The sequence below is a fragment of the Zalophus californianus genome, chromosome 3 (assembly GCF_009762305.2).
Source record: "Zalophus californianus isolate mZalCal1 chromosome 3, mZalCal1.pri.v2, whole genome shotgun sequence".
Lineage (NCBI taxonomy): Eukaryota > Metazoa > Chordata > Mammalia > Carnivora > Otariidae > Zalophus > Zalophus californianus.
In genome coordinates this window covers 76080059-76152147 of record NC_045597.1, presented here as the reverse complement: position 1 = coordinate 76152147, position 72089 = coordinate 76080059, and the positions used below count along the sequence as shown (strand labels likewise).

General features: G+C 42.8%; 1 protein-coding gene and 1 pseudogene across 2 annotated transcripts; both read right to left on the bottom strand.

The window, feature by feature from the left end:
* Nucleotides 1-42156: 42156 nt before the first annotated feature.
* On the bottom strand, nt 42157-57421 carry LOC113920423 (annotated as a pseudogene).
* A 1706-nt stretch (nt 57422-59127) lies between these two features.
* Nucleotides 59128-69239, bottom strand: AMER2 (APC membrane recruitment protein 2). 2 transcript variants are annotated; one of them, XM_027590839.2, is made up of 3 exons: nt 69164-69230; nt 67981-68915; nt 59128-67602 (listed from the first exon to the last, which is right to left on the bottom strand). In XM_027590839.2, the coding sequence occupies exons 2-3, from the start codon at nt 68858-68860 to the stop codon at nt 66734-66736; spliced, it is 1749 nt and encodes a 582-aa protein (XP_027446640.2). In that variant the 5' UTR covers nt 68861-68915; nt 69164-69230; the 3' UTR covers nt 59128-66733. The 2 variants fall into 2 exon arrangements, with proteins under 2 accessions (XP_027446640.2, XP_027446639.2); XM_027590838.2 differs by having other exon boundaries at nt 66484-68915; nt 69164-69239.
* Between the last annotated feature and the right edge of the window lie 2850 nt (nt 69240-72089).

The following is a 72089-nucleotide window of genomic DNA, read 5'->3' as shown; positions in this document are numbered from 1 at the left end:
TAAGAGCACTTAACATATAGTCTACCCTCTTACCAAATTTTTAAGTATATAACACCATATTGTTAACTATAGGGTCCATGTTGTACAGGAGATCTCCAATTTATTCATCTTGCATAACTGAAACTTTGTACCCTTTGACTGACATCTCATTTCCACCTCCCCCAAGCCCCTGGTAACCACCACTCTAGTTTCTGGTTTCATGAGTTTGACTATTTTAGTGGGACCATGCAGCATTTGTCCTTCTCTGCCTAGTTTATTTCACTTAGCATAGTGTCCTCCAGGTCCATCCACACTGTCTCAAATAGTAGGATTTCCTTATTTTTTAAGGTTGAATAAAATCCATGTATATCCCACATTTTCTTTATCCTTTCATCCATCAACGGACATTTAGTTTGCTTCCATTTCTTGGATCCTGAAAGAATGTTGCAAAGAACACAGGAGTACAGATCTCTGAGATCCTGACTTCAATTCCTTTGGATGTATACCCATAAGTGGGATTGATGGCTCACACAGTAACTTTATTTGTAATTTTTTCAGGAACCTCCATACTGTTTTCCAGAGTGGCTGCACCAGTTTGCATTCCCACCAACAGTGCAAGAGGGTTCCCATTTCTCCTCACTGTCACCAACACTTGTTTTGTTTTGTTTGATAATAGCCCGTCTAACAGCTGTGAGGTGATATCTTATTGTGGTTTTGATTTGCATTTCCCTGATAAATTAGCGATGTTGAGCATCTTTTCGGAGGGTTTTTTTGTTTTTTTGCGTTGATTAGTAGAAGCTCCTCATATACGTTGGATATTAACTTATCAGATACTTAGCCATTTGTTTTTAGTGTTTCTATTAGTTGGTTTTCATTGGTAATAATTGTACAGTTATTCTTGGTTTATCAACCTTGCAATATAACTACCGACTTTTTTGCTATGATAGATGAGAATATGTTCTATTTATTCCTTCCCACCTATCCCTAGCTATCAATACTTTTCATTCTTTAGATGGTATTATAAGTTAATATAAACTTTCATATTATAATTATATTAATTAATGTTACATCTGGTGAAATGTATACAAGGATAGCACACTTAAGCATTTTCCTTTGAGAAGAGCAGAGGTCATGACACTGCACCATAGAGAGAAGTGTAATCATATTATAGTACTTAGCAATATGATATATATATATATATATATATAAAGAGAGTCACTATATAAACAGTGTGTATGCATATACACACAAACATTTATATGAAGTCGTGTATACGTGTAGCCATAATAATATAAGTGCTGTTTATTGATTTTAACTTTTGGATTCAATGTACAGGTAAATCACAGAGAACTTCATTATGGTTGTACATATTCTGTATATATGGTACAATTATACTTAAATGATTTTTAAAACTCATAAAATCAGAATGTTTATATTTGAAAAAATTTAAAAAAGGATTTGAGTTTTATTATTTATTCCCTGACAGATAATGTTTCATGTGTATATTGTGTATATAAGAGCACTTCAACCCTCAGATGTGACTAGTTTCCAGGGTGCTAAATACCACTTTGCTGGTCGTCTTGTCAGCAGTACCTCAAGAGTTTAAATATTTTTTTCTTTTTTGAATAAAGGGCTTATATCTGACGTCTCTATTAGAATATAAACATCTTAAATACAGGAACTGGGTTTTGCATAGCAGATGATTAAGAAATGCTTATTAGTTGGCCAATATACTTCCTGAGGAATTTTATATACTTACTGTTCAAGTGCTTAAATTCTAATAACACTTCTCAGAATAGCTGAGGGAACACTGATTTGAGTATGCAGAGGTAGTCTAGGTGATGGGGGAAGCATAGAAAGAAATAACTTCCAGTCTACGGTCTTACGGAGCACCCTCCGTAGTTAGGGAGGCAGACAGGGAAACAAGTAGCTTCTTATTTAATAATAGAGGCATGGGCCACATATATAGGAGAAGGACAATTAATTTCCAAAAGTGAGATCTTGGAGGACTTTGTGAATAAGGTGGCATTTAAGCTGAGCCTTTAAAGATGAGTAGGATTTGGGGGCGCCTGGGTGGCTCAGTTGTTAAGCACCTGCCTTCGGCTCAGGCCATGATCCCAGGGTCCTGGGATCAAGCCCGCATCGGGCTCCCTGCTCAACAGGAAGCCTGCTTCTCCCTCTCCCACTCCACCTGCTTGTGTTCCCTCTCTTGCTGTCTCTCTCTGTCAAATAAATTAAATCTTAAAAAAAAAAATAAAGATGCGTAGGATTTTGATAGACAGTAAAGAGAAAAATAGGCTTAACAGGTCAAGGGAATTTGACCAACTTTACTCACCAGATTTCACAATCCCTTTCCTTCCATGGAATACAGTTGTCTCTGGAAAGTAGCTCTCTTTCCAAAGTCTGTATTTCTCAGCTCCTTTGCATCTAGATGTGGCGTGTCATTGGTTCTCACCCAGGGAATGGTAGTGGAAGTGATATGTGTTGTTTGAAGCAAGGCAGTTAAGAAACAGGCATATTTTCAGGGCGCCTGGGTGGCTCAGTCAGTTAAGCATCTGCCTTCGGCTCAGGTCATGATCCCAGGGTCCTGGGATCGCTCCTGCTTCCGCATCCGTTGCCCTACTCCTCCCTCCTGCTCGTGCTCACTCTCTCTCTCTCAAATAAATAAATAAAATCTTTTTAAAAAAGAGTCTTTAAAAAAGAGAGAGAGAAAGAAACAGGTATATTTTCCATCCTCCCTTTCTTCATCTGCTGGAGGCAGAAGATTCCAATCCCTCTGGGGATTCCGATCGCTCTTTTTCTAAGAGAAAGAGGAACCAGAGACGGAAGAATCCTGGGTCCCCAAGTCACCCAGGAACAAAGCTGCGTGCCAGCTAGGAACACCCGCACTGAATTGTCACATGAACAAAACATAAACAGGACCCCTACATTTGGACATTTCCACACAGTAGGTCAGTCTAAAGGAGGATTGGAGCTGCAATCTTCCTATTGCCCAGAATGGAGCTGCAGCTGAATCTTGTACCCGGGACGCAGGGGGAGAAGTGAGCACACAGTGAGATGTACAGGCTGCCATCACACGGTCACAACACGGAACGTTGGTCACACAAAGAGGGAGATACATCAAGAGACCCTTCAAACAGTAAGTTTCCAATAAATCAAAATGTTGACAGAAAAATATGCTTACCCCTTTCACTACTCTTTCTCTTAAAGTATGTCCACTGGAGAAGGGGAAGCAAAATGGCCACGGCCTAAAGGTTGAGAGCAAGAGGAGAAAATATGCCCCTAAAAGGATAACTTCATCCCTCCACCCAAGCCCAGGGCTGCAGGGGAGAAACCTCAGCTCTCCGTTTCCTCTGGGCGATCGATGGCTGCCCCTACCACTGAGAAATACTGGATATTTCAACGCTATGAAAAACGCTCCCCATTTCCAAGAGCTCACTGGGTAACCCCTGCCCAGAGCATCACTCCAGATGGACAGTACTGATCATTCGGAATGATGTTCTGGCCCTGGGGCTTCCTGGGCAATGCAATCGATGAGGGATGGGAAGTAATTCGACTCCCTGAAGGAGACAAAAGTCCATGTAGGTGACAGGCCTGCCTTCTGAAAGATGGCCTGAAATTTAATCAGAAAATAAATGTCAAATCTGATCATATCACCGGACGTAAGTTGACACTAACCAGTTAACAGTTAACTTAAGTCAAGTCAAGAAGAAGCTTTTAAATAAAAAGGGGCTATTTCACTCCCAAACCAAATATCCGTTAAGACTTACACATGAAACTGCACACAAACCTTATAATTACCCACTATTCTGAGGCCTGCACCGGTATGTGTTGACACAAAGCAGCCAGGGATATATGAGAATCCAGACACAATTGGGATCTACCACCTGGGTTGACAGCCCTTATAATAAATAATGTTTATTGTAATGATTTATGAGGTGTCACATGGATAAGCACTTTGGATTTGGATAAAAAACCAATGAGTTATCTGTCCCATCCTTTGGCTTTTACTCCCAATCTGAGGAAAATGGGAAGCAATGCCACCCAACAGTCTGCCTAATAGAGATGAGCACTGAGAAAAAGACCCAGGATACACTTTGCTAAGGGCTTGTCACTGTTTCTGCCTAAACCATGATTTGCCATGAGATGGGGTATTTTCATGAATTATTGGCTTTACCTTTTTAAAAATACTTATCATGGGTATCATTTTAAGGACAGGGCTTCATGGATTTTGAGATAGCATTCTCTTATAAAAGGCAAGGAACTGTGTGTATCAGAATGAAATTTGTCTATCTGTTTGGGATGAGTTTTATGGACCAAGTAGCTAGAAATCTGGGGCCTCAATCAAGGACAGCTGCGACGTCCTACGCCTAAAGAGGCAGACCATGCCTACATGAATGCATTTGGGCCAAAGTGAAATGAGGTCCTCTAACAACATCAGTACAGGTATTGTGGGCTTTCTACCTCATGCTGCTCTCAACAGTATTCGAGGAAGGGACACAACTGTGCTTTTAAGGGGCAGGAAGTCAGGAGGCAGGGAAACCACGAAGCAGCTTCCAGAGGAATTGATTAAAAAGATGACATAAGCACTAAGATTGGGCACTGCACACACTTTGAAATAGACTTTGATATTTCTAACATAACGCCAGGACCCACATGTGAACTAGGACCAGGAGTCTGACTGCAATCATCAGGCAGGTGGATCTAAGCAAGAAGTTGGGGAGAAAAGCGCCAATCAGCCAAGGATATATCACAGCATTCTAAAATGAGCTATTTCCTTCTGATGCGTTTTATAAAATAGTTTATGTTACAGACTTTAAGACTCAGTAGGCTGCCGGAAGTCTACCTAGCCCACCACACTGGCACTAGCCCAGCTGATATTTATGGATCCATAGTCAAGAGAACAGAGGCCTACCTATGTCTAACTATTAAAAATTATAAATCAACACAACAGTCAAATGAAATATATCTATTACCTTAAGATATAGCTTCATAACAGAGGAATAGGAAAATATGTGTAAAGCTATGATTTTTATATGACTCAAGTCCAAAAATCACTAGTTAGATTTTTATTATTAAGACAATAACATAGGGGTGGTGCCTGGATGGCTCAGTCAGTTAAGCGTTTGCCTTCAGTTCAGGTTGTGATCCCAGGGTCCTGAGATCAAGCCACGCATTGGGCTCCCTGCTCAGCGGGGAGCCTGCTTTGCCCTCTGCCTGTCGTTCCCCCTGCTTGTGCTTGCTCTCTCTCTATCAAATAGATAAATAAAATCTTTGGGAAAAAAAAAGAATTATTAATTATTTAAATAAAGCTAAATTATTAGCTTTATAATTGCCAAAATTATTTAAGTAAAGCTAAAGATCATATTCTTTCCAAATTTCATTAAGTATTAAATATTGTTATCAAGGATATATATATTTATATATATATAATATAGCTGTAAAAATAAATACATCTCCGTCTAGTGTTCAATTCCCATGTAGGTGCTTGTGGAAAGAGTTGATAAATGCTCCACACCTTATGTATAGACCACACACATACACACACACACACACACACGCACACGCACATTGTAATATTGCAAAATGTTGCATCAGGTCTCATCTTGGCTACATTCGTGGAACCCTCCGGGTTCCTGAGGACAGGTGTCTGGGGACGGGCACGGTCGCCAAGCAGCAGCACACCCGGGGCGCGGTGGATGGGGGAGCTGTGCTGGCTGGGAAGGTAAATCTGCGGTTCCTCCGCTCGGGTGTGCATCTATGCACTTCATGAGCACATTCAGAACAGCTGCAGAGAGAAGGAAGACACTGGATGAGCCGTGCGACTGGAAAATGATGCTTTGTGACCCAAAACTGATCGCAGGTATGCTGAGAGCAAACCTCTGATGAGTTAGTGGATTTGTCTTTTATCAGAGTACTAATCTCCCTGTCCCCCTTGCCCTCGGTTCCTCCTGGTCCTTTGGAGCAATGTCCATCTCCCAAGTCAGCTACAGCACTCTCCAAACCTTCACGGCAGTAAGACGGAAAAAATGGATTCTCTAGCTCCTGAACACTGCGGGACGCAAGAGCACATATTTAGGCTTCTGGTCATGCGGCGCCAGAGCTGAGCACCCCGACTCAGAAGTGCCCCAAAACAGCGCTGTGGCCCACAACTAGGATGCAAGCCCTGTGTTTCATTTCAAATTTTCTAGTAGCCACATTAAAAAATAACAAGAGGTAAAACTAATTTTAACAGTTGGTTTTCTTTACGCCAGAACATCCAAATATCATTATTTTAACATGTAATCAATATAAAGACTATTAACAAGGTATTTACATTCTTTTTTTAAAAATCAAACTGAGGGACTCCTGGGAGGTTCAGTGGGTTAAGTGTCTGCCTTCGGCTCAGATCATGATCCCAGGGACCTGGGATCGAGCCTCGCGTCCAACTCTCTCTGCTTAGCCGGGAGTCGGCTTCCTCTGCCCCTGCCCCTGCTCTGTTCTCTCGTTCATTCTCAAATAAATAAATAAAATCTTAAAAAAAAAAATCGAACTAAGACTTCAAAGTCGGGTGGTAATTTGACACAGCAAGCACATCTCCGTTCACACTGGCTGCATTTCAAGGGCTCCATCCTCACGTGCGGCTAGTGTGTTTGTTGGCGGGCGCAGGCCCAGACAGCTACTTCTGGCATCCATTTTCTAGAATGAACACGAAGACCTTCTTCCTTAAGATAATAAAGTCTACTTTGTTTATTAAACCTTTATTTATTTATTTTTTACCAGAGATTAAAATAAGAATGCTGTGCTAATTCTCTCATTTCATTTCATCGCCAGGTAATGTTTCTTTGTATATTTTACAGGTAAGGAAATGGACGTGAGAGTGGTAGTTACTTGAGCAAGGAAAAAAGAGATCTCACACCCAAGACTCCTCACTCCAGAGCCATGGATGCCATACCTTTGAGACGCCCTCAGATCTCTCTGCTACACTCAGATTCCCCAGACACACTCCACAAAAAGGGAATCGGGAGACTTTTTAATGTCTTCGCCCTCTCCTGACTTATTTTCATGAGCTCCATTGTGGATTTTCCCTTGTTGGCTTCTCTCACCAAACACAAATGTCACCCCCCCCACCCCCCAGTGCAAGAGCCAAATGAAATTCTATGTGAGGACTAATTTATTCCTAGTGAAGACAGCCAGGCACTTTGAAATTACATCCTGTTCTGATGCATGAATAATGAACTTGGAATAAGGACACAGTTAGTTGTTAATCTTGTCTTAACCAGACAATTTGGATATGCAGCAGAATTTTCATCAGATTTATGGATCATGCCAATGTAAAAAAGAATGGGCAAACTTTGCAGGTTAGATCATTGCTCTAGTAACATTCACCAACATGGAATGATGGATTGTGCAGATCAATAAGGTACACAAAAAAGAAAGATTTCAACTCTCCTCCTGTTCACCTCAAGACTGGAAGATACCGGAAATGTGGATATCTATCAATAACTTTGGACCAAAAAAAAAAAAAAAACGAAAAACCTGTAGAGTAGTGTCTCTTTCGTGTGAAGAATGCATCTATGTATTAAGGACATTTTTTTTTTTTTGCTGTGATTAAAAATAAAGAGTTATATTTTTAATAATACCTTATCTTTTAGAGGTAAATACTGAAGTAGTTACAAATGCAAATATATGATATCTGGGTTTGATTTGATTAATCTGTCAGAGTAAGAGGGGCCAGGTATATCTGAGACAAGATTGACAAAGTGTTGACAATGTTTGGAGATGATACATGGGGTATATTATTCTCTTCTCTCTATTTTGTGTATGTTTAAAATTTTCCATGACAAACAAAGTTTTAATGTACCTGTAAAAGAAAAAAGATATCTTCAAAAACAGCCCTTCATTGGTTTACCGCTTATATCCTTTTGTTTTATACCTATTTGTTTGCGTGATGGTTGTCACTTTCGGGCAGGATTTCTCAGCCTCAGCACTACTGACATTTGGGCCTGGATAATCCCTGTGGGGGCCTGTCCTTTACACGATGGAAGGCTTAGCAGCAGCCCCAGCCTCTACCCACTAGATGCCAGTAGATCACGAGTGGGCATGGCCCACGCCTCCCAAACTTGTGACAACCAAAACCAAACACATCTCCAGACATTGTCAAACGTCCCAAGGGCAGGAGGGAGCACACAGAATCCCCTCAGATGTGCACCGTCACGTTAGACTGTGGACAATTGGAGGCGTGTTTTCAACTTGGTGTCCCTGGTGACTAAAACAAAAACTAGACATAGCATCTAATAAATACTTGAATGATTAGGTTGGAGACCTACTAAGAGCTGTAGGTAAAGCAAAGTATAAAGGAAAACAAACTTATAAAGAAAGCAGCACTAGGTGATGGTTAAGTTTGGTGACAAGGGCATATAATTTATTCTTGGGGAGTTGTATTTTTAAAAAAATCTAACTGATGTAGTTTGTTATTATAAGTAAGTAGAACTTGTTAATTGAATTTATAAACTATTTTAAAAATTATGTTATATACAAAATGTTGATTTTATATCTTATACAAAATTTTTATAATTTCTATAAAATATGTATATTACTGGCAGTTGACTTGAATATTATTGCTTTCAATTATTCAAACTTGAATTGAGTCCATGCTGCTTGGTCTGTGATATACTCAAATATCCTAACAGTCACTTTTTCAGTGATCTCAATTATTTAATACAGAATGGACTAACAGAATGTATGAATAAGCAAACAAGGTCTCAGGCAGTCAGAAAAAGTACAAAGACCATGAATTTGTTTCTTCCAGAACAGTGGGTATACCCTCACTCAGAAACAAGCTACTCTTGGGACTCCTGTGTGGCTCAGTCGGTTAAGTGGCTGCCTTTGACCCGGGTCATGATCCCAGGGTCCTGGGATCGAGTCCCACGTCAGGCTCCTTGCTCAGCAGGGAGCCTGCTTCTCCCACTCTCTCCCTCTGCTTGTGCTCTCTCTGTCAAATAAATAAAATCTTTAAAACAAAAAAAAAAAGAACCAAGTTATTCTTACTTTGCATATAGGTCTAACAAGGTTGGTTAGCTATTTCCTTCTTATTAAAAAAACAAATTAAGAGGTGGGGACAGAATGCCAGAAACAAGTACATTAGAAGCAGCAAGAAATACTTGGCAGTCAAACAGCAAGAAATAGGCAAAAAGCAGCATAAATACTCAATAGAAATAACATCAGCAGCAACAATAAAAACCAAACCTAGTGTGTCATGTAGATATTGACTACACTTCATAACCTTTATATATCACTGCACATTCTTTTTTTTTTTTTAAGATTTTACTTATTTATTTGAGAAAGAGAGCACCAGCAGGGAGGAGGGGGGAGGGGCAGAGGGAGAGAAGAGAGGCGAGGGAGAGGAGAAGCCGACTCCTTGCTGAGCAGGGAGCCTGAGGTGGGGCTTGGTCTCAGGACCTGGAGATCAAGACTGAGCTGAAGTCAGATGCTTAACCAACTGAGCCACCCAGGCACCCCTATCACAGTGCATTCTAACTAACGGTCATTAATTCATTAACCAGAACAAAGAATAAAAGGCATCTAGTAAATATTTGTGGAATAAATGTCAATGACAATGATAACTCTCAGTAGGAAAAAAATGTAATTGTGTTCAGTATGTTATGATTAAAGGGTATAAAGCCAACAAAACAATTTTAAAATATTCCCACCTCCTTCAAAAAAGTGTTAAAGAAGAGTTTTGTTCTTAAGGCGATAATAAACTTCATTTATATAGAAACCTCCTTTTTCTAGGAATGTTGTCAAAATGAAGGATTATTGGGGCTTATTCCAGAAATAAAAAATTTGTTTGACATTTGACAATCAGTGTAGCTCATCATAATAACAGAAATAAAAGAGAAAAGCCATATATTTGCATATATTGAAAGAGCATTTCATAAAATTTGAGACCCAGTCATAAAAAACACTCAGGAGGGGCGCCTGGGTGGCTCAATCAGTTAAGAGTCTGCCTTTGGCTCAGATCATGATCCCAGGGTCCTGGGATCGAGTCCCACATCAGGTGCCTTGCTCAGTGGGGAGTCTGCTTCTCCCTCTGCCCCTCTCCCTGCTCATTCTCTCTTTCTCTCTCTCTCAAACACTCAGGAAACTAGAACAAAGTATATTTACAAAGAATCTAGGATATCATACTTAATGATGAAATATTGAATGCTTTCTTCATCAATAGGGAATAAAAAAATGATATCCATCATCACCATTTTTATTCAACTTTTTACTGGAAGACCTAACCTGCATGAGGCTAGAAAAAGAAATTAAAGTATAAAGATAGGGAAAAAAAGTAAATCTGTATTTTCATAGATGACATGATTGCATACATCGAAAAGCCAAAAGAGTCCATAAGCAAATAGAAATAATGAGTGGATTCAGTAGGCCACTCAATTCAAGGTCAATATTTAAAACTCAGTTGTATTGCTTGATACTAGTGAGAACCAATTTATTATATTTTTAAAAATATTTTATTTATTTATTTGTCAGAGAGAGAGAGAGAACACAAGGAGGGGGAGCAGCAGGCAGAGGTGAGAAGCAGGCTCCCTGCTGAGCAAGGAGCGCAACGCAGGACTCGATCCCAGGATCCTGGGACCATGACCTGAGCCGAAGGCAGATGCTAAACCGACTGAGCCACCCAGGCGTCCCATGAGAATCAATTTAAATGTAAAATTTTAAAAAACCAATGCTGAGGCACCTGGCTGGCTCAGTTGAAAGAGCATAGACTCTAGATCTCAAGATTGTGAGTCTTAAAATAGAGATTTCTTAAAATAAGATCTTTAAAAAAAAAAAGCCCAGTGATAATAGTCCATTTTTTTTATACCAACGCTGCCCTAGACAAGGAATATATAAAAATCAGGAAATAGGCCTCAAAAGAACTCCACCTCATTTTGCTGTCCATTTTTGTTAGGATTATAAGGACATTCATTTTGGGGAGATAGACCAGATATATTTAGCAGAATCTCAGGACACTTAGGGGATCTTGAAAGAATGACATTAGAACTATACCCAGAGAACTGTAAATATTTTTAAATGCTTTGTGATATTTTTGTATCTCTTTCTAAAAACTACACTCTAAAAAGATAAGCTTTTTTTTTTTAAGATTTTATTTTTAAGTAATCTCCACACCCAATGTGTGACTCAAACTCACAACCCCGAGATCAGAGTTACATGCTCTACTGACCCAGCCAGCCAGGTGTCCCCAAAAGAAACCTTTTAATCAGAATATTATATATAGGTCTATCCACCACCAAAGGGCACTACAGCCAGGCTTAAATTGCCTTTGCTATATTTAGAATTATCTATAAAAATTATTTATTAAATAAGCATGTTTGAACACTAACTATGTTCGAGGAGCAACAATAGACACTATGAGTGTAAGAGGTTTTGTAAGACTCTTTTACTCCAGTCTCTTTTTTTTTAAGATTTTATTTATTTAATTTGACAGAGAGAGGACAGAGAGAGAGGAACACAAGCAGGCGGAGCAGCAGAGGGAGAGGGAGAAGCAGGCTTCCCGCTGGGCAAGGAGCCCAATGTGGGGCTTGATCCCAGGACCCTGGGATCATGACCTGAGCCGAAGGCAGACGCTTAATGACTGAGCCACCCAGGAGCCCCCATAAGGATGTTCTAAAGCTCTTCCAGGTGATTCTAATGGGGAACCAGAGCTGCGAATCACTGAGTTAGATTATTGCAATCACGCAGTGTGTGTTTCTGAGCTAGGATGATGCAAGTGAAATGATCAAACGCAGCAGACATGATAGAGGTAGAGGAGGAAGTAATGACTATAATATTTGGGGAGAAATTATTTAAAGTTCAATTTACTTAACCTAAAACAAACCCAAAAACAGTTCACCCCATTTCTCTTACCCCCAATCCCTTGCCTCAGGTAACCACCAATCAGTTCTCTGTATCTATGAGCTGGTTTGATTGATTGATTGATTGATTGACTATTCACATATAAGAGAGATCATACAGTATTTGTCTTTCTCTCTCTGACTTATTTCGCTTAGCATAATGTTCTCAGGTCCATCCATGTTGTCACAAATGGGCAGTATTTTTTCTTTTTTATGGCTGAATAATTTCCACTGTATACATGTTCCACATTTTCTTTATCCATTCATCTACTGATGGACACTCAGGTTGTTGCCAGGTTTCTGCTATTGTAAATGATTCGGCAGTGCCCCCTGAGGGTGCAGATATCTTTTCGAGTCAGTGTTTTTGTTTCCTTTGGAAAAATTCCCAGTAGTGCAATTGCTGCATCTAGGGTAGTTCCAGTTTTTAACTTTTTGAGGAACCTCCATACTGTTCTTCACAGCGGCTGCACTAGTCTACATTCCTACCAATGGTGCACGAGACAAAGTTTCCCTTTGCTGCACATCCTCAACAACACTTGTTATTCCTTGTCCGTTTGACACTAGCCATTCTAACAGGTATGAGGCGATATCTCCTTGTGGTTTTGATTTGCATTTCCCTGATGACGAGTGGTGTTGAGCATCTTTCTATGTACCTGTTGGCCACACATATGTCTTCTTTGGGAAAATGTCTATTCAGATTCTCTGCCCATTTTTTAATGTGTTCGCTTGTTTGCTCTTGAGTTGTATATGCTCTTTATATATTTTAAATATTAACCGTTTGTCAGATATATAATTGGCAAGTATTTTCTCCCATTCCATAGGTTGCCTTTTCATTTTCTTGATAGATTCCTTTGCTGCACACACCATTATGATTTTGATTTGGCACCCTTGTCAAAAATTAATTGACCAAAAGGGTAAGCATTTATCTCTGGGCTGAATTTAATTCTATTGACCTTATGGCTATCTTATGCCAGTCTCATACTGTCTTGATTATTGGAACTTTAAAGTAAGTTTTGAAATTGGCAGGTGTGGGTTCTCCAGTTTTATTATTTTTCAAGGTTGGACTATGCTGGGTTCCTTGCATTTCCATATGAATTTTAGGACCAGCTTGTCAATTTCTGCAAAAAAAAAAAAAAGGTAACTGGGATTTTGATAGGAGTCATGCTAAATCTGTGGATCCATTTGCAGTATATTGCCATTTTAACAAGCCTTTCAATCTATTAACATGGGATGTCTTCTCTTACTTAGTCTTCTTCAAATTTTTTCAACAATGTATCATTTTTAGGGTACCAGTCTTACACTATTTTGTAAATTGATCTTAAATATTTTGTCTTTTTCTTATGCAACTGTAATAGAATCGTTTTTTTTTTTTTAATTTTATTTATTTGACAGAGAAAGAGAGCACAAGAGAGGGCGTGGTAGGCAGAGGGAGAGGAGAAGGCAGCTCCCCACTGAGCAAGGAGCCCGATTCAGAGCTCAATCCCAGGACCCCCGGGATTACGACCCAAGCCAAAGACAGATGCTTAACCTACTGAGCCACCCAGGCACCCCGGGCATCATTTTTCTAAATTTTATTTGCGGATTTTTAACTGTGAGTGTACAAAATACAATTGATTTTTTGTGTATTTGTTTTGCATCCTACACAGGTGTATACCTTTGTTGAAAGTCACTGAATCTTGCATGTAAGATACAATGCATTTTACAGCATAAAACTTACCTCAATTAAAAAAAATGTGGTTTTAAGAAAATAAATAAGACTGGTTACCTTTAGAATGAGGACTGTGCTAATAACTGGAAATACTAAAGGTTTATATAATTGGACTGAGTAAGCAAGGCTTGGCCAGAGAGCAAGGGATGGGATGTTCAACAGAGCACAGCTAATGGCTCTTAATGGAACATAAATTCTTTCCATATTGATACTTCAGAAAGTTACGATGACTCCGTAAATCAGTAACTACAGTAATAGAAGATAGCGTGGGCTGTGACTTGTGTTACCCTGACATGTTCTTTGTCAGAGCAATCTCGCAAACAAAAAGGCATTTGTTTTCTTTGGTTGTAATGGATGAGCACCCAAGTCCCTAGAATCTTTGTGCCCAGTGTTGGTTCCTATCATTTGCATCTTGAAGCACCTTGAGAATGAATAGAGTATCTCTGCTGTCTTTTCAGCCACCTCATAAACGCTGAGGCCCTGCTATTTAGTAATCTCCAAGAGGAGTGTCAGCTATCAATGAAGAGCTAGGCTCTTATGGTGCAAATCCTGTGAAAATATAAGAACTATGAGCAAGTATCCTTAACTGCTGGGATAGGCAGGTCCATTTCTTGCAGTAGTACATTTTATTTCTTCTCGAGATTTCTCAACTTTAGAAAATCTAGTGAACACTTGGTACCTAACGCAATGCTTCCCATGACTTCTAGAGTTTACAAGGAAACCTTCAAGACCCAAACCTCCTGGAGACACTGATCTTTGCGCCTTTGTAGCTAAAATTAAAGGAATGCAGACCAGAGGGGATAAAATGGGCTGCGTGGGCACATATATCTTTGATATTTCAGGATAATTCATCTTCAAGGTTCTCAGGCCTGGGGTTAAGCATCTGCTTTCACTCAGGTCATGATCCAGGGTCCTGGGATCGAGCCCCGAGCCGGGCTCCCTGCCCAGTGGGGACCCTGCTTCTTCTCCCCACTCGTGGTCTCTCTCACTATCTCTGTCTCTCTCTCTCAAATAAATAAAATCTTAAAAAAAAAGGTTCTCAGGCCTTATCAGACTTAGGTCTTAGACTAACGTCTAAGAAAATACTGTGTGAAACTAGCCAACATTTATTTAAGATAATCTGTTTATCTTCAGTCTCCTAACGTGAGCTGTTGTCATGTAAATAATCTAGATATTCCTGAGATGATTACAAATAATCACCCTTCAAGTACACTTTGTACAAAATGACATTAATATTTGTTGAGTGGACTGTTCCATGCATGTTCTGGTGCTTTTATACATGGTTCCCAGTTTGAGATTTGACAATAATGCAAATAATTGAGCTCACCTGCCAGATCAATAAATTTGTGTTCATTAAAAAGACTACTGAAACGACACTGATATATACATATACCAATATTTTTTTTCTTAACTGTTGTTTTAGGTTTTCCCAAAATTACATGAAGGCATCAAAACCTACCATCACAGTTCTGTCCTTCTGATTTTCCCACTGAAGGATGAGAGATGAAAATTCCATATCTGTCATCTAAAATCTATTAGTAACTACTTTGGCTAAGCCTTGAAACTAAGATTCCACAGATCAATTACACAGGTGTGAGCTGTCATTTGCTTCCTGCCAGGAGGTAATACACACAGGTATAGAGAATTGCTTTTTGAATGTAGTACCAGAAAGCACAATATTTACCTTTGTAAGGATCGGAGACTTAGGGAGCTAGTACTAAAAGCTGTATGCTAAAAATAAGGACGGAGATTTGGGGAAATCACGGAAGGCTTATGTTTCTTCAATACTGTCCTTTGAGCCAGGTTATCTGAAGGTGCTGACACCAAGAGAATGTTCTCTCTTACTTCTGGCAGAGTTGCATAAGAAGTAAGTCAATCCTTAACCCTCTCCTAATACCTCCAGAAGAAGAAATACTCAAATGTTAAAGTTGAAAGAGCCCTTAGAAGCCATGCCATCTACGGCCCTTATTTTACAGACAAGGAGACTGAGACAAAGATTGAATGTGACTTTTGTCAAAGCTTCTAGACCCTTTGTCAGCCCTTCTGCCCTGGGTGCCATTTATAGAACACATCTGGAAGTTTCACTGGTGGGACTGGGACTTGGGTCCTCTGCAATGGAGTCGAAGCAAATGTAAAAATGATTTTCTTAGATGTATGATAACCAAATAGCACAGGACACACAGAGGATTATGGACAGCAAGAGTCAGCATCTTCCATTTTCAGAGAACAACTAATTCTCTCCACCATGGCCCTCTAAGGAATTTCAGGTACATCCAGATGAGCTGGTATTTATCCCAAATGCAATTTCCATCATTCAGGACAGTCTACTAAGGTAAGGTGCTTTGTGCTTTGCAGTTGGCTCCAGGTCTTGCCAGCTACAAGCAGCTAGATAGAGACTGGCTTGCTTTTAAAAATACCACTTGGCTCAAGTACAGACCTCCACGGCAGCAGCTGTCCACGGTCTTACTAAAACATGAAATTAGACTTAAAAGCATTTTCCTACGGTGTGAATTATGGTCTATATCTATATATCAGAGATTCATGGCAGATATATATCTCTTAAATAAGAAAAAGATGCTAAACTATAAATATATACACTTACAAACTACATAGATTCATAGACATATTTAAGAAACTCTGCATTTCTTTTTGAATAATAATGTTTATACTTCAGCCTACTTATTTTAACCAAAAGAGCATATGCAATGCCACTGAATGATGTCTTTCTAAGAATAAAATTAACTCTTAAACTGTCACTAAAACAGCTAAGTTCAATCTTCTGTTGTCTAGGAAAAAGACCAGGATCCTTTCAGAGACACCCAAAATCCTGAGACTCCCTTTTACCAAAAGCCTATATTATATAGGAGAAATCCAGAATTTCAGTTTTCCAGGTCTTGTAGCAAAAGCAAATGTCCAAGCAACAGGTATTATTCCTTGTTGAAGCAATGAATTTCAACAGTATTTGCAATGTTTATTTTCTGGAAATTGGGATAGAAACACATAGCCCTTAGTTTAGAGCTTGTCGGCAAAATGGCCTTTCCTATTTCTCTTATTTTATGACTCAATAATATTAAATGAATGACTCATCCTGTTATGACTATACTACACTTAGTGGTAGCTAGTCCTAACACAGGTTCCAACGAGAAGAATGCGCCTGCTCACAAGGTGAATGCTGGCGAGTCGGGGACTATGTGGCGCTACTGTCTTCGTGCTGCCATCTGCTGGAGGTTTCTGTCTCTGCAATATTGGCCAGATGGTTTCAAAAACTCAAATGGCCTCCAAATAATTAATCTCACTAATTGAAAAAGCCAACGTCGCTACCTTTGTTGCTCCAGGTGTGTTTACAGAGGGAAAAGACTGGCTTTCTGATAGATGAAAAGAAAATTGTGAAGAATTGACTGTGGACTGTAAGGCATCATTTCTGCTGTCTTACGAATGACTGCAATAGCTAATGAAAAGAACCCATCCTGAAAAAAAACACCATCCCGCCTTCCCCTCCCCTTTGGCCATTTAACTCATAAATAGGATCAGAGGCCAGAAATCCTGTCTTGGCCCCTCCTTCACGCCTGCCTCCACCTCTCTCTTTGTTCCAGCCGCAGAAGCCACCCCTGGCCGAGTCCTCTGCTACCGGATGCCCCATGAGCTACCGGATGCCTCCTGAGCTCCCGGCGCGAGTGAGTCCGCCAGGTGCAGACGTGGACAACAGTTCTCTGGATGCCGGCTTGCTCAGCAGGGCTCTGCTGTCAAGGTCATTGACGTGCTCAGCAGCTGTGGTGCTTCCCCGCCCGCCTCTGTGCGGGTTCCAGCCTATTTCAGGGGGAGCGCTGCTCGGGAGGGAGAAAGCACGGTGGCCGGCTCCAGGGGCCAGCTGGGACTTGAGCCCTCCTGTGTGGCCTGTCTCAAGCCAGTGACCATGCAGGAGATGTCCTCAGAGGCCCAGCCTGGAGTCACCCGCTCACCTTGGAAAGCCTTGCTGTCACTGAAAGCAGATCTCCACCGAAAGAAAATATTGAGTAAAAATCCCCTCAGAGGAGGTGGCTCGAGAGAGGACTTGCCCTGGAAATAAACAGAGGACATGCTTTTTGGTCAATCGAGTCCTCGTCCTCAAGGTTCAGAACCTCAATGACCTGCATTCCAGGGAGAGACAGGTGTGGGATTGGTGGATAATTTGCTCTCTTCCCTCCACCCTCCTCATCCCGTCTAGTTTCACCCTTTTCTATCCCCCAGCTACAGAAACAAACACACACAAACACACATACACACACACACATACACTCCTCTCTCTTCTCTGCCTGAAGCCACATGCATAAGTTCTTGAATGACACACAAAGGAAGTTTTTAATAGGAAACTGAAATTTTTGAAGAAAGGAGAAAACTAATAATATAAATTATTTATGAAAGTTTAATAGGCTGGATTAACAGGCACAGAGATTGGAACAAAGACCAAGGAAACATCTGTTTGTATCTTCCTTTTAACTAGCATTCAGTCAGCTGTGCCATTACTTAGCTGGGCGCGGGGGATAATTCAGACGTTGCTCCTGCCTTCCTGTGACTCACGTCTCATGAAGGCTTGCAAACTCTGGATTCTTTCTTGCGTCCTTTCTCTGAGCAAACATTTACTGACTGATACTCTTAATTGCCGAAAGTGAACTAATTCTGCATGCACCGGCCTGAATTCTCCAGCCGATTTTGTTCCTAGAAAGGAGAGTACAGATGTGAAAGGACAATGGAAAGAAAGACTGACAGGGCACAAACCCTAAATTGAGAGAAGATAGGATAAAAAATGATCTATGCTTGTAAACCCAGATGACGAGGAGCTGGGGGTGCCGATACTGGAAATAGAGTAGTCGGCAGGGCTAGTCTGTTGGGGAAGGTGGTGTGTGCACTTTGAGATGCAATGATGTGAAGTAACAGGGAAACATTAAGTGTAATTGATTGGCAGACCTTCAGATGAGAGGGTTTGGGTCAAGGGTGAATGGTCAGATGAGGGATGGGATTTGGGAACAATCTGTAGGAAGGGGAATTCAATCAGCAGAACACAAGATAAGAAAAGATGCACCATAATTTAATTAAGTAGAAAAGGTCATTTCCTCCGAACACCCGTGGTCCACACAAAATAAGCCATGGGAAGGTCTCCTGGGGCAAATCCTTCCTTCTGAGCAATGACGCTGGAGAAGGGGGAGTTCTGACATAAACTGGAGCGTCTCCACAGTTGACCACAGCTCAGGAGGGGTGTTCTCTCCTGAGTGCCTCCAAAGCCTAATGCGGTTTGGCTTCCTTGTCTTCGGGGAGCCCTCACGAAGCCTCAGTCCCAGGCCCTGAGGTGTTCAAAGCCCGAAGCACTGAAAACATTGCAGAACTGCCTAAGTGGACAAAGAACTCAACGCACAAGATACAAGGTGCAAGTTTCTTTTTCTTTTTCTTTTCTTTTCTATTATGATATGTTAGTCACCATACAGTACATCATTAGTTTTTGATGTAGGGTTCCACGATTCATTGTTTGCATATAACACCCAGTGCTCCATGCAATATGTGCCCTCCTTAATACCCATCACTGGGCTAACCCATCCCCCCACCCCCCTCCCCTCTAAAACCCTGTTTGTTTCTCAGAGTCCATAATCTCTCAAGGTTCGTCTCCCCCTCCGATTTCCCCCCTTCATTTTTCCCTTCCTTCTCCTAATGTCCTCCATGTTATTTCTTATGTTCCACAAATAAGTGAAACCTTATGATAATTGACTTTCTCTGCTTGACTTATTTCACTTAACATCATCCCCTCCAGTTCCATCCATGTTGATGCAAATAGTGGGTATTCATCCTTTCTGATGGCTGAGTAATATTCCATTGTATATATGAACCACATCTTCTTTATCCATTCGTCTGTTGAAGGGCATCTCGGCTCCTTCCACTGTTTGGCTATTGCGGACATTGCTGCTATGAACATTGGGGTGCATGTTTAAGGTTCACGTTTCTTGAAACCAAAGTAGCGTCTTTCTGTATTTTTATTGCCATATCAGGACTTTGGTGGATGAGGTTCATTCTTGTGTGCTTCATTCTGCCAATGCCCCAACTGAGAGCCCCATCTGCCTTCCGGAAAACCTAGCACTGCCAGTCACACGGGAGTCTCATTTTCTCTCATTTTCCTTCAGAGTCTGTAGCTCTCTGCTCAGCTCCTCCCTATCCCCCAGGCTGCCCTTCGTGCCTCCATGACTGGGTTCGGCTTCGTGGCATCTGTCTTTCAATCCAATGCAATCAGTGCTAACTGAACGCCTGAGCAATCTCAGCATGGGGGTGGCGGGACACCAGGCCTGTGTCTCTGCAGACGTCACCTGCGTCCTCTGTCATAGATGAGCTGCCACCCTGCGGCCCTGCTTGGCCTCCACTCCTCACACACTTTGGAGCCAATTTGCTGGAGCTGCTCAGTCCCCTCTCTCAGTGTAGCTGCAGACTGCTCAGCCCGCTTCCTGCCACCTCCGAAGCAAGGCCATGCACAGTCTCCAGTGGACATTTGTCTTTAAACCACCTGATGATGCTTCTTGGTCTCAATTACTTCTCAGGAATTTTTTTTTTTTTTAAGTAGGCTCCATACCCAGCGTGGAGCCCAATGTGGGGCTTATACTCACGACCCTGAGGTCAAGACCTGCACTGCAATCAAGAGTTGGATACTTAACCAGCTAAGCCACCCAGGTGCCCCAAGTTTTCCATTCTTGGTTAAATGCTCCAGATGAACTGCCCCCAAACACAAATTTTGTGTCAGGGTTAATCCCTTTCAGGAAAGACTCTGTTCCTATAAATGATCTCATTTCAGCAAAATTTATTAGGTGCAACTTGTAAGCAAAACTTAGAAAGCCACAGGTTTATGGGAATGTCTAGATATATATCTAGAAATCACAAAATAGATATTTTGCTATCCAACTTATTCGGGGAAGCATCAGTGTAGCAGAAAGAGGCCCAAATTAGGGATGCTAATCCCCATTCTGCCAGTCAAGACCAGGGGGCCTTTCCACACCTCTACCCTGTCTGAAGATAGGGGGGTTGGACTAGATTTTTTGCTAAGGTTCTACCATGCTGAGTTTTTTTTTTTTCATCGCTATCTTCTTAGGTGATACAGTTTAGCAATTATGAACTCCCCAGCTCCTATTTGACATTGTTGTTTGAGGTGTTAATAATGGAAACACCGATTCCCCTCTGATCAGCTTTGCAGATAATCTTGTGGTTTATGGAGATGTCAAAGCAGGAAGCGCTTTGCTGGAGCATCTGTGGATTGCGTCATCTCTTTTAGCAAGGTCGTGATGTTCTACTTCCTGTGGCCTCTTACTTCACTCGGGAAGAATTTTATTTTTATTTATTAGCCAAAGGTAGTGTGGTAAATTCCACGGTGGTTTATCCTCACTTTTGAGTTAACATTTTTTTTTAATCCATGCTTCCTGTTTCCCCAGCAAACTCTCTATGCAGAACTTGAAAAGGCACTTTTAAGAGGAATAAAAGGCAGTCCTCCAGGTGAGTCCCAGACCAAGGGAAGGGGGTGTCTGCCCTGACTCACACAATTCGGGGTCCCCAGCACCGCTGTGAGGGTGACCCTGGCTCAAGAGCGGCAGCTGGCCTGAGGGTGGGCCTGTGCCAGGATGAGCAGAGATCCCTTGTCCGAGTATTTCCAAGAGCTTGGCCACGGCTTCCCCACAGTAGTCCTGGTTCCCATGCAGGGCTATCCCCTGGGCCCAACACTGACAGCCAGGAGCTTGCTCAGAATGGACTCAGGCCTCAATCACCCTCTCCCTCTATTTCCCACCCATTCCCCAGTTTGGGAACAGTTTCTTGTTTCAGAACCTCCCCCGCTCCCTGTGCCGGGGAGACAGTCATCCACCCTCTAACTAACAGGGCCTTGAGAAGGCACCTCCTTCTCTAGGGCAAGAAATAAAATCCACAGGTTGGATTTCCACCTCTTAAAAATAATTTCTAAACACTCCGGATTTTGGCACTAGCAGTCCAACACATGAATAGGATTTGAGAAACCCATCAACAACACAACAAAGTACATCATAGGTCCTGGTGAAGGTTGTATTATACTTCATTTATTCCTTTCTCTCTCTCTTCTCATATTCATTTATTTACTCAGCAAACATTTGCCTGAGCCCTTCCCAGGTGTCGGACGCTGAGGTTTCAAAGACAGAGAAGAGTTGGTTTTGTGGGGGAGACAGTCATACAAAGTACACCACAAAATGCTGGCTGGGCAGAAGTTACTGTAATGGTCCCAGGGGACTGGCTCCAGGGCCTCCCTGACTCCCACAGACTGCAATTCTAAAGGAATTATTGTCCCGTTTTACAGAGGAGAACACTGAGGCTCAAAGGGGTTCATTCACTCAATTCAGGCCTTCTGGGTAGGAAGTGGTATAACATTAGTTTTGTCCTTTGGGCCACGTCGGACACGACTCCTCCTCCCAGAAATGCGGAAGTTGGCCCTGATCAGGGCATGCTGCTGTGAAAAAGAAAACCACAGGCCCCAGATGGGGGCCACTGAGACTGAGATCCCAAACTGGGGCTTAATACCTCATCTGCTCTCAGTTTCAAGCTCCCCTAGGGATACAGGCGAAACCAGTTAGTCAGGAATTGTATGATCATGCCCCTGGGGCCCTCTCGTCCACCCAAAGGAAGACAAAAGAATCTGCTTGGTAAAACCCCTTGCCTTTGCCCCTAAGGGAAGGGGGGTTTGGCTGGAACAATCCTTTTCCTTTGCTAATAACTTTCTTGCCACATCCTCCTTCTAAAAACCTTCCATTTTGTGCAACTCCTCAGGGCTCCCGTCTACTCGCTGGCTGGGATGCTGCCTGATCTGCGACTTGTTTAATAAAGCCAATTAGATCTTTAGAATGTGCTCGTTTGGATTTTTGTTACTTAACACTGCTAAAAGACCTCAGACCTGCTGGACCCCCTTCACCGGTCCATGGGTCAAAGAAAGGAGCGGAATTCAGGGTCCTGTGGCTCGTGCACCAAGCACGGGCAACACCCCCGGGCAGTGGGTTTCTCAGAAAATCTGTCCTGTTCTTAACATTATTCTTTTTTTTTTTTTTAAAGATTTTATTTATTTATTTGAGAGAGAGAATGAGATAGAGAGCATGAGAGGGGAGAGGGTCCGAGGGAGAAGCAGACTCCCCGCTGAGCGGGGAGCCCGATGCGGGACTCGATCCCGGGACTCCAGGATCATGACCTGAGCCGAAGGCAGTTGCTTAACTAACTGAGCCACCCAGGCGCCCCTCTTAACATTATTCAAAAAGTAAAAACAAAGAAAACCCCTGAAACTCTTGTAATAAATTGACCCATTCCCTCATTCCATGAACACTCTTTCATTGAACGCAGGCTTTGGGAATAGGGGGTTGATAACTTGTCCACCGTCAGCTGGAAGACAAGGCAGACCCCCTCCCGATACAGTGAGGATGCCGACACAACTTAGCCAGTCCGCACTCTATGTTCTGCACCTGAAGGGAGGCGCTTGCTCTGCTCACCGAGCCCGGAGCTGTCCCTCCTGGCACCTGTTTAGGACCGGCGTCCTCCGACTGCAGCTCACTCTACCCTCTATCTCTCCAAGCCGAGGCCCGGCATTCCTGGCAGAGGAAGGAAACGGCCCCTTGAACTCAGCATTGTCCCCACCATCCTGAGGTGGCACTGGGAGGATGTGTTTGGAAGGGGGCTGGCGAGAGGGAGGCCTCTGGAAGCACCGGCCATCACCCCGCCCGATGCCAACCAAGAATATCATCTGGGAGATAGTATCTCAGAGAATATCAAGAAGACGAGCAGGAGAGGGAACAGAACGTGGGCTTCCTGGGTCCCAGGTCTCCTCTCGTCCATTCCATGAGCTGAAGACATGGAGGTGATGTTGGAAGAGAGAGTTGGCAAGAAAATGAAGGGGAAGGGAGAGCAGCAGGGCCAGAGTGTTGGTTCTACCCCATGACCGTGACCACGGGGTGTTCTGCGTGCGTGGAGTTGGACCAATACCTGTTTCATCTTTGTGGAAGGGACTCTAAACAATACAAGGGTCTTGAAGGATGAATCGGAGTTCACTAGATGAATAGTAACAGGAAAGGCATTCCAGATACAGGAACAGCATGTATGGAAGCATGAACTGGTTTATAGTTTATAGACTGGGGAGAGGTTAGGCATCAGGATGGCATAAGATATAGGATGAGGGGCGCCTGGGTGGCTCAGTTGGTTGGACAACTGCCTTCGGCTCAGGTCATGATCCTGGAGTCCTGGGATCAAGTCCCACATCGGCGGGGGGGGGGGGTCCCTGCTCAGCAGGGAGTCTGCTTCTCCCTCTGGCCCTCCTCCCTCTCATGCTCTCTCTCTCTCTCACTCTCTCTCTCTCACATAATTAAATAAAATCTTAAAAAAAGATATGGGATGGGGACAGGAGGAAGGTGATACTGAAGAGGCTAAGTTTTCAGTGAGAGACTTGAACTTTGTTCTATAAAAGCTAGAAGCCAACTAAAGCCTTTTAAAGAAAGAATTTATTTTTGGGAAAACTGTTCTGGTAGCAACGTAAAAGATGAACCCAAGAGGAGAGATTCTGGCGGCAGTGAGTTGAGTTAAAGCCTTCTGCCCCCTGAGAGGTGGTCTGGTAGTGGCCCAGGATAAGAAGTCGGGTCAATTTGGGGAACAAATCTGAGACACAACTTGGAATAAATTGAATAAGGAAGGTAAGGAAGGTGAAAGATGAAAGAGATTAGGGACACTTTTAGGAAGAAGGAAGTGAGTTCCATTTTTAACATATTCGATTTGAAATACCTAACGATGTCCCTCAGGAAGAAGAGATGCAGAAATGTGACTGTAGCTCAATTTAGAAATAAAAATAAAGCTGGAGGTATTGATTTTGGAGTTGTCGGTATATGGTGATAGTCGTGACTGTTTGATGTGGGTCAGACCACTCGGAAGGAACATATAAAATAAGAAGAGAAAAGGACTCTACCCCAGGTAATAAATGAGAAGGAGAGAAGTCAGTAAGGAGATGACAGTCCTCAAGTTGAGAACTAAGAATAAAGGGGCCATGGAACTCTTCAAACCAACAGATAATAACACAGCAAGTGAGAACCTGCAGGCCTCGCTGGGGATGGCAGGGCCCGAAGGCGAGCTCCTCAGGGCACAGGAGGGCCGGCTGCCAGCATGCACACACACGCGCGCGCACACACGCACGCACACAGCATCTAGCCCCACGGTACGGCCTCCCGGGACACTCTGAGGGGACGGACTTCCATCCCACCCGGGCCCGTGTATCACAGCTGTGGATTGTGGCGCCTCGTGACTTAAGACCAAAGATGCAATAGTCAAAGTACCTTGAACAGAGCTGGTGCCCAATACACTGGGAAAGTTGGAAGACACATATTAGGCCAGTGTTGACGATGGTGAGGGAGGCAGCAGGGGGCAGGGGTCTGCCTTTCCCTGCTTAGGACGGCCTTCCTTTTCCTATAGGTGAATCTTCATTTTATCCACTCTGCAAGGCCTGTTCTTAAAATCTTCCTCTGAACCCTCCAGCTTTATAGGATCTTCCCCCCAATCCCAAATCCCCCCAAATATTTATTGTCATAATTTCCCTTTGACGCTTAGTGTTTGTTGATCACTCTCAGTCCCCCTCTATTATTATTAATTCTTTACGTACTACTGTAATTCTCTAACTACTATATGGGCCTCTCCCACATGGTATCTGCCATATCCCATCTAAATTCAGATATGTGTTTAAATGGAGGACTTTCCCGAACATTTGGACAGCCGGGAGCCTCTAGGAGTTTTGAGACTGAAGAGGGGGCCAGGAAGTCTTTGAGAATCGGGTAACTCACACCTGGCCGATTTTTGAAGTCTCTGGCCTCCCAGTGGGACTTCAGGCCCAAAGTGACAAAAGCCCTAGAGTCAGGAAAGCAACATAAGGATGTCCGATGCTTCGAAAATTAGGATACAGTACTTGCTTCAGTTATGAGGGCGTGATTGACTCAGCCATTCTTCATGTACTATGATCTTATCAATACTCAAATGTCCTGAGTTTGTTAGCAAAACTGGGAGACCATATCACTTTTTAGGTTGATTTCCAGTAAAAGAAGTCACGGACAGTAATGGAACGGGGAAGAGAGGCAATGACGACGATTCTCAGACCACCATAGACACAGCGCTTTCCAAAAGTCCTCCAACCTGTGGTTGTCATCTTGGCCTGAATTCTTAGACTTACTGTTTTGTTTTGTTTTTTATAAGGGCTATTGCTGTGTGTTCTGCACACAGGAGGGAGACTCAGGGCTGCCACAATCCGGCTGCCTCGGTAACAGCACATAATGTCGAAAAGTAAGTCTTGCCCAGCTAAATTCCTTGTTTAAGTATATCTATTAAAGCAGATACGTTTTTGGGCTTCTTGCAAATAACTCAGTGAGGCAAGCTTCTGTTTCCTCTTAGCTCTGGAAAATTTTTAGTGGAAAGAATCATAAATTCAATTAAATACAGGCAATTCAATTCAAACAGAGAGTCAGGGGGATGGGACATCAGAATGTTACCTTTATTAGAGACAAAGCTGTTGCTGGGGAATGTGGCTTATGCCTATGGAAGAGTGGGCTTCCTTATGTCTGACCCACCCTGTCCATCTCCTGGGCAGACCCTGCTGAAAACTGCAGTACAAGAACCCTGTGGAATGTGCTCTCCCACCAAGGAGCCAGCCGTCAAGGGGAGGAGGAGAGAAGGCTGGGCTGTGCCTTCCCACATCCCCCATCAGGACAGAGTAGGTGTTGAGGCTTGCACGAAGTCACCCCCTCCGTATCAAGAGGGAGAAGGACACTCATCCCAACATAGAATGTGCAGGTTTCATTAAGTAAAACAAGAATTTCACTACAAATGTATAGCTTAACTTTTGTGTCCCACCAGCCCCTTTCAATTTGGGGTAAAAGATGGATGGAAGGTCAGGCTCTAAGACACCAAATGATAAAGTCTGCAGGACTGTTCTGTATGACTAGTGAGTTGCTTTTAAGAGACACTCACCTTGGGGCCCCTGGGTGGCTCAGTCGGTTAAGGGTCCGACTCTTGATTTCGGCTCAGGTCATGATCTCAGAGTGGTGAGATCAAACCCCCTGCATCAGCTTCCAGGCTCAGCAGGGATTCTGCTTGAGGATTCTCTCTCTTCCTCTCCCTCTGCCCCTCCCCACTCACTCTCTCTCTCTCAAACAAAAATAAATTAAAAAAAAAGAGAGAGACTCATCTTTTACTCATATGCTTTCCAAAAAAAATCATCTGAACCCTGCTCCCTAAAGAAAAAAGATAGATTTGAGCGTTGATAAGCAACTCAGAAACTCCAGTATGGAACGGATGGCAACAGGCACCAGGATTTCGTGAGAGACACAGGACTGAGAGGGAAAGCTGCGGGACCAGAGGAGCTGGCCTCTGGTCTTGGTCGTGTGTGTGTGTGTGTGTGTGTGTGTGTGTGTGTGTGTGTGTGCGCGTGCGTGTGTGTGAAGTTCCTAAACCTCTGGAGCCACAGCTTCTCAACCTTGAGTGCATTTACAAATCACCTGGCGAAGTTGTTAAAAATGTGAATTCCTGAGAGATTCTGACAAAGGTCAGGAACCCGATGCTCCTCATGTGAGTCTGATGTGAGTGATCTGTGGGCCAGCATCTGAGAAGCTTGCGTTTGGTTTCTCACGGGTTAGCTCAGAATAACACCTTCCCTGGGTCCCTCCCAGGGCCTTGGTGGGAGGAAGAGAGACCCTTGACGTCAAACTGTGGAGTGAACTGAAAGTGCTATTGAACTCCAGATCATTCTGTGAGTAAAGCATCTATTATTCCCTATGAAACCTTTCGTGTCCCCCGCTAAAATGGTTTAGATTCTTCACGATGTGTTCAGAGGATGTGGGCACAGAGTCTTTTGTGATTTCTGTTACTCTCTGTCTTCTAATGCCCATTATCTTCTTTACGTGTTTTTTCTTCTCTATTTTTCCCAAAGTCAAATGCTTCCTTTGCATTTTGGGTTCCATGTGGTATATGTCAGCCACATCTCAATTTGGTTGCATTTCTCTTCAACAGATTCTTTTTGAACTCCTGCTCTGTTGATCTCCTCAAGAAACCCTTCACCCACAAAGACAGAGTTATCAGTAGAGAGGTTTGCAAGAGGTGTGGAACACCCCAGCCTTACGGAGTCTCCAGTGGGACTTCACCTGGGTCCGAGGACATGTCCTAGCTTGGGCCATTGGTGCTTTTACTCTTGCCCCCTCCCCCACCTCCACCCCTGCACTCACTGCTCTTGAACTGTCTCTGACCCTGGCTTGCGTTGATACCATCCATTGCCAGCCTCTCAACACGGGACATTGGGGCCACACCTTCAGGCTGGTCTTTGCAGCAGCCCCAAAGGAGCTGGCCGGGGAATAAGACTTACACCAGACTTCAGTTCTGTCCTTCCCAGACTCCCCAACACAAGGTACACACATCATTTATGTTTAATAGAATTCTCACCTTTTCCTCTTGTTCTAACACAAATCCACTATACTGCTTGCTCCCACATGTCAGCCAGCAAACAGGCTGAAATAAACATTTGCTGAATGGACAAGTCAATGAATGAGTGAATGAAACTGATAGGGAAGAGTCACCGATGTGATATCTAAGCCTGGAGCCGTGTGGGGTCACGGTGGGGATAGAGACCACCATAAAACTCCCCCAAGAGTGCCCTCGATTGTAGTGCAAAGAATAAATGGCACTGGGGGCTAGTTACATTTGAGCTTTGGGAAGACTGTGTAATATTCCCATGCTTTAAGTTATTGTTATTTTCCCTTTTTTTTTAAGATTTATTTTTTTTATTTTAGAGAGAGAGAACAAGTGTAGGGGGGAGAATCACAGGGAGGGGGAGAAAGAAATTCAAGCAGACTCCATGCTGAGCACAGAGGCCGATGTGGGGCTCGATCCCAAGACCCTGAGATCATGACCTGAGCCAAAACCAAGAGTCAGACGCTTAACTGACTGAGCCACCCAGGCGCCCCATCATTTCCCCATTTTAAAATACATGCTCACAGATTCTTCCTTCTTTTAATAACACTCTTTTCTGCTACTTTGTGTCTGGGATGTGTACAAGTCAACATAGAGAAACCTGGTGGTTCCATTTTCCTGGGTTTTGGAGGAAGTTTGAGCCAAGAGAATTGGGACAGCCTCATAAATTCATAGGATATCTGTGTCTTGGGCCACTTGGAACAAAATAGTGGTATGGATTGTGGTCAAATTGCTCATTCAGTGTGGAAATGCAGTCATATCCTCCTCATATTTATTGAGGATTGACTGTATGCAGGGAATCTAACAGAGCGAGGGTGGAAGGAGTCAAAGTGACCAAGAAGTCCTCACCTTTATGAAATTATTGTCTCGAAAGAAGACGAATCCACAGGCAAATATAATATTCTGTAACGTAAGGTTCTGTTTTGTTGTGTTTATTCGGGGAAAAAAATGATTTTCCTCACAGCGTCATGAGATTGGAGAATGATTTTGAAAACTCTATTCATACTAGACACCTACTAGAATACTCCCACTGGAGGAGGTTTGTGCCTGAGCCATGGAAGACATGAAGAGGCAGATGGAGCTAGTAACAAGGGCTGGAATATTCTATGGGCACAGGGTCCATTTTCCATGGTTGCCATTCAAGAGAGCTGTGAAGTGGCAAGGGAGGGTATCATCATATAGACTAGACCTCGGGGCTAAAGGATACTTCAAACTTTAAAAAACAAGATTTGAGGGGAGCCTGGGTGGCTCAGTCGGTTAAGCGTCCAACTCAGGTCATGATCTCAGAGTCGTGAGCTCGAGCCCCGCATCAGCCCTGCATCAGGCTTCACACTCAACAGGGAGTCTGCTTGAGATTCTCTCTCCCTCTCCTTCTGCCCCTCCCTGTGCTCTCTTGCTCTCTCTCTTCCCCTTTTCTAAAAATAAATAAATCTTTAAAAATAAATAAATAAAAGGCAAGCTTTGATATAAAACTTAGTTTGGAAGAGGATGTGGAGGCAGCTTGTTTAGTTCTGTAGCTTTTCAAAGTTGGCGAAACCCTCCATCTTGTTCGAAGTGCGGGATCTCAGGTCCCATTCTAGAGGCACTGAATTAGAATATGCATTTTTAGCAAGATATTCAGGTGATTCACATGCACACAACGGCTTCTGCAGTGCTGGTCTAGGTCTGAAGAGAAGATACAGCCTAAGGTATATTTGGGAAGTCTAGCTCTGGAAAGAAGGTATGATCCAGGACACAGCTGGAAAAAAGATACAGGGTAGAGAAGAGGGTTGGAGGGGATATTGCTCTAAAGGACTGCCTGGATGGTGAAGCCATCGTGTGTCACGTGAACCTCTTCACCGCATTTTCTGAGATCCTGATGGTCTGAAGTCATCTGTCTAAATAACTATAAGAAGAGTTAACATTTATATGGTGCCAGACACACTTCCAAGCACTTTATCTGTATCAACTAATTTTATCCTCCCAACCCATAAGGTGGTGACTAATATTCTCCCCGTTGCATAGATGAGAAAAATGAGGTGTTGGGGTGAAGTGACCCCCCCCCCCGCCCCAAGCCCACACAGCTCGCAAGCTCCAGAACCAGGCTTTAAACCCAGGCGGTGCCATCCCTGACTCCAGCGTTTTATGGCCATGCTCTTAACACCTCGTAGGATCTTAAGCTGTTTGTTCTTCTTGTTTTCCTTGGAGTGTTTTGTTCTGTTGAAGATAACAATCCTAACTCTACTGTTCCAAGGGGAAAGAAAGGAAGGTACTGGTGTGTTCTGGGCCATTCATACTCCGGCTTCTTGCCCTCCCACCTGTCACAAATTGGCAAGCTGCAGGCTGAATTCAGTGTGTTTTGCTTTGCCATAAGTGTTTTAGAAAACTCAGACATTTTCACACAAAAATCTGCATATTCACATTGCTCTCTCCAGATGGCCGCAGTACCCACGGCTCCCTGAAGCCTCATGCCTGGCTGCTTCGTTCGTTCCTGATACTCTGTCTCCCTGAAATGACATCTTTCCTGTTTCACCCCATCCTCCGAACTGGGAGCTCCAGGAGAATGTGTGTCTCTTTCAGGCATCTGTGTCACTTTCTGAGCCCAGCGCCGCGCCTGGGGTGGAGAAGCTATCGTGGATGCTTCTCAGCCTGGGCGCCCTTGAGCAGGAGCGGAGAGGGAAGCCGGGGGCCCAGAGGAATGGCCGGGGAGGGGAGAGCAGAGGACTCCGCCACGGGAATCCTAGACTCTGCGTGGGACGCTTTTGTGAAATGACTGTAAATCGTGGTGATCCAAACACCAGTCCTTGCTTTGGAGCGAGCTGTTGGGAAAGCCCTCTCGTCTTTGAGTCAAAGCCCATGCAGTACTCCATGGAAACCTGCCACATTATATCAAGTAGCTGACTTCTTAATAAGCGAATTCGTTTCTACTATCACATTCTCTCCTTCATTCACCATCTGTTCCTTTGAGTGTGCGTTCATGGATCCCTTCCAAGACGTTCACAGGTTTTGAAGTGGGATAAATGTGCGAGAAAATGCTTCACTACCACTAACAGGATTCTGTTCTCCACCCTCCCCAGTGCCAGCAAGCATATTCTTACATGATCTCTGCTTCTCAGAAGCAGGAGTGTTCATGACTCATGGGTGAGACACCGCAGTGGACTTTAAAGGGAATATGGTTGTGCTCTCTTTAAAGAAAGTGCCAGTAAAACTGGTTCCAATGTGGTTTACTGTCGGAAAGACCAAAGCCTCCATATTTCCCACCTTCACTTGGGTTCTGGAACATAGTTACAATAATAAGAGATTTAACATGATTGGTGATGCACAGCCAAGTTCAAAAAAAACCAAATCTCCACTTTAATGCAAGTGATTATTTTCGTCCCCTTGGAGAATTCTGTGAGTATATTAAATATTCTTGCCGCTCGTTTTTTCTACTTGGGAAGAAAATGTCTAAAGGGAAAAATCAAGAGTCAGGTTATCATTTCTGGAAGGAAGAAAATTGAACCTCCTGTAGTTAGACTCTTAGACCTGAATGGAGACTCAAACATGAAATCCATCATTTCTCTCGGTCTCTGATTCTCCTTCCCTCTCTCCCTTTTGCTTTCTCCTCTCTCTCTCTCTCTCTCTAAAATACATCTTGCTAACAAAGCATTAAACCATGTATTTGGTAACATTTGTGCCACTTAGTTTTATCCTTCGTCAGGTTCGTCCGCTGCCGCTGTGCTCTTTTGCCTTTCTGTGTCACCCTCAATGTGAACGGCCCAATCGCAATGTCCCGGGTCACTTGGGGGTCACTTGTTTTTGTCCATACTCGGAGTCATTTCAAGGGATTTGCTGTTTGTTTTCTCAAGTGACATGTTAATCTCCCCAAAAAAGATGGATATTTTCAAAAAATAACTATGACCGTGGACCATCCCATTAAAAAAAAAAAGATTTTAATTATTTATTTGAGAGAGAGAGAGAGCATGAGCTGGGGGAAGGGCAGAGAGAGAGGGAGAAGCAGATTCTCTGCTGAGCGCGGAGCCCGGCAGCAAATGATGTCAATCCCAGGACCCCGAGATCGTGACCTGAGTTGAAATCAGATGCTTAACGACTGAGCCACCCAGGCGCCCCCAAGAACATCCCGTTTTTAAGTAGTCCATCTCATACTTGTTCCGGAACGATGGGTTGTCAACTTCCAAGTTAACTCAACAAGAACAATGTTTTGAAATAAGTGAGTTCTTAATCACACAATTCTGAGAAATTTGAATGATTTAATTATCACTTATTTTAATATTCTCTAGGGATACATTTTTTCATTATGATCCACCTCTCCAGTAATCATCATCTTCTTCTTCATCCTCACCCTTATATACCCGCTGCATAGCGCCTGTAGCATTTCAAAAAAGCTTTCAGATGCTTAATCTCACGTGATCATCCAAGAACCCTGTGAAGCAGGTGCTGTGATTTTTTTATATGGGGCAAATGGCAAGTGGCAGTGCTGAGATTTTTTTTAAAAGATTTTATTTATTTGAGAGAGAGAGAGAGGAGAGAGGGAGCACCAGCAGGAGGAGGGGGAGAGGGGGAAGCAGACTCCTCACTGAGCAGGGAACCCGATGTGGGGCTTGATCCCAGGACTCCGGGATCAGACCTGAGCCAAAGGCAGATGCTTATCTGACTGAGCCACCCAGGCCGAGGGCTGAGATTTCAGTGAGCCCTCCTGTGTGCTTCCTTCCATGGTAGAGTGTTGTGATGGATCTATAGATATACAGGTATGTGGATAATACCAAGAGCTCTACACTCAAGACTTCCTGGATGTGAATCCTGGTCCTGCCATTTACCATCCAGGTAGCCTTGACTAGCTACCTAACCTCTTTGCGCCTCCCTCCTCGTCTGTAAAATGGAAATGATGACGTGTAAATCGGGGTTGCCTGGGTGGCACAGTTGGTTGAGGGTCCAACTCCTGATTTCAGCTCCTGTCATAATCTCAGTGTTGTGAAATCAAGCTCCTCTTCAGGCTCCCCCTGACCCCCTGTGCTATAAATAAATAAAATCTAAAAAAAATAATGTGTACATTGTAGAGTCATTATAAGGATAAAATAAGTTAACACACTAAAGCACATAAGATCTGCGTGGAAAGCACCACGTGTTTGCCTCTCGCGAAGCTATGACTGCGAGTGAAGTTTCAGCATTAAGAGTCACTATCCAGACCAGAATCATAGGCTCGGGTGTCTGTATTTAAGTGACTAGGAAGGAAGAACACTCAGCAGGTATTCTGGATATCAGTTTTCCCTAGCTCTCAGTCAAAATGCCACCCAGGCTAGAAGTAGCAGCACTATGGGATTCAAATGTTTTAAAAGCTAGTGAGAGTATCCTGTCAATTGTTCGTGGAAATAGCACGTAGAGTAGATGGAAAGAGGGTCCATTACCACAGGGCTCTTATCTCTTGCAAGGTTAAGAAGCTCTCTGTCTCTCCTAGAATCATCATTAGTCAGTGAAATAAAGGGCGACAATAGCTTACATTTCCACTTCGATCTTCCCACAAAAAAAAAAAAAATAAGTTTAATCTGATAAGGCAAAATGCTAACATATTTCAAAGCTTCCATTACATAATTCAAAGAGAGTTTAGGGCTTTCTTTATTTCTCTTAAATTATTCATAACATAAATCTTTGAAATATTTAAACTCTTTTCTCCAGTAGTTACAGGAGAATGCTGATGGCAAGCTCTCTGTGCATGCCTGAAAGAGAAGATCGATGCTTGGGGGAAGCAGGCCGGCGGGGTGGGGGGGGCGAGTAGGACTGGAGCCTGGAGCAGGCGGGAATGGCCTCCCCATAGAACCTTCAAAGGCTTTCATTCTGCCTGCTTTGCTCTCTGGAACTAGGCAGGTTTTCCTTTTGAGATCAAGGTTTTACCAAATGGGATTTATTTTTTCTCATGTTGTTCTCAAGGAAGAGCCTTTAACAAAACACAAGCAAACATGCGAAGAAGTGGAAGCATCCTCTTACAAGCAAATGAAAAGTCGCTCATTAGCAAAACACCGGGGTGCTACTATCTAGACAGGAGTGTGGCTGGCACCAATTCTGAGCGGAGATGATTCATTACCATGGTTACTGGTGCCCGAAATACTACCTCTTGCAGTCAGCACACACAAAGATCCTTTAAAGAGAGTGTAAAAATTAGAGCACTGTAAACAATTAGTGAAAATTGCCAACGGGCACGGAGGCTGAACTCACACAATGCGGCTTTCGGGGCATAAAAACAGAGGGGACGCACCAGTGCTGCACCAGCACATCTTGCTGAAGGAAAAAAAAAAAAAAAAAGACACTCATGTTCAGGGAGTGAGCTGAAGGCCCCACCAACAAACACCTCTGAACAAATTTGTTATCAGTCACCCGGACAATGTTGGAAAAAGACCTGACTGGTAATATTTGCATGATCAAGTTCTGGTTCATTAAACCCACAGTCAGTTTTTTTAAGCCCCTCCTTTTTTTAAATTAATAAACCTCATTTTTACACCAGTTTCAAGTTCACAACCAAATTGAGCAGAAAGCACAGAGATTTCTAATATACCCCCTCTTCCCACATTTGTACAACCCCCCTCACTATTGACACCCCCCTGCCAGAGTGCTACATTTGTTATAATTGAGGCACTTAGGAAAAAAACTGATGGGGGCGCCTGGGTGGCTCAGTTGGTATAGCGTCTGCCTTTGGCTCACATCGTGATCCCAGGGTCCTGGGATCGAGTCCCATTTTGGTGTGTGTGTGTGGGGGGTTCCCTGCTCAGCAGGAAGCCTGCTTCTCCCTCTCCCTCTGCCCATCCCCCCTGCTCATGCTCTGTCTCTCTCTCTCTAAAATAAATAAGTAATACCTTTTAAAAAAAAGAAAACAAATTGATGAACTCACTGGCACATTATCACCCAAAGTCCATAGTTCCCATTACTGTTCCCTCTGGGTGTTGTACATGCTCTGGTGTTGGGCAAATGTGTAATGACACACACATATGCACTGTTATAGTACCATACAGAGTATTTCCCTGCCCTAAAACCGTCTGCGCTCTGCCTACTCTTTCCTCCCCAACCCCACTCCCCCGACCCCTGGCAACCACTGATACCTCAATGTCTCCACAGGTTTGCCTCTTCCAGGATGTCATATAGTTGGAATCATATAGTATGTAGCCTTTTCAGGTTGGCTTCATTCACTTAGTAATATGCCTCTAAGCGTCCTCCAGGTCTTTTCATGGCCTGATAGCTCATTTCTGTTTAGTGCTAAATAATATTCCATTGTCTAGATGTACCATCTTATTTGTCCATTCACCTACTGAAGGACAATTTGGTTGCTTCCAGGGTCTGGCAGCTATGCATAAAGCTGCTATAAATATCTGTGTGCAGGTTTTTCTGTGAACAGAAGTTTTTGACTCCTTTAGGTGAAAACCAAGGAGTGCAACTGCTGGATTGTATGGTAAGAGTGTGTTCATTTTGTAAGAAACTGCCCAACTGTCTTCAAAAGTGGCTGTCACCATTTTGCATTCCCACCATCGAGGAGTGAGAGCCCCCCACGGTCAGTTTTCACAGTGGTTTGGAAAATGCAGTGTTTTCTAACGCTGGAATGGGATTTACAACATAATAGGTGCTATTGCTTCTTCGTAACAAGAAAGGAATAAAGAAGTTCAGGGAAAGGGAGTCTGGTTGCTAACTTGCAACAGTTTCCTTTCCAACCACAGTGGATTATTTCCCATGTCCTGAAATGGGAAACCAGATTGAATTCCATAAAAAAGCCTTGACGGAGTGGATGAGTCATTCCCGTACATATTTTATTCTATTTAAAGAATGTCAACACCTTGAAGTGATCCATGCGTTCATACGCTCTAGTCCAAACTCAGCAAATCCCAAAGCCCCACCCTGCTTTGCTGAAAATGGCTGCAATAAAAATGCAATCGTTCAAAAGTCTGATTTCTGTCATGATATTTGAACACATAATGAACAGAAATGTACCTTCTGTGGCATAATTTCTTCATAAAAATGTTGCTAAATCAATTGGTAGTATAAACAGGATAATAATCTGTAAGAAGCAAGTGCTTTTGCATTTTGCAACATAATTTGCAAAGTCAGTTGAAACGTTCATGTTTATCATCTATTCTTTAAAGAAAGAACAGCGATTTATCCACGCTTTATTAGCCACTAGTATGGTCTCAAGTGGATGAGATCTGCTCATACACAGAAATATAGAAATATAATGTAATCTCCACACAAGCGAGGATTTTCTCTCTCTTTTTTTTGGGGGGGTTTAAATTGTCCATTGTTTTATCCCACCTGAAAAAATGCTAGCACAAAGAAGACTATATCTGTATATAGTCTTCTAATACCGACATTGTCTTCAGATACACACACACATACACACACATCTGCGTGCATGTATGAATGAATATGAAGGCTCTCGCTTTCTTCTTTTGAATTCAAAGAGTTGTTGATAGATCTTTGTGAGTTTTCTTTTTCTGAAGGCATGAGCTCCATGAAGCTCCATGAAGACTGAACAGTGTTTCATAGTTCTGCGTATTCCTAGTCTCATCAGATTCTTGCTCTCAGCTTCTCTAAATTGATTCTGGTCCACTGGGTCCTGGTCTGGCCCTGTGGGCTCCTTCTCCTTCACCCCAGATCTTGTGTCTCCAAACCCAGTTGGAAAGGGCCCTTGCTTCTTCTTTGCTTCACTTGGGTGTACTTCTTTTAACTTCCAAAGACTAACTGAAGATGACATAACTTGTTTTTCCATGGTGCCAGTGGCTGATATTCAATTATATGCAACTAACAGCTCACAGGGAACAAAGTTAGCTGGTAGGTAGGTAGGTAATATCCTTTGCACACCAAGGCATGGTCCACAGAAGCAAGACTGGTCAAAAGGCTGGAGACTGGTTATATCGATGGTCTTACCAACATGGTAGCTCCCCAAGTAGATTTCAGCTGAAGGGACTGATACAGTCCTTAGACCCTGATTTTTTTTTTTCTCTTTAAAAGAATTACAGATGTTCTTGAGATAAACAGGGCCTGACTACAGTCATATGTTTGCCTGGACTCTGGGGCAGAGAGCTTAAGGACAAGTATAAGAATTATAACAAGAATTATAACAGTTATAGAAATTATAACAAATATAACAATTATTACAGATACAGGCTGATGGGGGCCTGCTCGGTCTCCCATAAAGTGAGGCTGGGGCTTCGCCTATGTGGAGCCCCTGTAGGGATCCTCATGTCTCCGTCTCAGCAGAGTATTCAGGACACCTTTGCCTAGTGAAGAAATCTGAGAACAAAGAAAATTCCCAGTCCTACTCTTCTTCCTCAGTAGATAGCATGATGGAGTAAGCAAAAGGGCTGGCTTGTAGCCCATTACAAATGGATTAAACGTGTCTGCTCTGCTACTTAATCCCTGCATCATTTTAACCTCTCTGAGTTTGAGTTTCTGTGACTGTCAAATGCCAAAAGTAATCACCCACCTCATAAGTTTGCGACAAGGATTGGCTGTCAGTGAGTAGAGAGTGTGGAGTCTATAGGAAGCCCCTGGCGATTCTGTTGCAGCTCTTCTGTGATATGTTAGAACAGGTTCTCCTACAAAATGTTATGATCATCCTAACAGCTGAATGGACCAGTGCCACGTGGGCACATTATCACCCACGTGGGCTGCCTCCGTCCACTCCTCCTGCGCACCCTGAGCAGACCTTAGCACCTTGACCCATCTCCAGTGGCTGACCCAATTCCATGATGCAATAATGTGACACACATATTTTAGTGGAGATTTTATGAGGATTCGGTAGAGAGGTCTTAGCATCCAACATACAGCAGAAACAATAAAATTCCCCATTAAACACCTCAATTCTTTCTTCGAAAGTTTCCCTTGACTGTAATCAACCTCACGTCTTCTCTTTCTCTTGAAACAGATTCTAAAGACTTGGCTTGACCCCCTGAGCAACCCAGCCATCCCCTGCAGGCCTGGATCCCACCTACTACCTTTCTGTGTCATGGTAGGAGGTAGACTATAAGTTTACCATCCTACTGCTCAGTGTTTGAATCCTGAATTCCCCAACTTGCCAGGGGGCAAGTTTACTTAACCTCTCTGAGTCTCAGTCTCCCCACCTGTAAACCTTGGTTAGTATTACCTGCCTCAGAGGATTAGGGGTAAGAGCCAGTGCCTGAAACAACACACATTCCCAACAGAGTGACTATTTGGTCCTGATCTGGGCAGAGCTGGATTGGGGGTTCCTGGACCTATCTGATTGGCTTCATTATGCGGGTCAGTTGAAGAGGCCTGCATACCTTCCTCAGAGGCTGGCCCTGCCACACTAGAGCCACATTCCTTCCTGTGTGCCTGGACATGGGGTCTCATTTGCAACACCCTTTGCTTTCCTCAGATAAGAAAAGCAGATTAGCAGTCCTCAGCTGGGGCAATCTTAAGAAGTCCCCCACCCGTCAGGGACATTTGGCAATGTCTGGAGACATTTTTGGCTGTCACAACTGGGGGTGGGTTGGGTGCCACCTGCATCTGGTGGGTGAGACCAGGGATGCTGCTAAACATTACACGATGGACAACAGGAAGCCCCCACAACAAAAATTTATCCAACCCAAAATGTTGATAGCACTGAGATAGAAAACTCTGAAGCATGCTGTATGTGCTCACAGGTGAAATGGTATTTTTATTAAGGAGGTAAAAAAGCTGTAGGAGGCAGCTATGTAAAAAGTATGCTTGTGGGGTGCCTGGGTGGCTCAGTCAGTTAAGCTTCTCCCTTCGGGCTCAGGTCATGATGATCCCACGGTCCTGGGATCGAGCCCCATGTCAGGCTCCCTGCTCAGCAGCAGAGTCTGCTTCTCCCACTTCCTCTCCCTCTGCCCCTGCTCAAGTACTCTCTCTCTCTCTCTCTCTCTCTCGCTCATTCTCTCAAATAAATAAATAAATAAATAAATAAAATCTTTAAAAAAGAAAAAAGAAAAAACAACAAAAAAAGTATGTTGGTGGACAAATTCTCTGAAAAGAAAAACAAGAATTGCTACTGGGAGAGTACGATCTCAGACGATTCTCTTCCTATAATGTGGTTTGGGCCATAAGTAAAGGAAAGAAATGAATTGTCCCAGAGTGTGGCACAAGATTCAGCTAGTAATTTAAACAAGGTAACCAGCACTTGGAATCTCACTGACCTTCAGACTCTCTCTACTCACCCAGTGGGCCAATTTGTCTACACCCAATGCACTTTGAAAATGCATGAGATAGAATCACATGAAGAGAAATCAACATTTAGAGGGGCAAGAAAATCCATCCATGTGAAAATAATTTAAGTAGGGTTTTTAATATTCATTTAATTTTTACTTCATTGTTCACTAAACCAGAAAATGACAGCAATCGCCACGACTGGTTAGGTCACTTGGGACAAAAAAAAATTCTGGTTTGACTGGCTTTTCCTTTTTTAAGTTTTTTTTTCCCAGAAACTGTTTTGACCTGCCAAGTTATTAAAAACTGCCAAAGCAATCTATGTGTAAAACAGAACTGAAGCAGAACAGTAGGTCAGAGGGAAAAAAGCAACCACTTAAAATACCTTCTACATTATAGGACAGATAGTTTCCATAATGACAAAAGAAAAAAAATAGTACATTTATAACGAAATGAAGTGGCTGAACATCAGAAGACCTTAAATTGAGGTGGAAAAAGATTCCGACACATAACACGAAAGGGTAATCAGGGCGAGACATTTAAAAGTCCTATTCAGTAAAGGCCAAAGAATAGCTTAGCTCCCAAAATACTATTAAAGAACTACTTACAACCCCCATTTCTGGTTAGCTGGGCATGTGAAACAATAACTGCTCTCCGTCACTGTCAACACAGTGGGGGTGATTTGCATGTGATTTACATACAATCTTTTTGCAGGCAGCGTATGGCATTCTCAGGTCCGAACTTTGTAGTTTTTCTTTTTCTTTTTTTTTTTTTAAGATTTTATTTATTTATTTGACAGAGAGAGAGAGACACAGTGAGAGAGGGAACACAAGCAGGGGGAGTGGGAGAGGGAGAAGCAGGCTTCCCGCTGAGCAGGGAGCCCGATGTGGGGCTCGATCCCAGGACCCTGGGATCATGACCTGAGCCGAAGGCAGATGCTTCACGACTGAGCCATCCAGGCTCCCCTTTGTAGTTTTTCAAAGAGAAGGATCCGTTGACTAACTATGTGGATTTCTTTCAGATACGTTAGTTATGGCAGCTTTTTCTGTTTCTGCCCCTAACCGCTGGATATTTGCAAGCTCACAAATTGTCCTTTTGATTTACATATCAACACTCTGATCAATGTAAGGAAAAGTGAAAATCAAACCTTTAATCTTTGAGATGGCTGAGCTAGAATGAGCTGAGTTCCCTACTAGGAAATGCCAAAGTTATGAAATTATGAGCTACATTATTTATGCAAGAGGAATGTGTCTTGACAAAAATCAGCTTTAAGGCAGACTTCTGTAATGGGTACAGATTATTTGATCTGCCCATTCTATCCTGTCTAGTCTTGCTGTCTTGCTGTAATAATCTGTTATTTATTCATTGATTCATTTATGCTGTACTCCGCAAATGTTTCCAGGAAGCATACACATACATATACCACACACACACACACACACACATACACACACACAAACACACACACAAACACACACACACACACACACACAGAATACTTAAGGTGATAAAACTGAGGAAAAAGAATTAAGCCAGGGAGAGATTAGAACATAGAATACATGCCATGTGGTGCTATGAATTCCCAGGGTGGCCTACAAATTTGGTGCCAGGCTTCATAACAGCCCAAGCAAAAAGCACACCCCAATTATTACAAGGTTGACAGAAAAAAAAAAAAAAGAGTGGATCAGTTGTTTAATGTTTCTTAACTGTGAAACCTGAGAGAAAATTCTCTTATGCCTTATGATGGCAATTTCTTGAGGGATTTGCTAAATAATTTTAACACTCATGTTTTCTGTTTCACTTCTTTCTGCACTTATCTGTAGTGTTTTCTTTTTTTTAGTATATGTGCTGCCGAAGCGAGCACAGTGTTTTCTTTTTTTAAAGATTTTATTTTTTTTTGTGAGAGAAAGAGAGAGAGAATACTCATGAGAGGGGTTGGGGGGTGGGCAGAGGGCGAAACAGACTCCCGGTTGAGCAGGGAGCCCGATGCAGGACTTGATCCCAAGACCCTGAGGTCATGACCTGAGCTGAAGGCAAACGCTTAACCAACTGAGCCACCCAGGCACCCCTGTATTGTTTTCAAAATATGTGACAGAACACAATTTTGAAAAATCACTGCCCTAGAGGAACTCACATATGTGCACAAGGAAGCATGGTTAAGGGCACTTGTCACAGCCCTGTTGTACAGAAACAAAATAAATGTTCATCATTAAGAGAATGGATACATTCTGATATATCCATACATTGACATATAGTACAGCAGTTGAAATAAATGGATGAATCAGATCTACATTATGAACATGGAAAAATCTCAAAAACATTGAATTAAAAAGCAAGTTAGAATATGATACATAGAGGGTAATTTACTTGATATAGAAGTTTAAATCTTGAATAATACTATACAGTGTCTATAGAAACATATAATTAACAAAAACATAAACATGGGTGGCAAGGGCTCAGAACAACTTCAGGATAGTGATTCCCTCTAGGACAGCAGAGATCGAATACAGTGGTCATGACATTGAACTTCACATGGGGATGCATGGTGGCAGAAGCTTTCACTGTGTCTGTAAGACTTTCTTGCTTGCTTTGAGTCTTTCTTTCTCTTTTGGTATATAGAAATAATTTTATTTCATATTGTGGCAGAGTAGACATACAAGCAATATTATTTCCTAGAGTGTGCAATGTATAAATTATTCACATTAAAAAAAACAAAACAAAAAATTAAGAACAAGAAACCTTGTACACAGGAGATGTTTAAAAATGTGTACTGAATTTTCAATCTGTTTTTGACAGTTTACACGACTAGCTTTATAAAACTGAATGAATATGAAATGATACACATTTGAACAAAGTCCACATATGGGTCCACACCAGATGCTTAATTCACTACATGGATAACTGGCTCTTCACTTTGGTCATTGGGATTCCAGGTGCTGAAGCATACTTCTAGAAGTACATCTATTTGTTACACTGGCATTTTAAAGATTTCTGTTTCTTCTGTTCTCCTTTATAGTGAGGAGACCTTTTCTTCCTAAAAGCAAGAAGACCTTCAAGCCTATTTTTTGTTGAAATAGTCTGAGCATAACAAGCTAATCCTGTTACTAAATCAACCTTCATCCCTTGATTAATTGCTAATTTTGCCACTCTCACCGCAACAAGTCCCTGAGGTCAAAACTCTTGTGCCAGGTCCAAAGCCTTGCAGTGGGCAGTGTCCCCCTCCTGGTTCTGTTCTAGAACATGGCTGATCAAGCCCACTGCTTTGGCTTCTTGGCCATCAAGCACCCATGCAGAGAAGATGAGCTGTTTGGCCAGGGACATCCCGATAGCCCACTATGGTCACTGGGCGCCCACCGATTTCATTAAACACTGCTCTTATTTTGGAGACAAAGGACCAACTTCACTGAGATTCATTTTGATGCTCTCACTCTCCATAAGGTCCACACCAGCACAGAATATCTCTGGGACTTTTCTCCTGACTATTATGGTCCACATTTTCTCTCTTTCTCCCTTCCTTCCTCTCTTTTTTCTCTTTCTTTCTTTCTTTCTTTCTTTCTTTCTTTCTTTCTTTCTTTCTTTCTTTCTTTATTTATTTCTTTCTTTCTTCTTTCTTTATTTCTTTTTTTTCTTTCTTTCTTTCTTTCTTTCTTTCTTTCTTTCTTCTTTCTTTCTTTCTTTCTTTCTTTCTTTCTTTCTTTCTTTCTTTCTTCTCTTTCTTTCTCTTTTTTTCACTCTTAGAGAGGGAGACAGGCGGGGGGCAGAGGGAGAGAGATAATTTTAAGCAGGATCCACATTCAGCATCCCAAGTGGGGCTGGGTCTCATAACCCTGAGATCATGACCTGAGCGGAAATCAAGAGTCAGATGCTTACCCAACTGAGCCACCCAGACGCCGCACTGTCCTCACTTTCTTATCAGATTTTAAAGCATCTATAGCTTTTGAGAGCGTTTTTATCAGATTTTTACTGAACGAATTTTTGCCATAAGCTCTATTTATTCCAAGCACCACAATTCCTTGGTTCTCCTCCTCCAGGTACCCTACCTGCAGCCCGTCCTTATCTCAGAGCTGTAGCCCCTCATTTGGGCAACCTTCTGGTGGCTGGCGCCCAGCCCAGGGGCCCAGATCGCAGGGCAGCCTCCACCCGGGGCCAAGCCATGCACGGCAAGCAGCCACTGAGCCACCCAGTGCGACCTGCCTGCAAGGTGCCCAAGGCCCCAGGCGCCACCACCACCACCACCGTCTTGTCTGCTTAAGACTTTCTTTACACAAAGATGTGAAACAAATACGACAAACCAATGAACAGTCTAATTTTTGTTGTGGGCATTGGGTGTCTCTTATCCTCTTCTCTGAACTTTACTATGCATTGAAATCTTTAATATTTAAACATAAAAAATGAAAATAATGAAAGGAAAATTTGAGGACAGAGGTTGAAGGATCTACAATATCATGCCTAGTTCTGAAGTTTATTCTGTAGGTATGAAGAGTGTTTGCACAAACCTAATTTGAAAAAACAAAAAAGAGTGAGCAGAGGGCAGACTCTGGTCAGCTGTGCTCCAGAAAGATTATGCTACCAGACACATAAAACTTTATTCTCTTGCTCTTTCTATGATACCTACTTAATTCCATCCAAAAACTCTGATGTATTCCCTGTCTATTCTCAAAGTTGTCCCACAGGGATTACTGGGGAACCCTCACTCCCATTTCACCACCAAGCTAGATGCTTCTTGACTCAACTATAGATCTGTGGTAGAGAAGATTTTGGTTATTGTAAGGAGTGAATGAGAAAAATAGAGACTGAGGGTGGGGATAAGTTCAGGAATTAAGAAACATTGCTGCTATTAAGAATACCCTAAAGGGAGCAACTTCAAATTAACACTCAAAGCAGAGTTTGTGTGAATGGCATGCCAATTCCCTGGTGGCCCAGCTATTTTAAGTACCTGCTTAGCTGCATGTGATTAAAAGGAACACATCAAATCCAAAAACGCACACATGTCACAATCCCTCACTTGTTCCTCTCTGTTTGGGGAATCATTCCAAAGCATGTCATTACATTTTTCCCAGGAGTAAATTTGCCTGCACAAGAAGCTGTGGGCCACGTCTGCTCCTCTTCTCCCGTCTGCGTGTGTCCCAAACGAGCGCCTTCAAGGCTAAGCCAGGAATTTCCCATGAATCACGCACTGTCGCTGAGGCAGAGCACTCAGCAACCTGGCTGCTCTGTCTGCAGTGGATGTATGTCTATTAACATTTCTGCTTCCTCCCCTTATACTGTGGGGCTGGCTACCAAGTGCTTCTTGAAAGAAAGAAAGAAGGAAGGAAGGAAGGAAGGAAGGAAGGAAGGAAGGAAAGAAAGGAGAAGAAGAAAGAAAGAAAGAAAGAAGAAAGAAGAAAGAAAGAAAAGAAAGAAGAAAGAAAGAAAAAGAAAAGAAAGAAAGAAAGAAGAAGGAAGGAAGGAAGGAAGGAAGGAAGGAAGGAAGGAAGGAAGGAAGGAAGGAAAAAAGAAAGAAAGAAAGAAAAAGAAAGAAAGAAGAAAGAAAGAGAAAGAAAAGAAGGAGGAAAAAAGAAAGAAAGAAAGGAAAGAAAAGAAGGAAGGAAAGAAAAAGAAGAAAGAAAGAAGAAAGAAAAGGAAAAGAAAGAAAGAAGAAGAAAGGAAGAAAAAGAAAGAAAGAAAGAAAGAAAGAAAAGAAGAAAGAGAAGAAAAAAGAAAGAAAGAAAGAAAGAAGAAAGAAAGAAAAAAAGAAAGAAAGAAAATAAGAAAAGAGAAATAAAGAAAAAGAAGAAGGAAAGAAAAGAGAAAGGAAAAAATGTCTCGTAAGGGTGCTGACTCAACAAGTCTGTCTGTCTATTTTGCTAATCTCGGGGCCCTCCTCACAACCCTTTTATTCATATTTCACTGTCTCCTCTTCTGGGTCCCCGCGGGGCTGTTTCAGACTGTCAGTCATCCTAAGTACCTCCCTGGCATTTGAGCCCTCCTTGTCCTAAACCAATGCCTGTAGTTTGCGCTAACGGTCCTTGTCTCCCCTACAGTGATTTTCCCACCTTCCTCTTCGCCCTTCAGGGAAATTTGGTTTGCATGTGGTTCCTGCACAGTCTTTAGGGCTGGCTCTTCAGTCCCGCCGAAATGCATTTGCTGCAATGATTGGACCAGAGGAGGTCACATGTCATGGGGCTAGCCAATTAGAGTAATTCAAATCCCGGGCCACCGTGATTGGGTCAAGGATGCGCTTAAGACCCAGATTAGTCTAGTCCAGGCCCATGCCAGGATTCAGGCATCCCCAATCCAGGAAGAAACCTCTCCTTTTTTGCTGTACTCGATCCCAAGAGGAGTCCATTGTCAGGGACTGGGCAGTGGCATCTGAGGATCGGAGCCAACATTCACAGAGAGTGGGAAAGAAACCAAGTTCTGATGACATTGTTTGAACTCCTAGATGCAGCCCTGTCCTTGGACTTTTCAGTGCATGAATCTGGTGTTTCTTTTTTGTTCCAGTCAGTTGGAGCGAGGTTTTCTGTCACCTGCTGTTGGCCAAGTCCGACACATCCAGTGTCTTCCCCACGCCCCAAAGCAGCCTCCGCAGTTCATCACACAGACCCTGTCGCCACCCTTCAGCGGGTGGCCTGCCTCCTACTCCGTCGAGAGAGAGAAGCCAGCCTGTACAGAGTCCACAACTTCTCTCGGACTTCTCAGCTATCTCCACCTCCATCCCTGTTGGCCTATCCTCCAAGCAGTGCTTCCTCCTGTCGGGAGTGAGCTGGGCCCCCTGTGCTCAGGATCCAGTCCCCCTGCCCTCCTCTGGGATTTAGCTTTATCAATTACTCCCTCTTCCTTTTATCTCCAATCTCTCTGCTCCAGTGGCTCTTTATCTTCAGTGTATGAACTAAAAAGGGAAGAAAAGAAGGAAAGAAAAACAACTCTCCTTCTTCCTGAGAATCAATTTGTCATCCCCGTTCTTCACTTCACAACGTGTTTGCTTCCAAAAATATTCTATACTCCCTGTACTTTCTTATCATTCATTCACTTCTCAGTTCACTCTGGCAATTAGAATTCTGCCCCTCTACTCTCCTGAAACTGCCAAGTGCAGTGGCCTAATTTCAGCATTTCACTCCTCTGCAACAGTTGATTCTGCTGATTTATCCTCTTCTAAATGGCCTGCTGAACACTTCCCTCATAGATCTTCCTGTTCCTTTTCAGTGGTCCCTCCTCCATTTTCCATCCCTCAAGCCAACAAATGTGTTGCCTTTTCTGGATTACAAAACCTGTTGAAAAATGGACAAAGCCTATGGTTTGTTTCCCTAGAAACATGTATTTTGCATGGTATTGATCAAGGTTGTTTGTAACAAACTGGAGAATACGCTCCAGCTAGGGGAGTCAAAAAGGGGCTTTTCCTGAGAGCACAGACAGTTCATGTAAAGGTTGGGAGTGCGAAACTTCCAGGAACCCTAAACACACAATAGAACTGCTCTGCCTCTGCCTGCTGAGAGAGCCCCCAGAGAAAAGCCCCCACCGAGATGCTGGCCCCAAAACTGTAGCAGCTCTAGCAGGGACCGTGCCAGCAAAGTGGCGCCCTGCAGCCCAAGCTTCTCTCCCCATGTAACTCCAACCGGATCAAGTCCCTCACGAGGTCCACTGTCTTCGGGTGACCCAATTTCCAATCAGGGTCTCTCCCAAGCTCGTCTTCCTGGCAGAGCCTAGGTCTTCATGCAGAATCCTGGCTTCAAAGGGAGTGGGACCTGTGGTTTCCACCTTTCCAGCTCTGCACTGGAGAAAGGGGGCTAAGCAGGATAATGTCAGGCTAATCAATCTACTGTATCACTGTGGGTGTGTAAATGCAAAATTCAGAGACCGAAGCTTAAGAAACATATTTTAAATGTTAAGCTTAAGTGCTTTAGTCATGATTTTTTGTTTTTTTTTGTTTTGTTTTTGGTCACAGTTGAAATGGCCTTTAATAGGAGAAAGAATGTATTGGCTCAGACAGAAAGTTCAAACACAGAGCTAGCTTTGTCACAATGTGTCCATGATTTTGGGCGCCAGGGTTTGCTCACTCAGGAGCTCTCTCATTCTCATAGCTCTGTTCCCACTGCTTCTCTCTCAGGCAAGATCTCCCTGCGGTGATTAGTTGGCCAAGAGCAATTTCCTGTTCATATTCCCACCAGTACAGCAATTCCAGCAGACAAAGAGCCCTTTTTCCCAAATGGTTTTAGCAGAAGATCTAGAGTGATGTCTCCCTGGACCAGTGAGTCAGGCACTCCTCCTTGAATCCACAACTGTGACTGGGGGGTGCAGGGCTCTGAGTGGTGTGCCCAATCCTGGGTCCAGAATGTGGGGCCATTTCTACATGAACAAGTTGAAGTGAGGGATATTGGGATGGAGGTGCTCCCCAGAGGACATAGTATGTTGTTAGCCAAAGAAGGGAGAATGGATGCTGGAAAGACAAATTCAAGAGCTGTCTCTTACACCAGAATTCTACTTCTTGTCTTCTGTTCCAGATTCCCTTTGGATAATCTCAGCTACTTCTGTGGCTTCAGCTGCTGCCTTGGCTTAGGACCCTTGGGTCTGGAATAAACCTTACTTTGATTATTTTCATCCAGTGGAATAGAAAGCTCAAGTCAACAAAAGATATAGTCCATTTGAAAGGAATTTTTTAAAAGGGATTTTTTTAGAAGGAGGAAGGACCTGTCATTTTCTTTCCTATCTAAAAACATGTTAAACAACATTCTGAAATGACCCTCGTTGCTTCTGGTCTTCTACTAAAAATGGAATTGTTCACTGTCAGATAATCCAGCTCATTTTGTCAAAATGGAGGACACGGGTATTTTTGTCCACAAAGGGAATGTTTTTAAAAATAAATATATTATTCCTCTTTTGGAACAGAACTCTTGATCTTTGGGATCTTCAATTGAGATCTTCAATTATTCATTGATCTCATCTAAGGAAGTTTCAATGGTCATATCTAACCTCAATTGTCTTAATTCCCAGCAAGCATGATTTTGAGCAATTCTCTCAGGGTTGTATTTTCTCTTCCCTTTAGTGTAGTTTATCTTCTGGGAAAGAGGCACACAGATTTGAGTAGGTGACTACCTTAAAACCAGTTTCTTAAGACGTGTCCAGGGATAGAGGAACAAATGAATTATGACCTAGTGTTACCTGCTGGTATCCAAAAATATTCCCAAGCACTAATCCCACCCAGACCCAGTTTCCTATCTTTAAAAGACATTTTCATCTCAAGGTCCTGAAAACATAACAACTCAGTATATCTCAAATGAACTCATCTTTAATATTTGCTTTTTGTTCAATATTCCTTATTACAATGAGTTACTATCTATCTTTTAAAAAATCAGAAATTTCTGAGTTGTCTGTCATCTCTCTCTTTCTCTCCTTTCTTATCCAGTTGGTCATCAAATATTGCTACTACCTCCTGAATCTCTCTCGAACCTGTATCTTTCCGTCTTCCCCTGCACCTCCTTAATGAAGAAGACCCTTTCCAGGAATTGTGGGCAACTAACTTGGACTCATAACAAAAGCCTGAAATGCTCTTCTCCATTCCATCCTTCACTGGAAAGGAGAACCAGACAAGCATCCGACTTCAGCTCTGGCTTTAAACCTGTCCCCTCCCTCACCACAGAACCTCACTCACCGGGAGGAGATCATTTTTCCCTCTTTGGACTTCAGTTTCCTCATTGTAAAATGAAGGGATTAGACTATAATCTCCAAGTCCCTTCCAGTTCAAAAGTTCTGGAGTTCTAGTTCCAACCACTCTGTCCCCACCCCATTTATCTCATGGGGTTAGTGTGGACATTAAAACGATTGTACTTTCAGTGCCATTTGGAGGTGACACTGATGAATTCATGGTAATGAGTCCCATGCCTAGAGATTTAAAAACTCATAAGTCAGACGTTTCAAGCACAGTCACATATATTCAGTCCAGGGAGCAGAGCTACTGGAACCCTCTCTAGTCACCGGGGTGGCCTGGGGGACAGCTTTCCAGGCAGGCCTGGAGAGTTAGCTCCAATCCGGCAGGCAGAAGTTCAGAGAAGGCTGTGGGTCTGAGTCATTACTAGTCTCAGCCCCAGAGCAACAGACTCCCAGCGGACGTGGGCAGGGCTCTCCTAAGCACCTGCCACAGCCTCCCTCTCTTCGCTCCTTTATTGTTTTCTCTTCTTTCATTTCTTAGATAGCGGGTGGCGGGGGGATTGTTTTAGTAGCTGGTACCAGATTTCTATCAGGGAGGCACCTGTTTAGGAAACCCCCTGAGCCAGCCTGTCCGGGGATGGTGGGAGAGTGTGCTCATTTAGTAGGTGGGGAAACGAAGGGGAAAACGGGAACAGGCAGTACATAGAAAAAGAAGCCCGAATGGCCAATGAATATAGAAAAATCTGCTTGGTCCCCCAGCTAATGGCTGACTGGTGAAGAGTACAGAAACCCCGCTGGTCTCAAGGTGGATGGGCTTCACAGTGAAATACATTCTCCTGAGTTCCCTGTGGGATCAGGCTGAGGGAACTTTCAGGAAACCACCTCCTTGCTTAACTGGATTTCTTACCATTGGAAGGATGGCATTTAAACTCGGAGGACCAGGTGACCCCAGCTGTCATTTACATTATGTTAGTAACGTAACACAACTGTGTTGCTTTCTGACTTTTTAAAATTAAAAATGTATTAAGCCTGGGGCGCCTGGGTGGCTCAGTTGGTTAAGTGACTGCCTTCGGCTCAGGTCATGATCCTGGAGTCCCTGGATCGAGTCCCACATCAGGCTCCCTGCTCGGCAGGGAGTCTGCTTCTCCCTCTGACCCTCCCCCCCCCAAGTGCTCTCTCTTTCTCATTCTCTCTCTCTCTCATAAATAAATAAAATCTTTTAAAAAAATGTATTAAGCCTGTATATTGACCTGTGTTCGCTACTCTATATCACACCAGAATCCACTGAGATTTTTTATGTGCTATTGCTCTGATTACCTAGCGGCTCCTGGGGGGAGGAAACATACACAGATTTTTCCCAATGTAAAGCAGGGAGGACAACTGAACTCACTGGTCACAGTCTTGAGTTTCCCTAAAATACCAGTGAATCTCGTGTGAGTAGGGGGCGTTCATGACGGTGTGAAGAGCTGGGGCCCCCAGGCGCTTCCTCTCACAGTCCCATGGAGAATGATATTAATGCAGCATGTGGAGCTAAGCAGAGGGGAGCCAGGGACAATTCTATGGGGCTTGGTAAAAACATGACATTTTCTTCATATTACATCATATAGTTATATCAAGAAAAATAAGATAGGAAGTAACAGACAAAGTATTTAATAGTGACTTTCCATAAAACCCTTCAATAAAACCTTTCCAAGAACTTTATTGAGAAACTGGAGCTGGCTCTCCCTGTGTATGGCATGCCTCTAAGGGTTTAAGCCTTAGTGGTCCCACCTTCCTTTTCTACCGCTTGATAGTCACCATGGAGGAGGAACCGTGTTCACCCAAATGGGTGATAAAAAATTGAACACCATTTTGTAAACCTTTCAAACATTTATAAAAGTTGAAATTAGGTTTAAAGAGTCTAATGGCTCCTTCTCTTTCATGGTGGAAGTTCTTCTGATCAGGGCAAATGGACCTCTGACCCAATTGGACTTTTTGACCCTGATGACTCTATAAATGGAAGTTCTCCCTTGTGTATCTTGCATATGCTAGAGCAGTCACTCAGAGGACAGCAAGAGTCTGCTAAACCAGCCCTTGGCCCAAAGCATGCTAACTGGGAGGACAGAGATGGGGACCCAGCCAAATCCTCCCCTGCCCCACACTGGGCAGCACCTGAGGCTATGGAACCCTGCCCCTTGCCCTTTTCCAAAACAGATTCCATTCCCGTCTCCACCCTTTGTCCATCAGGTGGGCAGCAGTGGGGGAGGTGGATTTCCAGGTGCTGGATCACCTTGCTTGCATTTTCTAGCACTGCAGGGAGTCCCAGGCTTTTTCATCTGTTCCCAGGCCCGTGAATACCATGAGATGATGTTGGGCCCTCTCTCCTCTGCCCAAGCCACTCTCTGGATCCCCAAACCAGGGTATGGCCAACCACTCTGGGCCCTGCAGGAGATCAGCTCCTCCAAGCATACCTCTGAGGAATGTCTAGTTAAAGCCACAGGAGGGAGTGTGAAAGTAACTCTTTAAAGTTTCAGAGAAACAGCCTCATAAAATAACTAAGAAACAAGTGTAGCTGGTAGATCAATGGGGCATGTAAGTTATGAGACTATGGTATCAATTTTTATTTCTTTATTTATAGACACTATAACAAAAATAACCTTTCAAAAGTGTTATTCGGGCTTGATAAAATTAAGCCTCTCCCCCCTCCCCCCGCATCCCTGCAATACTGCAATCCAGTTCTGATGCTAGCCACTCAGAGTCAGCATAGAATGCACGGGTTAAGGGCATGGTCCCCAAGTGTCCTCATTTCAGATGCCTGCCACAGGTTCGGTCACCTGCACTTCCGACTAACTGGCTACCAGTTTGGGGGGATCCCAACACCCCCTAAGGTTTGATAACTCATTAGAATGACTCAGAGAACCCAGGAAGGTGCTATACTTACAATTATAGTTATGAAAAAGAATACAAATCAGGACCAGCCAAGTGAAGAGTCACATAGGGCAAGGTCTGGAGGGTCTTAGACACAGAGCTTCTGTGTCCTGTCTCATGGAATTGGGGTTGTCACCCCTCCCAGAACAATTCACCACCAAGAAGCTACTCTCAGAAGCCTCAGTGTCCAGAAATTTTGTTGGGGTTTCATTACTTAGGCATGGTTGATTAAATCATTGGCTTCAAAGTTGAACTCAATCAATCTCCAGCCCCCTTCCCCTCCCTGGAAGTGGGGAGGTCAGGCTGCTGTCACAAGACTTGGAGCCCTAGGCTTCTAATCACATGGTTGGTCTCTCTGGCATGACCAGTCCCATCCTGAGTCACCTCATTAGCATAAGCTCAGGTGCGGATGAGGGGCTCCCCATGAATAACAAAGACACTCCTGTCACTCAGGAAAGTCCAAAGATTTCCAAGTTAATTTTTCAGGAAGCAAGACCAGACAAACTCTATTATAATCTCTAACAACACTAGTTTATTGATACAAGATTCTCAGGATAATCCTCCCAGAAAAAGTAGGTATTATGTGGATTTTCCACTACAAGAGAACAAATGAACTGTTGGGAAGATAATTCCGGGCTAAATGTCAGTATGAGAGCAGGTTATCTGGAGAATAAAAAACAAAGATAGCAGGAAGAAGGAAAGCTTAAAACCAAAATGCACAGTCATAAAAGAAAGGTTAAAAGATTCAAGTCCCTGGGGTGTGGAAACTATAGACCATCAGAAAGAATAGAGCCAAGTAGGTTTCACCTTTTACGACTATTTAAAGACCTACAAATTGAGAGATATCATTATGGGAAGACCAATATTCTCTTGAACAAAATGTAGGACTTGAACTTGCCAGATGATGGGGCTCTCCACTCAGAAGAACTCTACCTAACACCCACCAGGCAGGCACAAATTGATGGATATGGTCATGCATCAGGCCTGGTGCATATCTGCCAGACTGAGAAAACAAGATGTGACAAGAATCTTCTGAAGTGTAGTCCCATGGGCAAAAGAAAGATTTAGAAGCTTGTTAAAAAACACATTACCATCTGGAAGTAAGTACAAGACATAGATCTATGAGAAATTGGTGTCTTCTGGGAAACACTGAGGTGCTAGCAGAGAAAGATCTTTTTTGATTATCACTGTATTCTTGCTGCCAATTTGGAGGGCCTGGTAAGCAAAGATGTCAGATGTACAGGTCTTCATTTTCTTCAAAGTGGGAAGCTTGAAAACTAACCCTCTATAAATGTGAATTTTTTTCATGTTCATTTCATGAAAAGTGTATAATTCTGTATAAAAAGGAATATACAATTTTCCTAAACATTGAGACCTTGATTGTATCTGTTTGATATATTCTTCACTAAATATTAGTTGCTTCCAAACATACAGACATTTGGTATCTGTAGACCCAACATTTAGATAACTGTCTTTTTTCACATAAACCTTCACTTCCCTGATAAGTGAAGAATATTATTTAAACTTTTAACAAATACACCAATATTACATCCATTCTAAGATGCATATTTTCACAATTTTACATCTCTAAAACTGGGTACATATTTGAATCAATGGTGTCTCACAATTATAATTGCCAGAATTGTTTTTTTCTTTATGACACATAAGAGAATGTGCATCTACAAAACCATAGATTGGATGAAATATGGGCAATTGCTTAAAATAATGTTATTAGACAAAACATTTAAACTTTAAAGAAGCCCATTGTCTTAAATAGCTTGAATGCTTTCAGAACATGACAGGGATTAGGTGTCCAAATTCTAGAATTGTTAAAGAACTTTAAAAAAGTGTCTTCAGGCATGTGAATCTACAGCTTTAAGACATCATTTGCTCTCCTTTAACCTCTTAATGTGATAAGTTATAGTAATAGATTTTTTTTATGTTGAACCATATTTGCATTCCTGGAACAAACCCAACTTGATATGATGGATGTTGGTTTTATAGACTACTAGATTCAATTTTCAAATAGCTTATATGGAAATGTTGAATTCCATAATAGAGTTATGGCTTAATTTTCCTCAGATATATGCAACAAGGAACGGTTCTTCTTTCTCTTAAAGAGATGGTGTTACATTGGAATTACCTGATCATTAGTTGTTTGGTAAAACGTTGGTTCTGCCATCTGGTTTTACCGTCATGTTTGGAGGGGGAGAGAGAGTTTTCACTACCAATGTCACATCTTTGTAATAGTTTTAGGACTTTCTACATTATCTATTTCTTCTCAAGTCAGTTTTGGCAATTTATGTATTTTTGGAATTTGCATATTTTGTCTAAATCTTAAAGTTATTGGCATAGCTTTATAGCATTCTTTATCTTTTTATCTTTGGCACACAGACACAGTGCCCATCTTCCCATTCTGAATCTTATTATTATCTTTTCTTTTTCTTAATGAATGTTATTAGATGTTTTTCAAAAGAATTGATTTTTGTCTTTGTTGATCCACTTTAGAGTATCTTTGTTTCCAGTCTCATTACTTTCTGCTAATTTATATTACTTGTTACTTATACTTTTTATGTGTTTATTCTGTTATTCTTTTTCTAACTTCTTACATTTGATTAAAATGGATTCTTAACTCATTCATTTGTAGCCTTTTATCTTTTCTGTTTTAAGCATTTTAGGCTGTAAAATTCCTTCTAAGTGACCTTTAGCTATATTCCATGTTTTAATATATGTTTTCATAATTACGTACTTCCAATTGTTTCCTAGTATCCATTTTCATTTATTCTTTGATCCATAAGTTATTGAAAGGTGCATTTAAAATTTTTCCAAATGTATGGAGTGGTTTTAGTTATCTTGTTTCTACAAATTTCTAGCATACTTGTAGTAAAAGAACATGTTCTGCATGAAACTGATTTTTTTGAAAAGCTTAAAACTTACTTCATGGCTTAGGATGTAGCCAAGTTTCATAAATGTTTTATTTGTACTTGAAAAGAATGTGGATTCTCTAATTGTTTGATCCAGGATTATATACGTATCTAACTATATAAGTGTTTCTCAAATCTTTATCCTTACTGATTTTGTGCCTGCTTGATCTTTCAATACCGAAAAGGTCTACAAAACAGCTCTTCTGCTCTGATTGTGGATTTAACTGTCTCCTGTTTGGTCCCCAGCCCAATCTTGAACCATGGAACTGGAAGTTCTAGTCCAGGAATCAGTAGTAATATCCAGGGATTTCCGGCCTCCCTTCTGTGATAGCTCAACAATGCATATAAAGAAATGAAAATGAACTTTGTCTGGCATTTTTAATTGTTACGTGCAAGGATTTTTTTAAAACTCTATCTAAACTTCTGTATTGCCAGAAACATGTAGGATCTTTAAACCTCATTTTTTTCATTGGAAAATGGAAATAATAATATCTGAGGTTAAGGGTCCCCAGGAAATGACGCCAGGGCAGAGATCTGTACTCAGGGAATTTGTTGGGAAGTTTAAGTGCCCTTAGCAGAGAGCGTTATATCTCACAAACTCATACCCACCAAGCTGAGCATGAACCTAACACATAAAAGAGTCGATGGTTGTTGAGCTAAGCCAGATGGCATGAATCTATTTTCTGTCATATACAATGGATGTAACCTATCATAAGATGGAAAGCTGCAGCTAGACTGTGACATAAGACATGGGATCACTGGAGCACCTGGCAAGTGTTGTCCCTGAGCTGCCCAAGAGAACCAGAATCCTCTAGAAATTTCCTACATCCCCTGGGCAACAAAGCCAACATGGAGGCACCGAGAACAACTGTCAAGGACTCTCAATTACTTCTAAAAGGCCACTTTTATGCAGGGCCTGGGGAATATAGAAATCTCAGGGGCTGAGAAGGAAATTAAACTCTCAAATTGTAGACCTAGAAGCCAGAAAAGCATAAAATCTTTTTTTTTAAAGATTTTATTTATTTATTTGACAGAGAGAGACACAGCGAGAGAGGGAACACAAGCAGGGGGAGTGGGAGAGGGAGAAGCAGGCTCTCCGCGGAGCAGGGAGCCCGATGTGGGACTCGACCCCAGGACCCTGGGACCATGACCTGAGCCAAAGGCAGATGCTTAATGACTGAGCCACCCAGGTGCCCAAGCATAAAATCTTAAATGATCTTAAATGGGGACCCCCTCCTTGATGGAACACAAGTATATACTTTGCTGCTTCAAAGTATATATGTAGAATAACAAAGACAAAGGGATGTGTCTGTAACCCTTGGTCCTGGTCTTTGCCCAGATTTCTACTTTTTCTTGGGAATATCCCTTTCTTCATCTCATTGCTGGTTCATGAGCACCTGACATATCCTGGAGTGCACAGGAGTCTGTGAGTAAAAGGCATAGGTGGATAGGAAAATTCAAAGGCAGTTTTCCATTGCTTTGTTCTCTTGGTTTAGATTTATGGTATTAACCTCTTCCTTCTGAGACATATGTTTTCACTCCCCTTTCATTCACAATTGCTTCCTTGGGATTCTAAACTTTCAGCCTAAACTTCTCCACACAGTGAAAACAGCATAAAAGGAGAAAATTGTGAATGCCCTTAAAACTCTCCTGTGCAGGCTCACAATGGAGACTGACATATCTCAGTATGTTCAGTGTGGCCAACTACTCCCTCCGTGTCAGAATAGATGGGTTTCTCTGACTGAGTTTGGCTGCTATGAAAATGGTGTTATCATTAAATCCCAGAATCCCACATCCCACTCAGGGTAGGGCGATGCTTACTCTGTGAAAAGCGTTCAGGAACTGAGACTGATTCAGAACATAGGCTTTGCTCATCCGTGACTTGAAATGGTAGAGGCATTGCCTTCTTGCTTAAATTATTTTCTATCTCTCAAACCCATATAGCTACTTCTTTTTTTTTTCAGGTTAAACACATCAATGATCTCTTTCCATTAAGTGGGTGCACTAAACCTCCCAGCTACCTGAGGTACCCAATACCTCAGTTATGGTGGTGCTGTCTCTTACAACCCATTGTCTCATGTCTGGGGGTGTATACTCCTTTCTGATTTCAGTGCCATTGTGTCTGGTCATTGTTGTTTTAGCTGCCAACTTTCTAACCAGCTCAACCAGCTCAGCTACTGTTCTTGACCTCTTCTACAAAAACTAGCTTTTTCCTTCTACTCTCTCCTAATTGCATGTAGGCTCTTCATTTCAGAATTATGTGTCTCAGAATAAGACACTTAAGACCACCTTGACTCCCATTTGTTTCCTTGTTTGTATATAAGCATACTTCACCACTCTACACCTCCACTCCAATCCAAGAGGTTCATATTTATCTCTAGGTACATCAAAACAAGTTCTCTGTTCAAGACTATTTCAACTCCAGCCCTTGAGGTTTTAATTTTTATAAATGCTTTTCTTTTTTTTTTTAAACAAGAGGAACTATATGAACGTATGCAAAAAACATACTATGTCTTAGACACCTTTCTTTCTGAAAGTTAATAATGGTACAAGTACCCTCTAAATTAAATCTTGTTATCCTCATTTTATAGAGTAGGAAATTGTGGCTCACAGAAGTTAAGAAAATTGCCTGGAGAGCGGATAAGTGCCCAAACCAGAATTCAAACCCAGATTCTGTTTGGTTTCCAAACTTGGTCTCTTTTTACCACAACTTCCGGCTTCAAAGACTTTAGGGTGAGTCTCCCAGCCTCTATGAGCTTTAGCCTCCTCATCGCCTTATTAAAGGGAAATTGAGTTCAGTTATTTTGAGGTGCTTCCATGCTAATTCTAGGACAAGAGAAGAAGAGAGGGGCAAGTCAAAGGGGCTGGGAGAAAGGGGGAGAGGCGGCACAAAGGGAGTAGAGGCTTTGTAAGTTTCTATTTCCCTATTTCTGGTTCTATTGTGGTATATTTACTCTGCTTTCTGTAACTAATCAGATCTCCCTTTGGAAGTTTACCCTCATCATGTTCTACGGACAAATATGAATTTTTCTTGTCATTTAAGAGAAATACAAGCAAGTGTAGTGTGAACAAGCCTATTTTAAGGGAGGCATACTTCAAAACAATTTGTGCAGTCATCGATTGTTATTTTTCAAATATAAAAGGGCACAACTTCCTTAGTCTTTACATTGAGTTTCAAACTACTATGAATTTATTTATTTTTTATTTATTTATTTATTTTAAAAAAGATTTTATTTATTTATTTGATAGAGAGAGCACAAGCAGGCAGAGAGGCAGGCAGAGGGAGAGGAAGAAGCAGACTCCATGCTGAGCAGGGAGCCCGACAGTAGGGCCCGATCCCAGGATCGTGGGATCATGACCGGAGCCGAAGGCAGCCGCTTAACCAACTGAGCCACCCAGGTGCCCCTCAAACTACTATGAATGTAAACCATTAGACATTACCAAGTGAAAACATACCCCTGTTGAAATAAAACCACAGTCCAAAATGGCAGCACTCAGGCCAAGTCACCAAACCAGGACTTAGTACCTAACCTGTGCCTCCCCCAGAAATTGTAAGGAATTTTCTGATCAGCATCAGAGGTAATCTGCCACTGGGGCCCTCTCCATCCCCCAAAGGAAGATGAGGTCAGCCAACTAATAAAAGCCACTGCCCTTCCCCTTCAGGGAAGGTGACCTTGCCTGAAATAATCCTTTTTATTTCTTTTACTAATAGCTCTTTGCCCCACCCTCCTTCCTATAAAAACCCTCTATTTTGTACAACTCCTCAGAGCATCTCTCTACTTGCCGGAAGGAATGCTGCCCAATTCATGAATTGTTAACGAAGCCAATTGGATTTTCAAATTTACTTGGTTGAATTTTGCTTTTTAACAACTCCGCCCACCCCCAAACAAAACAATAAAAGCCAGAAAACAACTCTTTAAAAAAAGACGCCAGTTAGCTGCTCCTAATAATCACAGCAGAGTAGCTGGCTTCACGTTCCTGCACTAATGAGGAATGGAGATTTTCTGAGTAAAAGGTTCAGAAATCAGATCCATGTGAAGACAACAAGGCTTTTGAAAGGCAACCACCCTTGGGGCACCTGGGTGGCTCAGTTGGTTAAGCGTCTGCCTTCGACTCAGGTCATGATCCTGGAGTCCGGGATTGAGTCCCGCATTGGGCTCCCTGGCTCAGCAGGGAGTCCCTGCTCCTCCCTCTGACCCTCTCATGCTCTCTTTCTATCTTATTCTCTCTCTCAAATAAATAAAATCTTTAAAAAAAAATGAAAGAACAACCGCCCAAAACCATAACAATAATTTTTTCACTTGTTTACAAAGTATGGAAAGAAATACAGCCCCCCCATCAGTTTTCCACCCAATTTCATACACACACATCACCTTGCCATTATCACCGTCATTAGTATCAGTTCTAAAATTGAGAGACTGGAAATAAAATTCCTCCTGGAAAAATAACAACCAACAGATTTCACTTTAAATGTAAAGGAGCAACAAAATTTATTGACTGAATTAAACACAACAGTTAAAATGGCAGTGTTGTATTTTCATTTTAAGATGTTTGAATGAAACAAGAAAAGTGCTATTAGTCCAAGCTTCTTACATTCATTAAAAGAGTGACTATCAAAAACAGCAACATGCACAATGATACATATGCACAAAATGGAATTATATCAACAAATATACAAAATACCCAAAATAAAATATTTACAGGTTTAAAAATATAAACATTGGTTCATTTATCCCATTAAATCATTGGAGTGGAGAAAGGAGAAAAGATCCTATTGCTATTTAGAATCCTTTTTTAAAACAAGTTTTAAAAACATAGAGTAGTTCTAGGAGATGATTTTTGATGTTTGGGGGGAATTTAACATTCTATTATAAAAATAATATCTATAAACCTACTAACAATTTTCCTCCTGTGCACAAAAATAATACAGCCAAAAGCTTGTCCTCAAAGACATGCCTGACTTTCAGGAAAACTAATTATAGAAATGGAGTTTCTCATTTGGGTCTTCTTTGTCATTATTTTCAAATAACCTGCATTCCCTATATTACACTGAGATATTCCATATAAATAACTTGGTCAAAAACCTGAAGTTAGCAATGAGCCTGGTAGATAGCTGGAGTCAAGTAAAAGTGACAAAAATTTACTTTGCCTATAACATCAGAACCATTTTCCCTGATGTTCTTGATAAAACGACCACTCTCAGATCCTTCATGTTCAGTTAAATGTGTCCTGGAAGCAATAAGAAAGCTATTGTATTACTTTATGAGAGTTTCTCTTCTTTTCTTTAGAAATAACTGTGTAGTGGGGGATAAATGGTTGCAATGCAGATATTTAGAAAGTTCACTAATTCCTTCAGGCTACCTAGGACCATTTCAATACTTGTGTTACAAGTATTTACTGTGTGTCCGCTCGGTGCCCCTATGAAATCTAACCAGGTATTTTTAGTATCTCTGCTTTAGCTTATTAGATGATCCAGGTAGGTATCTGAGAAAGTTAAATATGTCTCTGATAACCAGTCACCTTGGCTATATTTTATTAAAAATGTTATCTTCACACACAAAGCAGAAATTTACTCTATTGATTATTGAGTTATTACCACAAATTACCCTAGTTTACATTTTAATAGAATGACCACCTGTTATTAAAATCTTCCACTGTGTCTCATTAAAATGAAGCCTAAAATTCATTTTAAAAGCATTTTACCAAATGTAGGCAGGCCATATATTAGGAAAATAACCTCCTTAATTATGACCATGATGCAATTTCAAATGGATTTTACCTAAATACTGGAGGTATTAACAGAATCAGAGTGGGATAAAACAGAGGTTGCACGCTGCTGGATTCACTACTGAAATTGCTTTTGGTTTTAATATTGGCAAAACAGACATCAGATCACAAAATCTGTACATAGGTCTGCTTGTATGGAACTCTAAAGTAATTAATGAATATAGTCCACAATTTTGACTGGCCCAGGTGAGAAAAAAACCTGCTAGTCTCTGAGCTCTCCCTTTTAGGCTTGCATGTATAAAAGCCATCAAAGAATTAAAAATAAAAATACAAGTTCACTTTTAACTAAAACAGCCATCAGTCGGATGGTACCCACAATTACACAAATCGGGGTTGGCTCTTGCAGTTCAGAACTTTGATCAGTTTCTTACTTAAAACAAGTTTTACAGAAATTGAATCATATGGCTTAAAAAATGCATAATTAAAGCAGAAGCTATAGAGTTAGGTTTCTGATTCAAATTCTGTCCATTACTTAGGAAATGGGTGACTTGGGACAAAGTATTTCACCTTTGCGAGCATCATTTTTTTCCTCTGGGGATGGAGCCAATATCCACCCTGCATGGTCCTTGTGAACAGTGGCGATAAGAACATGAAAGGAAGCACCGAGCATCATCCTGGCACAGAGCAAACACACAGTATATGTTAGTTATTCTCCTTCGATATAAAATACTCAAATTCACGATGACTGACTTCTAGGTCTTCAATAATATTAGTTGAATGAATTAATGAATTGGAAAATATGAGTCAGGATTCAATGGCCATCGACAGAATGTAGGATGTGCTACTTTGGAAAGAGCCAGGAGCTTATCTCTGAAGTTCAGAATTGTATCCAGGCAAGGGATCACTCAGCTAGTCGCTATTTAAACAAACCACATGGAACAGCCAGAGCAAGCCTAGAGTGGGTTCATGGTGGAAAAACAAGGGCAACGTGCTTGGAATGACTGACATCCTACAGGGAAGAAGTGTTACCATGACAACAGGAGAGATTTCTGCCTATATTTTTGGTGTTAATCTCAAGAAGGAGAGGATACCGCCAAAAGAAAGCAGAGTGTTTGCCTATTAACTGTGCCTGGCTTCTCTGTCAGTGATATGAGCACCATCGTCTCGGACAAAAAACCAATTTTCAGCTTCATGGCATGGGTTAGCTTTGTTTCTGTTGGAAGTGAACTGTCATGACATTAAGTAGTTCTTAGCTCTTGTGTTACTCTTAAGTTACAGAAGAGTTTATGTTCCCATCCCAGAAGCTAGGGGAAAAGAGAGAGAAAGAGAAAGAGGGGAGGTGGGGGGGAGATGAGATGGGATGGAAACAAACAAAAAGAATGAGTTAAAGATGGCACATTAGGGAAATAATATTGCCTAACCCACATGGCTGCTAGGAGGACCATGTCAATATTTGTAAAGCTCTTAGTGGTCACTGGCACTTAGCAAGGACTCAACAAATGTTCATTATTGTTATAATTGCTATTATTATTTTGAGAGGAATTTGTGTGGCTTAATCCATACCACTCCTGTTCAAGTTTGCCGCATTCTGCTCCACCCCACAAACCATAAGCAACAGATGCAAAAAAAAAAAAAAAAGGTAAAGTAAAATAAAGATGTTTTTCATGACTGTTAAGAAAGTCCAATCACAGTACAGCTATGTGCGAGCCCAGACTGAAGGGGTTTTTATGAAGTATTAGACACAGTATATGCCCCACGAACACAGGTTGCATTGAATTAAAGTAAACGTCGGTCATAAAATATGCCCAGTTTCCGTTCTGGAGGCTTTGTGACCATTTTAATCTTTCCTTTTTCAGTTTGAGAAAGAACACTTTTCCATAATCATGAAATTATCACTCTGAATCACTCCTTAAAAGCACTATCTGGAGTGAGATAATAGCATTCTTTATAAGTGGCTATAGTTGCAACAAACCATCTCCTTTAAAGCATTAGCACAGTGCAAAGGCTTTGAGAAGCAGTTTATGACGGCCTTTACAAAATCCTCAGAGGCAGACAGGCGACTGACCTTGAGGGGGAACCGCACTTCCCACCTGACAACGTTACAGACACGTCTTTTTATGAAGTAAATCCTGGCCTCTTGCTTTCCCACACAGATATATAAGCCACCGCTCTGCCACGCTAGCTTCGGGTCCCAAACTGTCATGAATATTTGTGCATAAGGAATCAAAAATTCCTAAGGCCGAGTTTCCACAAATAAGAATGGTGCTGTTCATCCCTTGGTCTGTCTGACGAATAGGGAGGGGAAATGGGTAGGCCAAGGTATTCAGGTTTCTCCTCTTATTTCATGTGGGTACTTTGAACTGGTCATTCCCAGTGGTGATAAGAGACAATTGTGATGTGTTCTCTTTTTGTTTAAGAGTATAAAATTCTTGAATTAATTTTTTAAGAATGATAAGGGGAGCAAAGTATCTGTGAATGTATTGGAAGATGCCTTCGTAGAAACCCAGCACAGGTGACCAAGGCCAGATTGTCATCATTCAGGAGAGAAATCTGGAATGACTACAATCAGGAAATGTGTTCCACTATGCAAGAGTCAAAGACGCCACCATCATGACAAGCGTCCACTTATGGCTATCTGAGGGCACCAAGCAAACATCAAACATTGGTGGGTACAAAGGGAGAGGACAGAAAGCTACTTTAATCAATCTCTTCATACAAAGTTAACAGTCAAAAGGCTCTGAAAACTAATCTGACAAAGACATAAATAACAAAAACTCAGATCAGTCGAAGAAATCTTGATACCTAATATAGTTTTTTTTACCTTGGTAACTGTGCAAAGGGTTATTTGAATATTCATTTAAGTGCAAATACTTCAAAACTACTTCTGAGATTAAGGAAGAAAGGTTTTAGACCCAGTAAATCATCACTCTCATAGATGTTAAACACTTTGTATTTAAATAGGCAGATAATTTGTGGAAAACGTATCTAAAGGAAGTCCTTAATGTCCTGTCTGTCATTGTTGTCATTAGGTGAAATAATAAAAATCTTTTCCTCTAGCAATTGTTGAAAACGGCTGTAGTAAAATTTCTCCCAGTCGGTGCTAATGGAAGAATAAAAGCATCCAACTGCCATTAGTACTGATGCTAAAGTAGTTCAAGTAACATTGTCTGTGTAATGTAGTTATTAAAGTCAGGCTGTCTTTGTGCAGAGCTCTTAAACTCACTGATAAATTCAGGGCCAACAATTGATCTGACTTTTTCCTCTCTAATTTGTCCAGCTCTCTGACTAAAGAGACCTAATCAACTAAGCATCTCAGAATCATACACACACAGCAACGGTGTCATCAGCCCATATTTAATCTTCCATTAAAAAAAATCAGCAAATAGGCCAAATTAAGAAATGTATTAATAATAATTGGAATATAAATCTATTAAAATGCTGGGGGGGGGGAGCAATCTCCAGGAACATGAATGAGAAAAAGTAGCCCTTGGCGCATGCACACACACACACACACACACACACACACACACACACACACATACACACACACAAAGCAAGCGACTGTGGGTGGAAAAGGTTAAGACGCAGGCTTCCTGCATTGGTCCTGATTTCCCATCTAGCTACAGAGGCCATTTAATTAATTGCCTGCATCCTTCATTTTACTGGTGTGGGTGGAATTCTTAAAGACGAGAGTTTTTTAAAAGTGGAAAACATATGGAAAAAAGAAGGAAAAGAGAAAATATTTTACATCTTGTATAACTGCTTAATAGGCAGGGGGAAATGAAGGTAAGTTTTGCTGACATTTTCCTTTACTTATAACAAGAAGACACAGCATAGTGGTATAATGGCAGAAATAAGCCCCCAAAATTATGAAAGCAAAACTAGTTTGTCCCAGTGCTAACAAAATAGATTTATCAATAGATTGCCTTTACTGTTAGAATATTCTCATCCATACTTCAGGTACTCCTAACTTTCCTGTACAATTGAACGAATGAACAAATATAACTCTGTGATGGATTCACGCAGAGGAGAAGATAACCCTCACAAGAAAATGCACAAGAAGAAAATAAACATCCTTTGTTTTACGGCTAGGAATAAAATTTATGTTCTTTACATTCACTGGAGGAAGATGAATGCATTTGGAGTCTAAATAGTACTATCAGTGTGAAATCAAATTTAAATCCCTTTCTCAAGACAGAAATAATTTGTAAAATATTTCCAAGTGTACAGTACACGCCTTTGTCTGTTAGTTTGTGCACAGTTGAGTGCATAAGCACGTGTGAGTGTGAGTGGCTTTATGAATTCCTGTTGGTGGGTTCAGAGTGCTTAAGGCTATATCTGATTATAGGACCTCATCTGTATAAGGAAATTAAATATTAAAACACTACTTTGAAATAACATTAAGGATCTGACACAGTGCAATAAAATCCAGTAATCTGACTACTAAAGAAATTCAACAAATCTCTACCACCTCTTCTAATTGAATCATTGCAAATTTAAAATGGGGAACGATTTGCTTTATGCTACTGGCTCAAATTTGTTTGCCTTTGATGTCCGTTTATTTTGTTCCTTTCGTACTATTAAAATAGGTTTCCATATACTTAACTTGCCTCTTTCCTTCCTTTATAAAATAGAAAACAAGCTTGGAAAGCATATAATATCAGTTCATTACTTAGGCAATCTCTCTGGAAAATGGGAGCTATATAGAAGTGTTTGTGCCATCATATACATGTAGTTTTCCTTGAAAATGTCTAATCTTCCTGATACCATGAATCAATTCCTAGCAGAAGCTCCGGTCTTTTGATTAAACACACTGAAGTGCGTTTCAAAGAGGATATTATATAATCATTAGATGCTAATAGCATTCTAGGAACTGCTTCAGTTAATCACTCAAACTATCCAGGCATATGGTAACCCATCCTGAAATAAATGTCTCATCTAAAATAATAGAAAATATACATATCAGGAAACCACTTTTCAAAAAAAAAATCTTGACATAGAGTGTTTATGATATATACACTTGCCAGTGTTATATTCTGAACATATCTGTCTCAATTATGAATCTATAAAGCAAAAGTCAAATAACATGAAAAACTGTATTTTTCTATTGGGTTTTTAAAATATGTTCCTCATTTGGGACTCCCCATATTGTAGAATGGTTGAATCCGAAATTTTTATAACCAAGGTAAAAATCTCTGAAAACCAGGATTGAGAGTGAGAAGCAAATAGTCTTTTTACCCAAGACAAGACAGAATCATTCCTCTGGGACATCAACACAATAGACTTTTTTTTTTTTTTCCTGCATTGAGAGCCAGAGATCCCATATAAAACAAAAACAGAATTGCTTTTAGGTTACAGTACATAAAAGAACATCAGTGGTTCAGGGACAGTTATCATGACTAGTAATAAAACCAGATTTTAAATTCGAGGTTACTGACAGATTATAAAATGTTAACAGCTGGATAAACTGTAAAATATGCGTTATCTACACATGAAAATGTTACAGTTTATAAATGCTAAAATACTGTGTCTATTGGCATTTTAGTGAAATCTTTCCCTGATCCTCATTTCTTCACTGGGTGGGAAAGAAAAAGAAAAAGAAAAAGAAAAAACCTGCTCTGCTGAGCTTCTTATTTCTCCCCAAACAGATGCTCTAAACCAACCAAACCAAAATGCTCCTTTATTGTCCTAGTGGTAGATATTGACCTATTTGCATACCCAGCAACTGAAAGTAGGTAAGTTTTTGACCAATCAGTGATCCCCTCTGCTCATCAGGTAAATACCTGGCTCTTTCAGCTTTGCAGGTGTTTCCCACACAGTGATACAGCAAAGGGTCTTTTTTCTTTTCTCTCTCTCTCTCTCTTTTTTTCCTGGAAAGAAAAAGGAAAAGAAGGAAGGAGGGAAGGAAAGTGTCATGGAAGAGGAGGGGCTCCTCTGGTGTTGGCAGTCGTTCCTCCAGGCCCTCTCTGGGCCCTGGCCGCACCAAATATCATGGCATGATGCTTACATAGGTTTGGTTAAGTCCTGTTTTCTGCAAAGGCAAGTAAAGGTGACTTCCAAGTGTTCAGTGCATCAAAGGAAAAAAGAAAAAAAGTGATTTTTTTTTAAGGTAAAAAACTAAAAGTGCTTGAAAATAATTCTCAGGGAACTTATCTGGAGAGGAGAATCCCACGTGTAGCACCCTCTCTCTGGTGTATCCTGCCCCTGCTGGCGGCACAGAGACGTCCTCGGTCTAGGCTCTGGAGCTGGGATGGTCCTAAAAGCTTTTCTTTAGGAGAAGCAAAACTTATTTGAGTGGTTTCCAGGGAAAGTTGTATTCCTTGACATGTGGTCCATCCACCTTGGCTTCGGAGACCTCACAACTTTTTGGCACTGTCATGGCACGCCGCTGCCCGGAGGGTGGTCCCAGCCAAACCCCGGTTGCTGACCCTGCGGACCAGCACTTTGGAAACTGGGATTTTTGTTCTGGGCATCTCACTCCTGACTGGTTGCTGGTGCACTACGGGATGGCTGGATGGAAGGTTCGCGAGGTGCTTGATGCTGATAGGGATTTTGGAGTCCTTCAGCAAACTGCCTGGTGTTCGCAGTGGACAGGTGATGGTGCCTGGAGACACAGGCTTTAACCGGGACAAGCAGGACGTCTCCTCGTTGGCGGGAACGACCGCCGGGCTTCCCTCCGGATCTGCGTAGAGATCGTAGAGCGCGTCCCCGCTGTAGCTATCCCGGGGGATGCCCGCCTTTTTGCCGCTGCCCGCGCTGTCTTCCTCCGGGCCCGGAGTGGTGGAATCCCAGTAGCCCTCGTCACTATTGGGGATGCCTTCCTGCTGCTCCTTCTCGGGCTGTTTAGGCTCCTCCTTGGGATGGAGCTCGATGGGAATCCGGTTGAGCCTCCTGTGCTTGCCCAAGGACACGTCCTTGGACCCTTCCGCACACCTGGCGTCTTTGGACGTCTCGGCCACCACCTTGGTTTCCAGGGCTGCCGCCGCCTTGGCCGCTCCCTCTTGGGGCCCTGGTCCTTGGTCCTCAGTCTGGGAGAGCATGTCCCAGAATTCCTGGAGATAGGTGTCGTCCAGCTCCTCCGGGCTCGCCATCTCCTCCCCTCCTCCTTGGTAGGCCACCACGCCGGGGTTCTTTTTAGACAGAACTGGTTTGCCTGGCCCGGGGGCATGCTTGTCACAGCTGGGACCTGCCTCGTCCTCTTGGTCTGCAATAATATCTCCACAGCCTGTAAGAGAGTCAAAGCTTTTCAGTGAAGTCACGTCAGAAAACATCAAACAAATACGATCGGCCGATGGGTCTGAGGGTGGATCAACAGAGGAAGGGTCAGGGATGGCCGCCGCTCGGCCGCTGCCGCATTCCGAGTCGACAAGGGGGACGGTCTTTACCGGAACGTCACCTGTCCTGGAGGCATCCTCGGCCGTCTGGACCTCCCCAGCGCCCAGCTCTGGGGGTGCCCGGGGCTTCTCGGCGCGCCGATGCCCCGCGGCGTCCTCTCCCCGGGCGCTTTCGGCCTTAGGGACCCCGGGGCTGTGGGCCTCTCGGCGGTCCGGCACGTGGGCGCGATCGGCGGAGGCCGGCCCCGGCTCTCCCCCTCCGAGCTCACCTGCTGGGTCTCCCGGCGCGTCCCTGCTGGGCTTCTCCGGCTCGCCGGCGGGTCCGGGCGTTTCCTCCTTGACGCACTCCAGGCTGGCGGTGAGCGAGCCCGGCAGAATGAGGCCGCCCGGGGCCCCCGCGCGCTCGCCCTTCGCCTCCGCCTTGGCCCGCTTGTCCTTCTTGTGCCAGCGCATGCTGCTGAAGAGCCCCTTCAGCCCTCTCTTTTGTTTGCCGCCAGCCTTGCTCGCGTCCGCCGGCTCGCCCTTGCCGTTCTCCGATCGCCCGTTCTTCTTCAACAGGGAGAAGAAGCTGTGCGACTTCGCCACCGAGCTGTTGGCCAGGGAGCCCACGCCGGTCCCGGCCGCCCTGGGGGGACCCGGGTTCGGCCGCCCCCCGCTGCGGCCACCCCCGCCGCCGCCCCCGCTGTCGCCCCCGCCGCGTGGCTCCTCCTTCTTGCTGCTCTCCAGCACCACCACCTCCGCTAAGCCGTCGTGGGTCCGGCTCCTCACCATGCCCGTCGGACCCGAGCCTTTCCCATCCCCTTTGTTTTTGACCCCAAAAATGCTGGGCATGGTGCCACCCGATTTCCTCTTCTTGAATAATTTGAAAGCAGCTTTATTAATCTTCCCCGACGGCTGCTCGGCGGCCGGCGTTTCGGCAGCACAATCACAATGCAAGTCCATGTCTGCCGCGAGGGTCCGGGCCCCGGCCTCCTCCTTCCTCCTGCAGACCCCCGCGGACGCGCGATCGCCGCCGCCGCCGCCGCCGCCGCGCTCGCTGACAGCCTCGCCGCCGCCGCCGCCGCAGCCGCTGCTCCTGCTTGTCTCCATGGAAACCGAGAGGGCTAAGCAGCTTTCGTCAGCCGTGGGCTCGCGCCAGGCCACTGTCATCCGTATTCTAAATCAACCTGAGCCACTCTTGCTGCTGCCGCCGCCGCCGCCGCCGCTGCAGCAAAAGAAACACACAGAAAAGACCATCTCCCCTCCCGCCAAGGGCTTATATAATACCCTAACCCACTTCGGATCCGACTTGGCTTTGTGCTGCATAGTTTGTGTGTGTGTGTGTGTGTGTGTGTGTGTGTGTGTGTGTGTGTGTGTGTGTGTGTGTGTCAAGAGCAGGCAACAGAGCCTCGAGTCGATTGCAGAAATTAGAGTCGCCTTTATGGAATTCAGATTCCATCCAATCTTACCCACCTTCGGACTCCTCCTCTAGATAGGCTCTTTCCAGAAGCCCAATCGTGGATCACAAGATACCCCCAAAATGGACAAAGAAATTCAACCCAATACACGATGGTTATTCCTCTGAGCGCCTATCCTGGACTTCATGAGTCTTTATGTCTTTCCCGAGCCTTTCATGTCTGTCCTTATCATTTGGGCACCAAGCCCAGCAGGCATGGAGTGTGCCTGTTTACATCTGTGTCTTGTCCACTGCTGAGCACAATCTCGGGGTGGATGTTGAATCCTTACTAATGCGGTTCTGATTCTTGTGCAAAAACACCAGCCATCAGTCGAATACCAATTAGCAACTCTTTGCAAGGAAAGTGCAACAGTTCTGTAAGGTGGAAGTTGACTGGTCCTTAGGGACAACCCTGGCTTTTATCCCAGACTCCAGCTCCTGGGGCTCAGGTCACAGAAGCCACTGCCTAGCCTGCATTTGGTCACAATGGATGAGTGGAGGGTGGAGGACACAGTTTGAGAATCTCCCCAGGTGGTCCTTGGAGTCCAGGGTCTGCCTTCTTCTTTTCCATTAGGCAGGACATGGGCTTTACTCCTGCCCCCCACTGCTGCCACCCCCTACCCCCTTCACTATCCCCCCAGGGCTTCCTGCAGCCCCCTTCCCCTATGGAACATGGAAAAGCCTGGCAGGATGCTGAGTGCCCAGGAGTCTCTGCAGCTGCTCTGACCCACATAATCTGGGGAAAATGGAAACCTTGTCCCAGGGAACATCCCAATCTGGGGATCTTTTCTGTAATCTGACTTTGAAGGTGACTGCTAATATTGTAACCTTTACACCTAATTTCCTGATCCTAACTGAAGGCTTATTAGCAATAAAAGAAGAAATTTGGAGAAGCGCATATATATATTATCTATATATAATATATATGTTTAATACTTAATAATATGTGATAAAGATGTAATATTAACATATCATTTATTTTATTCATAAATATTATTTAGCAATATGTGATATTTACATACATGTGAATATCCGTCTTTTCCCTAATCATCTCCAGCTTCATTTTTTATGAGCTACTTGCATTATACCCAGAACCTCCATTCTTTCTGGGTTGAAGTCGGAGTTTTACTAATAACATGTTGGCCAAGGCAGGTCCTATAGCATGGAACACAGTTGGTTTGAATTTAGGCCTGGGGTTTGTTAGCTGTATACTTGCCCTTTTCTGTTGATTTTTATCAAGAACATTGTTTTATAAAATTTAAAAAATAAGGAGTTTGGATTCAGGAGAGGTTTTCATTCTCAGCATTTTTTTTTTAAAAGATTTATTTATTTATTTATTTATTTATTTATTTATTTTAGAGAGAGCATATGAGTGGGAAGAGGGGCAGAGGGAAAAGGGACAGAATCTTGAGCAGACTGCCTGCTGAGCTTGCAGTCCAACTTGGGGCTTGATCCCACGACCCTGAGACCATGACCCAGAGACCATGACCTGAGCCGAAACCAAGAGTTGGATACTCAACCAACGGAGCCACCCAGGCACCCCCATTCTCAGCATTTGAATCTGACCAGGTCTTTGCCACTATCGGCACACGTGTCCCCAGGACAGGGTGTAAAACTGAGACCAGAGAGGCTTTTGCCAGTTCTAACTGACCACTTGCCATGATGCATCAGGGTCTTCATTGTTGAGGGGAGGGAAGAGGTATGAAGAACTATAAAGAGAAATGCATTTGTTATTTCTTCACAAGCTTTTAAAGGCAGCTGAAAATCTTTTTCAGTTCTTTTACACACACATACAGTAGCTCTGATTGGTGGGTTACTACCTAACTGTGTCAGTCTGAAAGAGTTTATGACAGGAATCAGGAAAAAGTGAAGTCGCCTGTAAAAAGTCTCCCCTTCTCCATACCTGAGCCTGATGTTGGGAGAAGGTGGACCGCTTATTCTGCAGAGCGCTGGCCTATCAAGACAGGCGGTGTGAGTCTCATTTACATACAGTCCTTGCCCCCCCCCCCCCCCCCACCACTCGTGGAAACCTGTAGCCAGGACTTTGGGCTGGGTATCATTCCTTTGAGATACAGACCTCAAACAAAGAGAAAGGGACAAAGCAGTCTTCAGTCTGGGGAAGTTGCTATGATGGCGAGTCCCTGGCCCTGAGGCAGAAGAAAACAGGGACAATCCAAATCCTCCTCCTCCAAAGGCCCCAGAGCAAGGGGAGCTTTAGAAGCCATTGTGTGAATGGGGACCTTCAAATATTCTCTGACCCAAGAGCCTTGTTTTGGGGACTATCAGCAAAAGGAGAGTGCAGCCAGCCTATAGGGATCTTACCAGAAAAATCAGACACGTGGTGGGAGAGCACCCCCTTCCCAGGGCCCAGGAACCAGCGAGGGAGGCGGATGGTTAGAGTTCTAGCCCAACTGCTGGGTGGCAGCCTGAAGCCAAAGGCCATTGTTATGAACCGTCTCAAGGGTTTACTCACACCTTAAATCGTTCTTCACAGTCAAGAGTCAGGGAAGCAAAATCTGTATTTGCACAAAATGGTGACTTTTGTCCCAGAAAGATAGATCATGACAGTGAAGATAATTTTACCAGTGAGGATAGTTTTATCCCTGTTTGGGGTTATGGTTTCCTCTTTCATTCTTTCTCCCCTACTCCACCATAGCCCCCAACCACTTCCCAAACCTACCATTTGAGAGAGCAAACAGGAAATTAGAGTAGAAAGGAGCTGAGGATAAATGTTTCAGAAAAACGCTGTTTCAGAATGATAGGATGGTTTGCAAATGTGAACAGCAAGCGGGTTTTGCTGGAGACATGTGCGTGCTTTTCTTTTTTGGCACAAGGGAGTGTTTATTATTCAGTCGGGGCTTTTCTCTCTGGGTAACGAGCATCTTTGGAGGAGGATTAACAAAACAAGAAAAAAAGATAAGAGAAACACAGGAGGAATCATTT

Excerpts from the sequence above, each read along its gene's own strand:
- AMER2 (XM_027590838.2), bottom strand. The coding sequence starts at position 68,860 with ATGACAGTGGCCTGGCGCGAGCCCACGGCTGACGAAAGCTGCTTAGCC.